At 39.1% G+C, this 56,433-nt stretch overlaps 6 protein-coding genes across 6 annotated transcripts; 2 read left to right on the top strand and 4 right to left on the bottom strand.

The window, feature by feature from the left end:
- Positions 1-2,856: 2,856 nt before the first annotated feature.
- Positions 2,857-3,703, bottom strand: LOC135710497 (glutathione S-transferase E14-like). Its single transcript, XM_065233097.1, has 4 exons — positions 3,552-3,703; positions 3,291-3,491; positions 3,108-3,227; positions 2,857-3,050 (listed from the first exon to the last, which is right to left on the bottom strand). Exons 1-4 carry the CDS (start codon positions 3,699-3,701, stop codon positions 2,859-2,861), a joined length of 663 nt encoding a protein of 220 aa, XP_065089169.1. The 5' UTR covers positions 3,702-3,703; the 3' UTR covers positions 2,857-2,858.
- A 1,089-nt stretch (positions 3,704-4,792) lies between these two features.
- On the top strand, positions 4,793-5,683 carry LOC135710026 (glutathione S-transferase 1-like). The gene is made up of 3 exons (XM_065232483.1): positions 4,793-4,933; positions 5,004-5,052; positions 5,124-5,683. Exons 1-3 carry the CDS (start codon positions 4,839-4,841, stop codon positions 5,661-5,663), a joined length of 684 nt encoding a protein of 227 aa, XP_065088555.1. The 5' UTR covers positions 4,793-4,838; the 3' UTR covers positions 5,664-5,683.
- A 12,397-nt stretch (positions 5,684-18,080) lies between these two features.
- Positions 18,081-19,066, bottom strand: LOC135710487 (glutathione S-transferase 1-like). The gene is made up of 3 exons (XM_065233085.1): positions 18,876-19,066; positions 18,579-18,782; positions 18,081-18,494 (listed from the first exon to the last, which is right to left on the bottom strand). Exons 1-3 carry the CDS (start codon positions 19,017-19,019, stop codon positions 18,168-18,170), a joined length of 675 nt encoding a protein of 224 aa, XP_065089157.1. The 5' UTR covers positions 19,020-19,066; the 3' UTR covers positions 18,081-18,167.
- Positions 19,067-31,152: 12,086 nt separating this feature from the next.
- LOC135710082 (glutathione S-transferase 1-like) lies at positions 31,153-31,949 on the bottom strand. Its single transcript, XM_065232556.1, has 3 exons — positions 31,806-31,949; positions 31,544-31,744; positions 31,153-31,473 (listed from the first exon to the last, which is right to left on the bottom strand). Exons 1-3 carry the CDS (start codon positions 31,947-31,949, stop codon positions 31,153-31,155), a joined length of 666 nt encoding a protein of 221 aa, XP_065088628.1.
- Positions 31,950-36,336: 4,387 nt separating this feature from the next.
- On the top strand, positions 36,337-37,138 carry LOC135709694 (glutathione S-transferase 1-like). Its single transcript, XM_065232087.1, has 2 exons — positions 36,337-36,535; positions 36,605-37,138. The coding sequence occupies exons 1-2, from the start codon at positions 36,389-36,391 to the stop codon at positions 37,136-37,138; spliced, it is 681 nt and encodes a 226-aa protein (XP_065088159.1). The 5' UTR covers positions 36,337-36,388.
- A 58-nt stretch (positions 37,139-37,196) lies between these two features.
- LOC135710076 (glutathione S-transferase 1-like) lies at positions 37,197-38,063 on the bottom strand. The gene is made up of 3 exons (XM_065232544.1): positions 37,905-38,063; positions 37,647-37,847; positions 37,197-37,548 (listed from the first exon to the last, which is right to left on the bottom strand). The coding sequence occupies exons 1-3, from the start codon at positions 38,046-38,048 to the stop codon at positions 37,225-37,227; spliced, it is 669 nt and encodes a 222-aa protein (XP_065088616.1). The 5' UTR covers positions 38,049-38,063; the 3' UTR covers positions 37,197-37,224.
- Between the last annotated feature and the right edge of the window lie 18,370 nt (positions 38,064-56,433).

The following is a 56,433-nucleotide window of genomic DNA, read 5'->3' as shown; positions in this document are numbered from 1 at the left end:
GCCGCCGGGATGTTCTGAGGCATAACATCTCTGATCACGCCTTCCTTCGGATGGGAAGTAAAGCCGTTGGTCCCCGGTTCATGAGTTGATGGGTCGATAGGTAGGGTCCAGGTGTGGGAGCTGCCTTCCTGGCACGTCGGTAGCATTGGTGCTCAGCACGGAAAACAAGATCGACGGAAAAAACAAACCAAAGGAAAAAAAATAAATAAAACTGGCTATTATTTTCCATATAATTCCACTTAGTAATTTGTATCTACGACAGATACGTATTCAAACTACAATGTGCAGCCTTCATCAGTTTCATACCCACAGCACAGAGAACAGACATGGAGGCTCGAACAAAATTTCTCTAAAAACTTGTGTAAAGATTCCTATTCGACTTATGCGCCACTAACGGCGACTTCCCCACTTAAAAATCCTCTTTGACAACATGATGGCGCTGGCGTTGCACAAATTACACTAGACACTAAGTGCTAGTAGCGCCAAGTGGCAATTTTCAACAGAAAATTTATCGATACTAGCGCCAAATTGGTCGAAAGTGGAAAATTTAGAGAGAAAATCAGGAGATGCTAACACCACGTAACGGCGACGTTCCCACTTATTTTACACAAGTTTCTGACCGAGCTTCAACGTCTGTTCTGTGTGCACTTAGTGTCTAGTGTAATTTGTGCAACGCCAGCGCCATCATGTTGTCAAAGAGGGTTTTTAAGTGGGGAAGTCGCTGTTAGTGGCGCTTAAGTCAAATAGGAATCTTTACACAAGTTTTTAGAGAAATATTGTTCGAGCCTCCATGTCTGTTCTCTGTGACGTAACGGCGACGTTCCCACTTATTTTACTCAAGTTTCTGACCGAGCTTCAACGTCTGTTCTCTGTGTTTAAAGCACAGAGAACAGACGTCCAAGTTCCATCAGAAACTTGTGTAAAGTTAAGTGGAAACGTCGCCGTTACGTACCGCTAGCATCTCCTGATTTCCTCTATAAATTTATCACTTTCGACCAATTGGGCGCTAGTATCGATAAATTATCTGTTGAAAATTGCCACTTGGCGCTACCAGCACTTAGTGTCTACTGTAAGTTTTGCAACGCCAGCGCTATTATGTTGTCAGAGGGTTTTTAAGTGCACGGTAACCGCAAAATACCCAATAATGACTAAAAAATAAGCATTTTTGAGGGAGACTGGGACTACCCATTGGATGAGTAAAAATATTAATATTATGGAGGCTCGAACAAATTTTCTCTAAAAACTTGTGTAAAGATTCCTATTCGACTTAAGCGCCACTAACGGCGACTTCCCCACTTAAAAAACCCTCTTTGACAACATGATGGCGCTGGCGTTGCACAAATTACACTAGACACTAAGTGCTAGTAGCGCCAAGTGGCAATTTTCAACAGAAAATTTATCGATACTAGCGCCAAATTGGTCGAAAGTGGAAAATTTAGAGAGAAAATCAGGAGATGCTAACACCACGTAACGGCGACGTTCCCACTTATTTTACACAAGTTTCTGACCAAGCTTCAACGTCTGTTCTCTGTGTTTGTACCTTAACTATCCACACTCAAGAAATCCGGAAGATCATAACCACTAAGGGACTTTTCTAATTTTCCATTTTTCTCAACAAAAATATTCCTGAACACCAGCAGGATCTTTGCAAAAACGTTACTACATTAAATTTTTCAACTTTAGATTAAGTTCTCGAGCATCTCAGATGAATCAATTTATCAGGAATAGTAAAAAAGTGTTCCGCTTCCTATGTCTCAAGGCAAAAATTTATGCTCACAACACTCTTTTTGACGTTCTCCTATTCACCACCAGAGGCTGAATCGATCGTTTAGTGTCTATTAAAAATGCCTATCGGGAGGGGTCTTATTTTATTATTTTTCACATATTTGAACGAAATTACAGCTCAAATAACACCACATTAAAAATCCGGAAGATCATAACCGCTGGGGTAGTTTTATAAATCTTCACTTTTCTTAACAAAAATATGTGGAAGCACTCCCGGTCCACTCAAAAATAGATACAGAAAAGAAAATATTCCATGTGGATGTTGATTACAAGCACCTGAGATGGATACATTAATCAGAAAAGGTAAAAACATTTACCTCTTCCTATGCTTCACGGTGAAAATTTCAGCCCTCATCCACAGTGCCTCATCACTCTTTTGATGGTTCTTTTATTCACCACCAGAGGCTGAAACGGTCGCTTAATTTGCATTGGATTCGCCAATTGTTATCCTCTCTTTCGGACCATCAATACTCGTGTGCATTAACTGTACGCGCTACAAGCGGCGGTACTACCAACTAAGAAACATTTCAATAGACCGTTAAAAGCATGCTCGATGAAAAACATTCCAGTGTTATCACAGAGAACAGACGTTCAAGTTCGGACAGAAACTTGTGTAAAATAAGTGGGAACGTCGCTGTTACGTGGTGTTAGCATCTCCTGATTTTCTCTATACATTTTCCACTTTCGACCAATTTGGCGCTAGTATCGATAAATTTTCTGTTGAAAATTGCCACGCTACTAGCACTAGTGTCTAGTGTAATTTGTGCAACGCCAGCGCCATCATGTTGTCAAAGAGGGTTTTTAAGTGGGGAAGTCGCCGTTAGTGGCGCTTAAGTCGAATAGGAATCTTTACACAAGTTTTTAGAGAAATTTTGTTCTAGCCTCCATGTCTGTTCTCTGTGGTGTTATGTTTATTATATTAGGCATTTAATTTTCATTATTTAATACGGGCACAATCTATTTAGAAACTTTAGGGATTTCTTAAACAAACAAAAAATCACCCCAGCTGCGATTTAATCGACCTAAATGCTTTACTGTTAGCCTCTTTCACTTAATAAAGCTACTGAAATCATTTATTTACTCAACACTACGTTCAATTTGGCCTTCAGCTTATCCAGGCCGGTCTGATTAGCTTCGTGATAGTAGGGCAACTGTTTCATTGTCTCATACCATGCGGCCACCTTTGGCCATCGACTAGCCGGTATTGGACAAATCGTTTCCATCGTGCTCAGGATGGCAACGATCGAAAAATCCGCCACAGTCAGCTGAAATGGGATTGGATATTCTAACACTTTGGTTTGGCAGTTTCATTCAACGAATACCTCATCACATGCGACGAACTTCGAGCTTGCCAAATACGTTTCCAAATATCCGACCACTTCTTCTAGAGGCTTAAGATGATCCTCCGTGACTTCCGCTATCTGCCGATGGAATATTTTAACCTGAAATTACAGAACAATCAATTTTAAACTGGACAATCACGAACATAAGTGCTTCTAATCTACCATGAGCGATGACTCTCGTTGGAACAGCACGGAATTGTTGAAGCACAATCGATTGTTGACTAGGGCACGTTTCTTTGGATCGTTTAGGGAAAATTCACTCTCCTGTCCGTAGACGTCGCAAAGGTACATCAGGATGGCGTGGCTGTCCGTCAGGACGAGGTCACCGTGTTTCCATACCGGTACCTTGTGAAGGGGGTTGAGCTAGAATTTTGAATTTTAAATCGTTTTTGTTTTCTTGGGAAAGAGTTTCCATGTGCTCACTTTGACAAAAGCTTCGTTCAAATGTTCTCGCTGGAATAGACGAACCAGTTTGAGATCCACTTGGTCGTTGATTCCCAAGGCTGCTAGGGCGAGTAGGACACTTCGGACCGGTGGACTGTTGGGATCATAGTATAGTTCGGGTTTAGACATGACTGAAATGAGATGTTTTGAATAGGGGGGAAATTTTATGAACTATCGTGTTTCTTGATTGAATGCAAATATTTGAAAATAAATATATAAATACTTGTCAAATAATATTTTAGGCTTCCCAGTGCTCAGAGCATTATCACAGACAAATAGACGCATAACTTAATTCTTGATAATTTTTATTTTGGATGGAGTTATAGGTAAACAATCTAGTTTTCTTTTATTCAACATATATCGTGAAGTTCCAAAATTTCTAGCGTCACCTAACTCTACGCATTTTTGTCAACAAATTGTGTATTGTAATATTTCTTCTTATCTAAATTTATATTCTTCATACACTAGTCGATAAAATCTATTTAAATTTTAATTCAAAATGTCCTCATTAAAAATTGGGTTTGATTTTTGAACTTAGGAGCACGACATGATTGCACTTCACGGTAGGTTCGCATGTAAAAGCCTTATCCACTGGAGATGTGGGCCAGGAATACAAAATTAAGTACAGTTTGAATGTAATAGTTAAGAAGAAGGGATAACTTATTCCAATATGAATTACAGTAAATTCAACATTCAAAAATATTCTATTTTATCGCTTTAAAATCAGTGCTAACATTTGAAAACGGCGCAAAAGCCATTTGTAAACAAATGGTTTGTGGGCCCTTTACTCGCTACCCGAAGAACGCCCACGCAAACCAACAGCATCGTCAGGAAGGGGAAAATTTCCCCTACCCGATGTTGCTGTTTTGTCGCGTGGGAGTACTTCAAGTAGTGAGTAAAGGGCCCACAAACCATTTGTTTACAAATGGCTTTTGTGCCGTTTTCAAATGTTAGCACTGAAATGTAAACAGCCCGAGTTGTTATCATTACTACCGTTGATCAAAACTGTAGAAAGCTCTCCTCATATATATAATCTAATCATGACGTAGCATTTGTACATTCACGGTTCAACGCATTATATACGTACTTTATCTACAAATTGTCATTGCTGCTAGCCACGAATGATAAAGCATATCATCATACCGTAGTATTCTGTATAACTGATGCATGCATTCCGGTAACAGGTTTCAGTTTCCCATTGTGCTTCCAGATAGCAACTTCCATACACCTATTTATCGTACAGTAGGTTTTCGCGCGATTACGACGATGGGCAAAATCAAACTCTACAGCAACCAGCTCAGCCCGCCCGGTCGAACGGTTCAGCTAACCGCAAAAGCACTCGGCCTTGAGATCGAATTTCAGTAAGTTTCATATTCGATCCGGTTGAGATTTCAGTATCAATCACTTCTTATTTTTCTCACTTCACTACAGTTCCGTCAATGTTATGGGAAATGAACACCTAACCGAGGAGTTCGTCAAGGTTGGTAATATCCTATGCGTGAATTTTCAACCAAACACAGCATCTAAACGCATTGATTTTCATTAACGTAGATGAACCCGCAGCACACCATCCCGGTGATCGACGACGACGGATTCGTTCTGTACGACAGCCACGCCATTGCCATCTACTTGGTTTCGAAATATGCCCCCAACAGCGCTCTCTATCCTACCGGTGACATCAAGCAGCAAGCCCGAATTAATGCCATCTTGCACTTTGAATCGGGAGTGATGTTCGCTAGACTGCGTCTCGTCGGGGACGCCATTCGGAAGGCTAGTCAACAGTCGGAAGTTCCCCAGGATAGCATCGATGGTGTGCTAGAAGCTCTGGGACTGTTGGAAGCTCTGCTCGTCGATCGGTATCTGGTGGGAGACCACGTGACGCTGGCCGATATCAGTTGTGTGACTTCGTTCTCGTTCTTGGATGTGATGCTTGAGTCTCATATACAGGCAGATCGTAGCAAGTATCCCAAGGTGTACGCTTGGTACGAAAGGATGAAGCAGATCGATGGGTACGAGGAGATCAATCAGAAGGCCCTTGATCAGTTGGGCGATGTGATCAAGACGATTTACGATGGTAACAAAGCGAAGTGATTTTGTGTATGATTGGAAGCACTGGAATGAATAAAGCAGTTTTGCTGTAATTTGATGCATATCAGCAATCGAATGCTTTTGAAGCAGGTCAAATGTAAACTCTTTTTGTTCTTCCACAGTAGCACCGTAGCACGCTGGTCACAATTAGGTTGTTGAAGCTTCTATACGACTTATTTAATTCATAAACAGGGTGCTGCAACTTCTTGTGACGAAAGTGTGCGAAAGACGTACGTCGATTGTCAATGGGGCTTGGTCAATTGGTAATTAATCACCGACGGCAATCAAGTGCCAGGGAAGTGACCCTACCCCTGGGAACCAGCGAACCCAGGAGACCAGGACCAAGGGTTTTACTTCCCTTCGGGGGGAAGACGTGACAATCAGAGATTGTTTCGCCTTAGAATAATCCCCTCGACCTTGGCTGCACACTTAGAATATTTCACAAATTTCGGAGAAATTTTACCGAAATCTCAACAGCAGAACGTTCGGTAAACAGTTCGGTGATTTTTCAAATCACCGAACAATCTGTGAAGTTGCAAAAAAGTTATCTGTCAAATTATCGAAAAGTTCTGTGATTTTTCACTGTTTTCTTGTATTTTTTCACAGATATACTGTGATTTTTTTTGTTAAAAATTAAATAAATTTACCGAACGATTCGGTATTTTTTTACAATAATTTTGTAAGCTTAGAAGTTATTTCTTTCATTTTTTTATTCAAATGTAATAAATACTGAAATTCATAATATTCTGACTGGTGTCCAAAAGTAAGAAGTATATGATAAACACAAGTTTACTTCCGGAACGCAGTCGTACATTTAGACCCACCATACTTTTTTTTTTCTACAAAGCAATCGAAACGTTTTTTTATTGCAATGAAAAATTTGTGATAAAGAATCACTTGTAAAACCTTTATTTCGGAAAAAGTGTCTCTCGGGCGGAAGTGGTCTTTCTTCTAATGATCGTTTATGTTGATAATGATCGTTTATGTTACAATGAAAACAATTCACATAACCGGGAACTTTGACGCGGGAGTAAACCAGATTATCGGCAACTAAAACAAAGCGTAGTGTTAATAATACAAATTTATCATACTTACTAAACATACTGACGAATTTTTAGTTATGCTCCTGTATAGTTTCCAACATTTCTTCCATATTATAACACTTTCAACGGATGACATTATAAATTTTGTACAAATACCACAAAAACTGAAACTGTTTAATATGGGACGCAAACAATTGTCAAATGGCTGACAACTGTATTTACAGAAGTTCGGTGAAAAACACAGTATTCGGTAAAAAAAAATAGCTACGTCACCGAACTATCCGTAATTATTTCACAGATTTTTGTAAACTTGTTTGATTTCACCGATCTTTCGGCGAGTTTGTGAAAAAAAATAGTAGAAAACATTGATTTTACAGAAAAATCTGTAAAGTTTTCGTTTACAGATCAATTGCGGTAATTTTTTTTTTAACAGAATTCTGTGATCTATTCTAATACCATTGACAGACATACAAAGCAGTACCGTTGTACTCCTTTAATCGAGTACCTCAAAAGGTACAATTTGAGGTACAAGCTTAAAGAAATACAACGGTAGTACAACAGTGTACTTTGTATGTCTGTACAAGGTATAAGTGTGTAGATTTAGATGATGATGCAGAAGTAGTATCAGGCGTCCATGTGTATAGACTGAGATATCTAAAAGTGCAGTGTCATTAAATCAACACATCAAGATTTGTGGCAGACATAACATTCTTAAAACGTTCATCGAAATAGCTTTTAACGGTCAATATAAATGTTTCTTAGTTGGTAGTACTGCCACTTGTGGCGCACTTGTGTTTGACGTTTACACACTACAGTCATCTGTTGGGTGTATTGTCCATCACAGTGTATACGACAGATGGCGGTAGGAATTACAATGAGAAATGAAAACTGTGTTTTGTCTGTTTCTCTGTGATATAAGGATAAGATAACGTGCTCAACACGGAACCAAACTTTGTTAATTTAAATCAACAATATATATGTTTATTAAATAAAAATATGAATAGTTCAAAGTAAATTAAAATCATGTTTTCAACAAAAATATGTATGTTTGAATTAAATTCAAAAACATGTTTATTTCAACAATACATAATCTGGGTAAACAATTTTTAGCGTGTCCTTTTTTTTTCCTTCTTATTTACATTCGGCAAACTCAACTGAAAACGGCCTGCAAGCGGCGAAACCGAAGGAGAGGGTGCGGAAATCCACGCACCCACCCGGAAGTGTTCCAAGCTCGACAAAACCGGTGGAACCCCACAATATCAACGTCACTCCGTCGTTTCTGATGTCAATCCCCATATGATCCTCACCCCCACCCGACGTCGAAAGAAAAACAGATTATCCCCCAACACCAAACGTAGAAAGAGGCCGGTATGAGGACCAGCGTCAGAAACGACAAAACGACGGTAATATCACGGGTTTTACTGAACTTGAACCCCCAGACACCCACCCCGACGGCCGCTCGGATCTCGGCTCGGATCCAAACACCCACAGACCTTCCTTAATCGCAGGAATTTAGATGCCCTGTCTGCAGATTTCCATTTATTTGCTATTAATTTTATTTTGTTTTATCCCGCATTCAAACGCTAAAATAATTTCAAAATATTTTCGTGTATTTTAAACATGAAAAGCATGTTTAAAATACACATATTTATTTTTGATCACATATAGTTGTCAAATCAAACAAAAATATTCACGTTTATTATAAACACGATTTTTTTTAAAATAAACGTATCATTATTTTTGTTTTAAACATTATTATCAATGGATTCAAACATGGATGTTTGTGGCCAGAACAAACTGAGTTTACGTTTAAATTCACCTCAAATATTTTTGTTTCGACGGTAAATTTTTCTGTGTGAAGACGCCATATTTAAAATACGGTAAACACTACCATCATCTACTCATCCGATTGCGTCACCATGAGCAAGAACACGAACCTTCGTATAATTTGTATTGCCTTGGTTTGCGTCTCACCTTGTTTGACAGATCTGATCGCCCGTTTTAAAGTTCAAATCCCTCGTTTGACAATTGATCATTTTAGATGGTCAAGTTTTAAAACCACCACAGCATGCTTTTGGCGCTACTGTATATGGACGATCAAATGTAAAATACTGTGGTAGCCACAGCATAGTTCTGTCAAAAACTCAGCATTTTCATTGATCCATTCGAATTGTAGACAAACGAAATGCTCCTGTGGCCCCTGTGGCATGTCGGTGATATGAGTACCCAAGTAATCATATAGTCGAAATATAGCTTGTATATTCTTACTTTGTTTGAGTATGGTTAATTGGGGAATCTGATGAAACTGTCACGTCTTGAAACTAATCCCTTTCGTATTTCTTTCATTCTCTTTTCGCACACGGAGCGCTCGGTGGACCAGCGACTTTGGACGTGAGCCTCGTCGCAGATCACCATGGCAATTCAGTGACAGATGGTGGACATGAAACCAACAACACCAACCAGCGAGGAAGGAGTCAACATCGAACCAGGAACGGAAATTAGTGCGGATTTATCTCCCTCGGAAAACAAAAAAAAACCCGGAAAAGGCGGAATCATATTATCACAACCAAGGACGATCTACGGAAGGAAATTGCCAGTGAAGCACGGAATGATCAAATCAAATCAATCCAAGCTTCATGCCAAACACTGCCGAAGGCTTTTTTCTGTGTCTAGAAGAGCAACTCCAGTTGAGCAGCTTTCAGAGTTGTATGAACGAATTAAATTGGTAACTCTTGAGAGTTGATGAGTAGTTTAATGCCCATGGCGAAATCCAAACTGCTCATCTGCAAAAATTGAGTTCGTATTGATGTGAAGCATCATTCTATTCACAATGATCTTTTCAAAAAGTTTAGTTATTGATGAAAGCAAATTTATTGGATGGTAGCTAGAAGCTTCAGCTGGATTTTTATCCGGCTTCAGCATTGGAATAACTTTTGCATTTTTTCATTTATCAGGAAAATATGCCAAATGGAAACATGTGTTAAATAGTTTTACCAAGAAAGACAAGGTACTCTCTGGGAGTTTTTTGATTAGGATATAGAACATTCCATCATCACCTGGAGCTTTAATTTTATGAAACTTTTTAGTTATAGATCTTACTTCGTCCAAATCAGTACCCCAGGAATCGTCCAAAGTATTTTCCCGAGAGAAAATATTCAGATAATCCCGACCAACCTGATTCTCAATAGGACTAGTAAGACCACAAACGAAGTGACAGACGACTAACTGGCGAAGAAATCCATTTAAATAATGTGGTTCACTGCAATAGAATTTTCTTGGAAGCTTGTGCCATCATCCACCATATGGGTTAGTTTTTTTGTTTTGATTTGAACAAAGTTGATTTTGTGTACAATGATTCTTTGACAGTGTGCAAAGAGTGCGTATCATTTTGTCATTTTTTTTATGCATTTCAGTTTTGAGTAGAATGAAAGAGATAGAACCAAAACATTCTAGTACATTTGGTGAAAATGCTAGTTCAATCTAGTAGTAGTGTTGCCATGCAAGCATGGAAAATCATTTGCATTCATTTCGTGCATTCATTAACATTCATGTGTCCCTAACTTTTTTCATCAACAGAATTACGCAAAATTATGTATAGAGCTTTTGAAGGTTTTGTTATTAACTACAACTTTTGTTAACAACTCAAATCCGTATCTCTTATGTATAACGAACCATAGCGAACAGAAGCCACTACTGTTTTTCAGTGAATGTATTTTACATTCACTGAAAAACAGTAACAAATTCTGCCCGCTCTAATTCGTGATGCATAACAGATACAAAGTTAAGTTATATGCAAAAGTTGTAGTTAATAACAAAACCTACTAAAGCTCTATACATCAGTTTGCGGAATGCTGTTGATGAAAAAAGTTAGAGGCAAATGAAATGAATGTAAATGATTTTCCATGTCTGTTGCCATGTGGTACAATCCAGTAGTAGTGGTGTTGCCATGTGGTACACTGAAAAATTGCAATAGCAGGTTAGTTACCAAAGTTTTCGAGCCGCTCCGTCTGTCACTTCGTTTGTGGTAAGACCCAAACTGAAATTATGTGAATTCTCGAATTGCTTAGCAAGTTTCTGAGCTTTTTTTTCGAATGTGTGATCAAAACTTTACCACCTTATTCATGAGCTGGAATAGGCTTTTGAGGTTTTTTCAATTTTATTTTCAAAAACTATGTTCCTCAGGGCAGAGAATCGATTTTTAATTTGATTTTGCAAATCCCACCATATAAATTTTATCGCAGGATCGTGTGTTCTTTGATATTGTCTCGCACGGACATTTTTCAGACCGATCAAGAGCTGAAGATCGTCGTCTTTAATTATTGAATCGAATTTAACCTCACATTTTAATACTTAGGCAGCTCTTGATTCAACTATAGAAGTAGTCATAGATTCAAGAGCATAATTAACATACTCTTTGGTTTGCAGAGTATAAAAAAAAGCTATATTCTAAAAATGTTCGATATTGCTCCCAATCAGCTCTATGGTAATTGAAAGTAGAGCTGTTATGGTTAGAAATTATATCGTGGGACATTTCAAAGTTACGGGAAACGGGATTGCTTGCGAAGAAAAGCATGTTGGGCTATTTGGATATTGAATAATGTAATAACCTGCAGAACGATCATCAAACAGAATATTAGCATTGGAATTGCTTTGAGCATTATTCCATTAGCGGTGTTTTGCATTAAAATCACCAATAATGAAGAATTTAGACCTATGACGGGGTAAGTTTCTGAAGGTCACCCTTGAGAAAATTCTTTTGCTGGTCTACGCATTAGAATTACAAATAGGCAGCTATAAACGTAAGTTGCTCAAATTTTGTTTCGACAGAAACTCTCATAATCTTTGGTTTCTAAGTTCCATAAACTACAGTTGTCCCACAGCTGTCTACAGCAGCAGTCGATTTTTTATTTCGGTGTGAACCACGCGATAGCCTGTTTTCGAGACTCGCTATTATATAGTTGCTCTTTGTTCGTTGCTAGCAGTTCGGTGCCTTTTGTTGCTACGGTGCAAGATGTGTGAAGTAAAAAACACCATCAAGTTTAGCTTCAGCCACCTTGATGCTAAACCAAACATCGGAGAGATTGTAAATTTCGCCAAAGCACTCGACGCGGATCGGGGTGAAATGGAAGCTGTTTATCGCATTGGTGAGGAAAGGGGAGTATCTAGGGGAGTATTCATCAAGATCAAATCAGAGGAAGCGATGTTCCATGCTCTGACATACAATTCAGAGGATTTAATCTTCCATTATGCGAATGGAACGACGGCAAAGGTACGCATGTCGCATGCTGGTGAATACATTCAATATGTGCGTGTGTATGATTTGCCACCAGAGGTACCCGACAACGAGCTGGATAAAGTGCTGGGGAAATATGGAAAAATTAAACGCATCATCCGGGAGAAATTTCCATATGATCTGTGTTTTGAGGTATATACAGGGATACGCGGTATATATATGGATGTGAAGAAGGAAATCCCCACGTCATTACATTTCTTCAATCGCAAAGGAAATATATTTTATGATGGCAACAAAGATAAATGTTTTCTGTGCAAGGCGGACGGACACCGGAAGCTTTCCTGTCCCATGCGGAAGGCTGGGAAGGAAGCGGAGAAGCAACCTAAGGAAAAAGGAAAGCAGCAAAGTGAAAGAAAACAAAACAGCAGCAGTACGTATGCTGGTGTAGTGGTGGAAGGTGCGTCGCTAGTCATTAGCGACCAGGAAACGGACACGAGGTTGGAGATGCTGAATGAAAATAACGAAATGGACGTGACGACCCCGACGACCGACGAGAGTAGCGGAGAGCATGCAACGGGAAACGACGTTCATTAGCAGCAGCAGCGATCACGATTCGGGTTCAATGAAAATGAGGAACAAATTCGGGAAAGAAAGAAGTTGCGTGCACGGGAGAAGTCGCTTTGTCGCCGCTTCGATCGCCACCCAGAAAAATCCTATGATAAAATGCATTTTTATATATTTTTTTTTTGCAGTAATATGCGGGTTATGTCAGATGGAGCAGCGGCTCATTACAAAAATAAAAAGAATTTTGCCAGTTTGTGCAACTTCAAGTCCAAGTATGGATTGGAAGCAGAATGGCACTTCTTCGCAACGTCTCATGGGAAAGGCCCATGTGACGCAATTGAAGGAACTCTCAAACGAATGGCAAAGAGAGCAAGTCTTGCTCGAGATTATGGAAACACAATCACAACTCAACAAGAACTGTATGACTGGGCAGTTAAACAAACAGATACAAGCATAACAAAATTGAACTTCTGCTTCATATCAAATGATCAATACACAAAGATGTCCGATGAACTCAAGGAGCTGTTCAGTCATGTAAAAACTATACCTGGTACACAAAAATTTCATTGTTTTGTACCTATTTCTCAAAATCTAGAAATTATACTAAGCGATTTTCACATTCAAAGGAAACTCCGAAAAATTTCACTCTGTTTCCGATAGACTAATAATCAATGAAAAACTCAAATTATGTATGGAGAATTATAGGAAAATAAATTATGCACTAAACAAAAACACTAGAGTTTTCATTTATTAAAACACCATTCGAAATGCAGGAAAATCCTCTGTATTAGGCCCTTTTCAAATGTTAGGCTAGATTTTTGTTTTAAGCACGCCCAGATTATCAAAAGGTCAAAATCTTTATGCTCATTAAGTTTCAACGGATTTTAATAAGGTTGTGCGCGTATTACTATTCGACATTGAGTGAAACACGCTAAAAAAAAATTAACATGAAAAAGTTGTTGTTCGAACAACTTTTTTTCCTTAAAAGCGCCCACTTTGCGATGTATGAAGAAAAGTTAGGTAATTATATTGCCTTTCATGAGAAAAAATATCAAGCAAATCTGAGGGGTACCATTTTTGGGAAAATGACTTTTAATTTTTAAATATATTTTTTTAGAGTGTAGAAACCGATTTTTTATTTTATTTAAATTTTTTTTATAAAATTTCAGATTATTTGCTAAAAGTTCGCCATACATCACTTTTTTGTAGGGCTTGTCATTTTTAAGCTATATCGATTTGAAAAAAAAATCGACAAAAAACTTTGACCCTTATCAAATGTTAGGCGAGATAAATTTTGAAAAAAATAAGTACGCAAAGTTGCTTAAAATTGCTAAGTCTCCACACCCACAAAGTTCCATAAGGTTCTGAGAGGGTGCTGCCAACCACTGGATGAGTTGGCGTGAAATCCGTCAGGTATAGAATATTTCGGTGAAAACCGGTAGGAAATGTGCTAGGTATTTCCTTTCCAACCGCAAGCGACCATACCTGCAAAACCTTGTTGCTTCAAGCGGAAAACGCGTCCAGCTTTTCACCCTGCCGCTGACGGCCATTGCCCAAATAGGCCGTTGATTCCACCGAAGAATTTTCTGTCATTTTCAACCACTAGCACGTGAAAGCCCACCTGGAACTGGACGATATGGATCAGGAAACAGTTCAGTAACTTGCCAATGCCGGCCGTGGAACGGAACACAAGAAGTGTGCTGCAGATACATACCTCGCAAATGTCCGATAAGGATTCCAGCAACTGACCTTCAATTTCCCGCTATTTGGACTACATTATTCCATGTAAAGTCTGGTCCACTTAGCATCCGGAAAATTTATTTATTCTATAGCAGCACCTGGTGCGATTTGGTATGTTCTAACAGCGTTTTGTTTTGAAAGTACACGTGTTTCAGTGGTTTGGTGAAAGTTTCGTCGTTTCGTCTTAATACGAGCAGTATTAAAAAAGTTGTACTAGATGGAAGACGAGAAAAGAAACGTGCATACAGTTTTGTTGGTTTTGTGTCCGCAGCTGCAAATTTCTTGCCAAATAATCAAATTCCGGGCGAAAACAAACTTCAATTTGCTGGGAACATCACCCCGTGCTGTGGCCAGATCAAGTTTTTGTCAGAAAACCTGCCTGATATCCATCTTTACATATGTTTCGTCGTCCACGAGAAGGCATCCTGTGTACTTCGTCAGAACCCGGTCGAACAACTTCCGGGCGCGTGTTCAGGCCACTAGATTCTGCTTCATCATCCTGTTCGGTTGCTTGGAGGCACGGAATGAACGGTAACATGCTCGCAGACAGGTCCTCCGGACGGTCCAACGGTACTGTATTTTTTTTGTTGTGAAATCCCGATCCGAGAGTCATGGGTTTTCTTGATCGTCTGCAACACCTTCCAATTTAGTTGCCGATTCAAAGTTCCAGCACAACGTTTGCTGTGAACCTTCCGGGCAACACTCTTGCGATCACGTAACCGCATGAGAACAGCTCCCACGATAGCTATAAATCGAGAAACTATAGAGTTTCAATTAGATAGCTCCTAGGTTTCTCTGACAGCAAATTGTGCAAAATGATATTAATTAATGACAAACCACAAGCGAAAATTTGTCTGACCCCTTATGAAGATACACAAATACATTGGTAGTCTTTTTGGTCACAGACGCGCTTTCATCGCTTAAAATTCGGTTCGCCAACTAAGCGAAAGAGTGATTCATATAATATTTTGATACAATTCTAAAACACAAACAACGTGATACCTTTGGGAATGCTTCAAATAATACTTCTATGTGATAATACTAAGACGAAAGTATGCGTTAGCTCGTGTAAGAGCGTCAAAGCCAGGAGGAAGAAGATATTCCTAAATCCCTTTCACTATTTTCATGGAAGTCCTTAACATTTTTCATGAAAACTTCATAGAATTTCTAATTAGAAATTTCATTATTTTCTCATTCCAAATCTATAAAATTACCGGAGCCTTAAAGATGTCAAGAATAATGATTATTTTTCCAAAAACCGGACTTAAAATTAAGAATATTGGTGAAGTTTGCCCGTTATGGCCATGCTTGGCATACACAGTTTTGATCACGAACTACTCATTTGCTAATAACTTTGCATACAGTTGACGAAACATAGTTCTTTTTGAAGCAGTAGAAAAATAAAGTTTAAGCTTGTTATAGATACGTAAAAAAGTAGATTTTAATTTTAGCAATAAACTGTATTTTTTGTTTTTGCGTTGTAAAAATGAAATGAGAAATGCTCGCTGCACATCTCGGTCTTAAAGCGTAAAAATCCATTGGTGTTGATTCAAATGTTATGATTGACCTACTCTTTGCATATCTACAGTAAACTATGATCCTAATCTATCAATTACTTAAAAGAAACCCAAATTTCAACAACTGAGTGAAAAGTTATTAACAAATTAGCAGTCGATGTGTACCACTGTGCATGCCAAGCATGGTTATTAGACTGATGCAAAATTTGAAATTTTCGCTCCACAGTGCTTAAACGGTTTCAAATCAGGTCCTGATTAGCCTCCCAAAATTTAAACTCATTTGGTAAGAAACTGACTCAGCACAAACTATTCGAAGTTTATATGGAAATAACTATGGGAAAACCAAACTTTTTGTTCATTGTCTTCTACCCATTTTCGATATTGCTTTTTCGAAAATTTCTATAACTATTCTTACGGGAAATTTTCTAAGCTACAACTTTGCCCAAGATCGTTTTTCAGCCAAATGTCAAATTAAATTGTTATAAATTATTTAAGAGATTGATAATCTTATGGCATGATCAAGCAGCTGTTCTGTAGGCAACACTGTATTCTGCAGTGTGACATAGTGGCCATGATTTTTGTCCTCTATTCTACGCGCCATAAACACTAATGTTGCCTGCTGAACAGTTGATTGAGCATAATCATAAGACATCAGGGACTTGAATCATTAATAACTTTTGTTCTTTACATTTGATTGAAAAGTGGTTTTCAACAAAGTTGTAGCTGGGAAAATTTGCTATAATCACTGCTATCATTTTTAAAAGCATAGTGATGCGGTGAATTTTTATATAGATATGATCAAAAACATAAGTTTTCCCATATTAATTCCCATATAAACTTGAAATGGTTTGTGCCAAGTCAGTTTCTTACTTAAGTAGTTCAAATTTTAGGAGGCTAAGCAGGATCTAATTTGGAACCGTTTAAGCACTGTGGAGCGAAAAATTCAAATTTTGCATCAGTCTAATGGTTATGGTACTAGTGTTCCCTTAACACGCCGAACACGATGCCTCCGGTAAAAAGTGTAACGGCAAATTGACAATGTATGAAAAATCATTGGTCAGCAATTTATCGATAGATTTGAAACCTATTAATACCGAATAAATATTAAGAGTCAATAGATTTGAAATTCGTCAATCAACGGCTGGGCTATGATTTTTTGAACATTGCAAGTTTGCCGTTACACATTTTACCCGGAATCATCGTGTTTCCTGGCGAAGAAACCTTGATGTAATGACAATTTGAAGGTTTTAGGCCGTATGTCCAATTAGAGGACATAACTGGCACACTTCTCCTATGCGTTCCCACGTGTTTTAGGTACTGTGCCTACTTTATAAATTGGGCCGAATTCGGCCATTTACTGCCAACCTAAGCATGTGCAATAATTTTTGATACGCATGTACTATTTGTAGAAAATAACTCAAGGAGTATTTGTCTAGAGTATTTGAAAACGCTAATTCAATCGCAATCATTTCGGTGATACTTCGGCGGTGTCTTTCAGAACATGAAGCACCACCGGGTTGCAAGCTCGCTGCTCTCATACACGCCTCATAAAGAGTGCGGTACCTAAAAAACGTGACGTGGTAGGGTAAAAGTAGTTCCTAGACTTTAAATGTGTTATCAATAGATCAACAATATAGAATTGTTTTTTATTCTTCAAATTCGTCCAAATTCGTCTTAGGTATATGAAATAAAATCACAAACTTTCGAGGTTTTTTTTAGTTGAAACATTATTTTGCCTCTGCTAATTTTGACGACGATAGATTATTGACTATTTCCATACTGATGAATACATAAAGTCACTCATACAAATACCATCACGTTGTTATCAATCAACTTACCGAATTAAAAAAAAGCGTCGAGCCAAGTTATTCCCAAAAACAAAAATCTGCTGACCGGCTTCAAATTCAAATTTGCCAATACACACAACCGAAACCGCTTGCGATGGTTTGTTCTCACTCTGCTGTTTACGCAAGCTGATTTCCCTGCGCGTGCACCACGAGTTGAACGAACGCCACCACAGATCGACAGAGACTGATCTCCCACAGTCGGGACGAGACGTTTGTTTTTGATTCGCCATTCATTGCGCGCATTCATTCACATTACGCCCCCTTCGCTCATTCGGTCTGCTCTAGAGAGCAATCACAATGCCAAGATGCTAGATTCAATTTGCTAGATGTGGGTGTGGAAAACAAACATGGATAGAAGTAGCATGGTGTGATGGTACCAACACTACTAGCCCGCTAGAACCCACCGGCTCGTCGCTGTATTTGCATTAGTTACTCAACATAGTATGGATTCATGTTTGCTTAGTACAGACCTACTGTTGACAGATTGCATTCGTTTACTTAACTGTGATAAAAATGTAATGTTTGTCTTTTTTTTCAACTCAAACCATGAGTTTATTGCTTAATTACTTCTTCGCAGCACGATTTTGAGCAAGCCTGTCATGATACATGGCGGCCAGTATATCGGAACCCTCCTGATTGGTGGCCTTGTAGTAGGGTAGTTTCTCCAAACGCTCGACCCATCCAGCCAGCTTGGGGTATTTGGTCTTGTCAATCGGGAAAATAGCATGGATCGAAGCGATACTAGCGATGCAGCTCAGATCCGCCAGGGTAAGCTTGTTTCCAACGACGTAATCGTCAACGAGTGTATCGTTCAACAGCTGGTAGGCCTTGTACAAGTAGTCGATCTTATCCTGCGGCGTCTCCGTGCTTCCATAGTACAAGATTGGTTCCTGTAATTATAGGATATTTTTAAATTTATTTATTTTTGATAACGATTCACCTATGGTTTCCGTAAGGTTATCAATCGCACTTACCACGTAGAAGCGAAGTCTGGCGAAGAGCACACCCGAATCGAAGTGAAGCGCCGAGTTGATCTTGGCCCGAGTTACAATATCCTGCGGATAGAGCGCATCATCCTTTCCGTACTTGGTCACCAGGTAGATGATGATGGCGTGACTGTCGTATATTATCGTTCCATCGTCATCGACAAGTAGCGGAATCGTATGCTGGGGATTCATCTAGACGCAAGCGAATCAGCGAGATCAATTGATGAGGTTAATTCACAGCGTTTCAAGGTCAAATCCAATCAGTTGCTTGAGTTAGATACCAACCTTGACGAAATCCGGCTTCAGATGATCGCCTGCGATCAGATTGATCGGATGAACTTCCAGATCCAATCCCAGAGCCTTTGCGGTCAGCTCAACTGAGCGTCCCGGAGGGCTTAGCTTTGCGGTGTACAGCTGAATCTTGCCCATGGTAACTTGAGAAGCGATTGCGAAAAATGTTCACTTAACGAATGCCGGATTCGCACTGACTCGTTTGCTAGAATCAGTTACATATATGCGAATCGTTGTTGCTACTGTGCATACCAATCTACCGTTGTATAGATGGAGGTATGCATGAGCCAAAACAACCAAACACGAGCCATCGAGAGTTTGCGTGTGTGTTGAATACAAATAATCTGACAACGATACTGATTTTTGCTTCAAAGATATCCGTGCTTATGAATTAGTATTTGATGCGAGATGTTGTCACCTATTATTTATCACTTGTAGTGTACCGAAATTGGAGTAAAATATGAACATAGTTTTATCAAAGTCATGTTTCCTTTTGAAATTTCTATAGACGTACAACGTAAGCGTTTTCAATTTTATCTTTTTGCATAAATTAGAGCAGTTCCACGCCAAATGACGAATCGATCTGATGCGACCTTCTCTGATTTATTTGTGAATCTTTGCATATTCACTAGACTGATGCAAAATTTGACTTTTTCGCTCCACAGTGCTTAAATGGTTTCAAATCGGGTCGTGATTAGCCTCCAAAAGTTACAACTCATTTGGTTAGAAACAGACTTCGCACAAACCATTTGAAGTTTACATGTAAATTACTATGGGAAATCTCAACTTTTTGTTCATTGCCTTCTAGTCTTTTTCCATATTGAGCTGCAAAACAACTCGATAGCTATTCTTATAGAAAAAAAATTCAGCTACAACTTTGCTGAAGATCGTTTCTATGTAAAACGAGACAGGAAATAGTTATTAATTATTTAAGAGATTGGTAAACTTATGACATGATCAAGCAGCTGCTCTGTAGGTAACACTGTATTTTGCAGTGTGACATAGTAGCCATAATTTTAGTGTCCTATTCAACGCCCCAGAAACACCAATGTTGCCTGCTGAGCAGTTGATTGAGCATGATCGTAAGACATCAGCGCATTGAACCATTGATAACTTTCGATCCTTGCATTTAATCAAAATGTGGTCTTGAGCAAAGTTGTAGCTGGAAAAATTTTCTACAAGCACAGATGAAATTTTTTGAAGCAGACTTATATGGTGAATTATTAGGTAGACATGAACAAAAATCTTGGTTTTACCATAGTAATTCCCATACAAACTTCAAATGGTTTGTGCCATCTCAGTTTCTCACCAAATGGGTTCAAATTTTGAGAGGTTAGTCAGGATCTGATTTGGAATCGTTTAAGTATTGTGGAGCAAAAATTTCAAATTTTGCATCACTCTAATATTCACATTTTTGTTCGGTCTAGGAATTTTTTGAGTTGGAAAATTTCTCGACTTCGCTGGACATAGAATATGATTAAACTTGCCACACAATTATACTAAAGCTGGGCTTAGGCAAGTCAATGGATCAAGTCAGTTGAATTCAACTGACCTGAACGCGAATTGAACGTGTAAACCATGCCATTCAACCACTAGCGTGCTAGGAATCTGGTTAAGGAGGGGCATTTTTTTTTCTTTGGTGCATTTAATCTGAGGATGGGGAGTACTCCAAACTACGTCGTAGATGGTGCTGTCTTCCTCCCACTTTTTCTCTACTGTTAAATTTAGCTCATTTTACTTATTTTTTGCTCCGGTGGTGGTTCATCTTCTTAAATGCAAACTGCTTTCAGACAGCCAATGGAAATTGGCAATTTAATCCCATCGACGATGTCGATGATGATCGGTTCGTCAAATGGTTGCGATAGTAGGGTTTCATCCGAAATTATACATTTGCTGCAATTTTGTTGCCTTGGTGGTTGCTGAAGTCACGTCAGTTGGTGGTGATAGCATCGACAAACCGAGATGAATGACTAATAAGAATCGCATTCTCCTTACGCATGCACACTGCGTCGACAAGTACAAGGCTCAAACAGTGCACATAGCAGTGAACAAACAGTATAGTGCTCTTGATCAATCCAATCTTGATCAGTGATATTGAGTGCTTAGCAATTATAACGGAATTACAAGGAAACAAACCAACACACTCAAAACTGTTCATTGACATTTTCAGAGAAGATTCTTCGACGATTTTTTAGTAAGACAACAATCGACCAAGGTTCAATGGCAAACTTATACCCACTTTTCAATTAGAGAATCCAAAAACTTTTTTTTAGAACTCTATGAGCTCTTTTGAAATTATTTTCAGAAGTCCTCTGGAATTACTTGACTTTTACTCAGAACACCTTAGAACTGAAATTCCCTTAGAGTTTCAGAAGAATTTCCCCGGTATTATCAAGAAATTATTCAAGGAATGAGCTAGAAATTATCGGTACTCCCTTGAAATTTTCCTTAAAATCCCTTTGAAATTTCATTCAAAATTTAATTTTCTCGGTATTCTTTTTGGAATTATCTTGGAACTATAACAGGATTCACTAGAAACTATTCGCAGAATTTTCTTGGAATACTCCCCAGAAATTCTTTGGGACTGTCCTCAGAATTCAATATCCTTGAGGATCTTCTCGGATTTTTTTAGAACTCTCCTAAATTCTTCTCAGAAGTCCACTGGAATTATATTTAGAACTCTTTATGATTTTTTTTTCAGAACACCTTGGAACTGAATGCGCTAGAAATTTTCCTCGGAATTCGCTTGAAATCTTTGCTTAAAATCCCTTTGGTATTCTTTTCGAAATTTTCTTGGAACTATCTGCAGGATGTACTAGAAATTGTCCGCAGAATTTTCTTTGAATTATCTCCAGAAATATTTTGCAACTATCCTAGGAATTCAATATCATTGAGGTTCTTCTCGGAATATTTTAGAACTTTTTTTTCTCAGAACACCTAGGAACTGAAATTCCCCAAAATTTTCAGAAGAATTTCCTCTGTATTCTCCAGAAATTCTTCCCAAAATGAGCTTGAAATTATCCTCGGAATTTCCTTGAAATTTTCTCCAACATCACTTTGGAATTTCATTCAAAATTTGATTCTCTCGGTATTTTTTTCAAAATTATCTTGGAACTATCTGCAGGATTCACTAGAAATTATACGCAGAATTTTCATGGAATCATCCCCAGAAATCATTTCTTTTGGAACTTGTCTTCAGAATTCTTCTCGGAAGTCAAGCTTAAGTTGTCCGTCCATTCACCAAAACGTTGTAGTTTTTTCTACCAGAAATGTTCAATAAAGCTTGCCCCTCCATTCACCAGAACTGTGCAATGTTTGCATCAGGAATTTTCAATTCAGCTATCGCCTCCATGCAGCAGGTTGCTGCAAATCTTGCACCAGAAATTTTCAATACAACTTGCCCCAGAAAACATTACACCAGAAAATTTCAATTGACCAGAACGATGCAAATTTTCCACCGTTAATGTTCAATAAAAATTGTTCTCCAATCTTCTGATTGGTGCAGATATCCTTTTTCCATTTTTCACCAGACATTTTCAATATAGCTTGCTTCTCCTATCATCAGAATGTTGCAGGTTTTCCACCAAATAAAGGTTGCCACTATTTTCAGATTTTTCAGCATAAATTTTCAGTAAAGCAGCTTCCCTCCAATCATAAGAATAGTGCAAATTTTACACCAGAAATTATTATTAAAGTTTATTCCTCTATTGAGCAAAAGGATGCAAATTTGAGACCAAACATTTTTCGAAAAGCTTGCCCATCCGTTCACCAGAACGGTGCAGATTTTCCTCCAGTAGTTTTCAATATAGCTTAATATAAATAAAGCTTGGGCCTTCATTTACCAGACCAGTGCAAGTTTTCCACCAGAAATTTTCTGTTCATTTCATTTATCAGAGAGATACAAATTTTGCACCAGAAATTTTCAATAAAGCATGTTCCTCCATTCACCAGAACGGTGCACCAAAAATTGTCAGTGAAGATTGTTTCACCATGCACCTTTGTGGTGCAAATGTCAGGCTTTGCTTCTTCATGCACCAGAATGGTGCAAATTTTCCACCATAAATTTTCAATGAAGCTTGCATTCATCAGAACTATGCAAATTATGCACATGAATAAACCTTGCTTCTACAAGTGTTGCAAACGTTCCACCAGAAATTTTCAGTTAAATGTGCAGCTCCAAATTTTTTGCATGATTCAATTTTTCCACCAGAATTATTCATTGATGATATTTTTACACCAGAATTATTCAATAAAAAGCTTTTTCTACAATTTACCACCACGAAGGTGAATTTTTTCAACCTTGAATTTACCCTCTTCTTTTAACCCTCCATGAACCACTTTGAAAAAACAAATTATACCAGATTTTTTTTGTATGCTCCACTGTAGTGCAATTTTTTGAACAAAAAAATTCCTTGAAGTTTGTCCATTCATGCACCTTTGTGGTGCAATTTTCAGACACCATCTCAAAATAATTGACGCAATAAATGGTTTTCAGTGCCCTTATAGTATGAAATGAAGTTATTAACCTTCAAATCAATTTATCAAGAACTCAAGTTATTTTATATCATAATTTGGAAATGTGGAAATAAACATCTTATACATAAAAGGAGGGGCAATTGCCCCACCTTGCCCCACCCTGTGCACGCCAGTGTCAACTGACTTGATCAACTCACTTGAATTGAAAAAAAAGTTGAACCAGACTCAACTTTTCAAGCCAATTGAATTCAACTGAGTTGATCATTTGACTTGCCTAGTCTAAGCCCAGCTTAATGAAAAATTGGTACAGGCATCGAAACCTCTCAATTAATAACTGTGCACGCAGGAAAAAGAACGTAAGAATTCCATAAGAAACACTTACGAATTTTAGCCATAAGAAATGAGTGTGAATTCCATTGATTTGCATTATGAAAAATAATGTTGACAAAAAATAATAAATCGGAGCAAACTGAAACCGGCAATTGGAAGTTGAGGTTAGGGGGCGCGTGTGTTGACCATTCGTCTTTCAACGCTTGGGAAAATGAAATGGTTAAAGGTGTATAAGAGCTACCTCATGTTACTCGAAAATCATTCATAAGTCATGCTTATAAAATCATATATGTTGTTCATAAGTCGAGCCTTATGAAATTCTTAGATCCATTTGCCTCAGTGTGGAAGTACATCTAGAGCACTACGTTGAGAGCATGCAATAAGCTTATATGCTTTAAGCAATAAGCTTGAAATGCGATGATGAAGAAGAAGAAGATTGCCTGGTCCAGGCTAAGATCGAAGTCTCTGTCAGTGTTGGGAAAAATTCAATAGCCAGTGACCATGATTACTTTCGATTCACTGTCTGCAGCGTTTTTGCCGCCAAAGAAGCGCGGCATCAGTTCTCTGGTGTGCTTTGCTTTGCCAATAAGTGATTTTTTTTATGACAAACAATGCTGGTAAGTTTTTCTAACTTCAGATAAATCTATACCCTTCCTTCTAACCTACTGTAGAGTACTTCGAGGAAGTTCTAAGAAATAACAGAAACATTATGCAGGTATTTGATCAGCTGAATATCATTATCTAAGTGACATGATTCCATTTATTGGGCAATTAGTGATCTACAGAAATATAAGTTGCCAAAGTATCCAGAAAATATTTTGCAGGTCTTGGACTGTCGGAAGGTTTTTGGAATAATTCCATAATGTGAAAATATCTAGGAGAATCGATTTATTGAACAATTACGGTATGCGTGATAATGTTTGCACCATCGTACACATAAGGTTCCCGTTTCACCTGTGCATACAATGCCTTGGTTTTCTTTGCATGCACGTAACCTATAGCTCATACCGTAGTAGCAACAATCAATACGAAACTAACGATTTTAAATTGGCTCACCACTTTAGTAGCCTATTGGTCCCAAGCAAACGATTAATGTACCATATTCTAGTTGAAATTCTAGTACTACGCAATGTTTGTTTTGATTCGCTATGAAAGTTTGACAGATAAAATGAGGGGTTATTGGTTTTACCTATGTTTCGAGGGGTGATTCGACAAGCTTGGGACCGAAGATAGTACCAGAGGTGAGCCAAAAAGTTGAGCACGTTTCTTCGGGACCTACTTGTCTTAGAGTTACCTCTATGGTAGTAGGCTGTGTATAAAAGAAAATGATTTACTTAGTTTGACAGTTGCACCATGACGAAGTGGCAGCGTATTCGTGATTTGTCCCACGCACATAGACATTTCAATTGCCATGGGAGTGTCCCGGTGGACCGTCAAAAGGGTTTTAGACCGAGAAAAGAAAGAACAACTATTCGCGAAGGTGGCCACAGGTCGTCCGAGGTCAGCTCGGGTTCCGAGGGTTATCGCTGCTATCAAAAGGAAGATTTGGGTGAATCCAGTGCGTTCAATAAGGAAAATGGCAAAGGAACACGGGGTCAGTGACTTTACGGCACGGAAAAAAAACTCACATGATCACCAACCGCAAGCTACGAGTCGAACGATGCAAGAAAATCTTGAACTTCCTTAAGCCAAAAAATCCGGTAATCCTGTTCACCGACGAGAGCATGTTTACCGTCGATCCCGTATCAAATTCCAGAACCGACCGGTATATTAGTTCTCTTCCGGTAAAAGACGTGGCCGACGAGCACAAGAACGTGTATCTGACCAAGCATCCTTCTAGCGATATGGTGTTTGGATTGGTGGCTTCCGATGGCAAAAAAATGGACCCGGTGTTCATTCCAGAAGGCGACAAGGTCAACACGGAGGTCTACATCGGGATTTTAAGTAAGTATGTTCTTCCGTGGATCAAAGAACAGTACGGTGCGAAGCCAAATGTTGTATTTCAACAAGATGGGACTCCGTGCCACACCTCGAACCGCACTCAGAAGTGGTTGCAGGAACATCTTCCGTTCTGGGCGAAGGATATGTGGCCAACATCCAGCCCCGATCTTAATCCGCTGGATTACTCAATATGGCGCGTCATGAAGGCCAAGGCCTGTTCTAAACGCCACCTGAGTACAGCAAGCCTCAGACAAACATTGACCCGTACCTGGAGAGAAATGGATCCAGACTACATTATTAGAACCTGCCGTGCATTCCGGCAGCGTGTGGAGGCCGTAATTGCAGCAAGTGGAACCTCGATCGATGATTAACATAGTTTAAGACTTTGAGAAACATCCCCCCTTTGAATAAATAAAAAAGCTCGAAAACGAAATTTTTGAGATTTTTTTTAATTTTGACATTGTTCAATGCTGCAAACATTATCATGAATACGGTAGAGATCTTCTAAATAATAAGCAATTATCCAAAATAATTGCCAAAATATCCAGAGAACATTATGCATGTCTTTGGAATAATTCCTGATCCACATGCTTTCTGAAGCGTATATCTGAGAAACATGATTTGAATAGCCACCTGATTTTAAGAATAATATAAGATAAAACTGAATTCTTCTCCAAGCATCTAGAGAGTACAATGCAGGTGAAGAACTTTTGAGTAATTCCCGATCAACCTATTTTCTTGCAAGAATATCTAAGCGACTTGATTAGATTTATTAGAGACCTTTAGAATTATTCAGAATATTTTCTGAGCAAGCTGGAATCATAAAAGAATATCCAAGAGGCGTCACTTGAAATGTTGAAGATCTTCAGAATAATGCCTGATCATCCTGAAAGTTTGAAAAAACTCCAGCAGTCCTTATCAATATCTTTAATCACCTTAAGGTATTTGCGTTAATTCCTGAGCAATCGGGGATCGTAACAGTTGATGATCTTCATAAGAATACTTGATCATCCTGAAGTCTAGAAAAATATTCAGCGGACCTTCTCAATATCCTCGATGACCTGGAGGTTTTTGTAATAATTTCTGACTTAGCTGGTATCATATGAGAAAATATCTGAGAGATGTGATTTGGATTGATGGATTGTGAGATAACTCCAGAATACCGAGGGAGCGACTCTATCTAAGATGCAGGAAAAATGTTACCTTGCTGTTGTGAGATGCACGCACCCTTAGTAGATACAGTACTTTCCCGTTTTGTCAGCTCCATCTGAAATTGAAGGCTGACAAAAAAGGGAAGCTGACAAAATCGGGAAATTTTCTTTTTCAATATTTTAACCATCAAAATGATTTTGAAATCAAATTTAACCATTATTTATCCACTATGGACCAAATGTCTCGAAAAGTTTGCGTACGGTTTGTTGAGCCGGAACGTTCTGTTCGGTTTCCTTAAATTCCGCTTGGTTTTCAGCGCTGCAACCAAGGCTGAACCTCCATATCTCAGTATCAACGTAAATACACAAGTCAGGAGTTGTCCCGAGATATTCGGTATGATTCTGGCTACCGCGTTGATGGCCTTTGCTGCCTTCTCGTAGGCGTATTCTATGTGGCTATTGAAGCCAGTTCTAGTTTATTGCGTGCTCCCCAATAATAATTTCTGACCGCTGTAGCGCTTTAAAGTTACTGACCAATACCACCTCGCTTTTGTTGTGGGCTATTTGCAGCTTTGCTCCATGCATTAGGTTTCCAATCATATCGACCGCCTCGGTTCCATTTATTCCAGCGTCTTGCCTATTACCGCAAGACGACGTCGGCCGCAAAGCCAACGATCTCAAATCGTTTGGGTAGCTTCAGCGTTAGACCACCGTTTTAAATCACGTTCCAGAGCGTTGGACCAAGGATGGAGCCTTGATCACTGTCCCATATTTGGCTCGTAGATCAGAACCCGGTTCTGGAAGTAGCGTCGGCCTCCCAGCTGGAGCTGTTGAACGCATTCTTGACGTTGATCGTTATCACAGCGTAATATCGATCTCCTCTCCACTTCTGTTTCGACGCCTTCTAGGCACTCTAGAATTGCATCCACTTTTGGTCTTCCTTTTCGAAATCCGAACTGCCTCTCCGGCAATCCATGCTCACTCTCCGTTCATTTCGTCAGCCTGTTTAGGATGACCCTCTCCAAGAGTTTTCTTGAGTGTATCCAGCAGGCACTGCTACGAGTTGCTCGTTGGTGATTTCGTCGTTATCTCCATCTCCGACTCCGTACGATGTAGGTGACCAGGTCGTTGGATCATACTTCGATAAAAGTCCTTCCACGATGACTTTCAGGTTCTCTAATCACATTTCAGCGGGCATGACTTGACATCTGATCTTCTTCATCACGACACGGTGTGCGTCGTTGGCAGCAGCGTCTCGACCCAGCTCCACTTGACATTTTGACTTGCTCTGCTTAATCTCTAGTTTACGTGCTCGGAACATTCCTCTACGCTCCTTTCTGTCTGCTTCTGTTCTTGCTCTCTGAACACGTCTTCTGGCTCTGAGACAACTAGCGCGGAGGGTGCTAATTGCCTCGTTGTAGCAGTAAGCTGGAGGTTCCACTTCAGGTCACAAGGTCTCGTCCTCTGTACTGCCACAGGATTCCGTTGGCCGATGTCATATCGGATTGCCTGATGGTCACTATGGGTATATCCTCCACACACTCTCTAATTCATGTTTTCCACCAGCGACGGACTGCAGTCCGCATAAAGTAACGTCGATAATGGATTCCCGGCCATCTCTGCGAAAAGTGCTGGTGGTGCCTTTATTGAACAGCCGAATTTCCAGCTTCGCCAGAGCTCTAGCAGAATGTGCCCTCTTGCGATGGTACATCTGTTACCCCTGCTTAAGCATTGAAGTCTCCTCCGATGACTACCGGTCTTCGTTCGATCAGCTCTTCGATAAGTCCAACCAGCGTCTCGTGGAATTGCTCCATCGACCATGGGGTGCGTAGCAACTGCATATTAATATTCCGTTAATTTTGGCGATCACGAAACCTTCTTCTTGAATGGGGTATCTGTCCATAACTTTTATTGCAGCCATCCCAGCTCTATTTGCCACCTAGTTACCTTTATCTGGAGGGACTCGATACAGCTGTGCAGTGTTGCAATAATTGAGGTTTATTTGAGTTACCTCTGTTATTGTTGCGACAAAACAATTAAGTGTCATTTGGAGCGAAATGCTTGAAAATTCATGCTTAAAAACCAAAAAGTTCAGCAAAATCTTCAGGCTGACAAAATTGAGAAAAAATGCTGACAAAATCGGGGGTAGACAAAATCGAGAGCTGACAAAATCGGGAAAGCACTGTAGAAAGAAGATTGATGATGATTTTAAAGATTTCCTGCATTAAGGTGGAAAGCGATGCGAGTAAATAAATGGATTTAGATCCAAAAGATGAACAAAGATTTTTAGTGAATTGATTCGCTAGTGTAAGATTTTTCGACCATCAAAAATTGAGATTTAGATGTGTTACACCCCCAGGAAACGGAGCTGAGGATCGTTAACCCTTTGTTGTCTGTCATTGCAAAAATTAAAACTCACAGGGTTAAAATAATTATTAAGAAGTTTTGTTTGAAGATTATGAAAGTAATATCCTACATGGAAAGGATTCCGTAGTATAATCATCTCTAATATCGAAATATTCCATTTCATGGGCACATTTTTACAACGACCGCTAGCCACGAGAGATCCGCCCCCAATTTTGGAATAGTTTTATCTTAAAGTGTATCAAATTTACTTAGCAAAACATTTGAAATTTCAAAACTCAATTGAAACATCGGTGAGATATGGCAATATGAATTTGGGTTTCAAATTGACCCCATGACACTGTAATAGGCAACGTAAGTTTTTTTTTTGCGCAGATGAAGGTTTAATCATTGTCGAAATCGACTTTGGTGCACTCGAGCACTTGGGTCTCCACATATGTTTGGCCCCGGGTCCGAATTAACATTCAGTAACATTCCGGATGAGTCCAAAATCTGGCATCAGTATAAAATCTATCATGCGAAACATCAACAAACATTGGCTTCACCTGGTCATGTGCTGGATGCTCCCCAGAAAGTGACCAAAATCCGACAGGACTCATTATCCGACAACTCAAATCCCATTAGACAACAAGATCAATCGTTATATTGTTAAAATAATTATGTTTTGTTACGAGTTCAGGAAGTTTCCTCTGCTTGCAAACTAAGCAACAGCAGCGCCTCTTCATTCGACAACGAATCCATTGTAAACGATCGCGACGCAGCAGCAAAACTGCCACTCCGGTGTGGGTCCGAGGAAAACACGATTTATTCGCGAATAAATCGTACCAGTGTGGGGGAGCATTTACAAGCTGTAATATCGCAACTCCGAATTTCAGATTAACAAAACTCACCAGCTATAATTCTCACCAAACTAGCGTGAGTTTGAGTTTCAAGATTTTTGTAACTTCGTCCATCGGTGAAGAGTACAGAGAGATAGCAAACTTTACTATCTCGTTCTCAGAAAATGATGTGCAACGGAATCATTTTTGTGTCGAGTCAACTCTCAGTTGCAAACAGTTGATAGCGAACAAATATCATTTTGCTAATGATTATGCCATCACTGGATACGATAAGAAATAATGTGTTTGTCAGAGCTGATTGAACTGAGACTAAACGGTATCGTGGATCGATTAACCTTACATTTACACAAACGATAATATTATTAGAGTAAGTGTGCCAGTATTTAGCCATAGGGACTTAATGTTTTTTTTTAAAATAAATTTTCTTGATTTAATTTGCGTTTAATTTGTAATTAAATAAATCTAAAACAGCAAAAAAGGTTATCTTTCATTAAATTCCACTTAATTAGTTTTGGTATCCATCATCCATTTGATAAGTCTTTAGTGGGAATGACATTGATGAAGACTGCACATTGTAGTCGAAATATGTATCTGTCATGGATACCAAAATTAATTTAGTGGAATTAAATGGAAGATAACCTTTTTTGCAGTTTTATTTAAAGCATTCCGCTAACAACCCAATTTCATTGCTTCATAAATAAAATTGGCAAAGAATGAAAAACTTTTAAATTTTAATCGGGCCAATTAGGTGACCACTAGGACCAAAAACAGACACTAGGACCCTGCTACGCTTCGCATAAGATACGAATCACACTTATCCCTCGAATTAATCCTCTTGTCAAACGGTAACGGTTAATCAACACTCCTAAAAAAATATATATATTTTGTTATCGCTGTTCAAAAGAAAAGGTATTTTTAAAAGGCCCACCAACTCACCTTCACACCAAAGAGCTCGCACTGAGAGTCCCCTGTTAATGTAATATAATGATAATAATAATAATGAGTGCAATTCTTATCATAGTAGTTTACTAATTTATATCAAGAGTTCTTTGATTTTTGATTTGTAATGTTGCTTTAAAGTGGTTTTAAATAATAATCGATTGTTAATAGTTTTCAAGCGTTGCTTGCACTAAAGAACTGTATCTATTTATTGTAACACAAAACTCAGGCCTATTGCTGTGCGTTTTTATCTTTCGTAGCCAACACGGCCATAGCCATCCGCTTGGCACCGCCTCCATTGGCTTCTTCGTAGTAGGGCAGCGCCTTCAAGCGATCCAGCCAAGCGTAGATCCTCGGATGCTTGTCCACATCCATCGGGACGACTCCCATTACCGTGGAAATGGTTGAGCCGCAGCACAAATCCGCAATGGTCATCGAGTTCCCAACAACATAGTCATCCACCAAGGTGTCTTCCAGCAATTTGTAGCCCTTCTGTACATATTCAACCTTGTCCGTTGGGATATCACCGACGCCGTTGAAGAAAATCGGTTCCTAAAGCAGCAACGATAACAAAGTAGCTTCTATAGATAAAATTCGATGATAAACTCCAGTCTACACCCACAAATATAGACCGCATACGAGCAAACAGAAAACTGCTCTCAAAGAACAGCGCTGCGTTGACTCTGGACTGTTGGGCCAGATCTTTCGGGTACAAGCTATCATCCTTTCCGTACTTGGACACCAAATAAATCATGATGGCATGGCTTTCACAAACGATTGTGCCGTTATCGTCCAACACCGGTACGGTGTGCTGGGGGTTCATCTGTCACAAAAGAAACAAAAACTAGTCGCCAAGCCTCGTTGAAGGACTACAACGTACATACCTTGAGGAACTCCGGCTTCAGGTGCTCTCCGGCCAACAGATCAACCACCCTCTGTTCCACTTCAATATCCAGTGCCTTGATGCAAAGTTCCACGGTCCGACACGGTGGACTCACGTGAATTGTGTACAGAATGGCCTTGGTCATTTTTAATCAATGAAAGATGATTTGCTTCAAATACTTGACTGGATTTCTAGCCGGTTTCCACAGGACTGGCGAAATGAGGATGGTCTGTTCCTCTTAAGGTGACGAAATCGTGACCTATACGCACGATAATGATTAATAACAAATTCTTGATTTCTCCGGACGCGATAGCAGTATCAGATAGCAGAAATATAAACAAGACACGCACTAAAACGCTGTCCAGTCCAGAGAGTTATAACATGTTATAACGGTTGTCAAATAATTGCAACACAGAAACCACCATCAAGATAGCGCTATAACATGTTATAACTCTGTAGTCTGAACAAGGCATAAGCTCCAAGCTGTACGAGTTATCACGCTTAAATTAAAATCGATTTGATACGCCAAGCCTGAGCCTGAGAGAGGGGTATTAGCATAGAGGTAACTCTAAGACTAGAAGGTCCCGAAGAAACGTGCTCAACTTTTTGGCTCAGCTCTGGTACTCTATTCGGTCCAAAGCTAATCGATGTACCCCTCGAAACATAGGAAAATCCACGAACCCCTAATTTCATCTGTCAAACTTTCATAGCGAATCAAAACAAACATAGTGTAGTACTAGAATTTCAACTACAATGGGGTACGTTAATCGTTTGCTTCGGACCAATAGGCTAGTCAATTAGTGAGCCAATTTATAATCGTTAGTTTCCACCGGTTGGTATTAGTTTCATAGTTCTGGATTCTGCAGAGCAGAGTGGAATTTCAAGAGCCGCTACAGGTACTAGTTGCGTTTGAAGCGTGGATTTCAATTAACGAAAATAAGCCCAAGTCGTAAGCTGAGTTTTTCGTGATTCGAGGCGCACGCAAGTCGTTGCTTAGCAGTCTTGAAGGTGGCGCTAGCAGTACAAAAACAAAGCAGTATTCCCCTAAGAAAAATCGCATACCTTAGAATTCCCGCAGCAATGGAAGATAAGGTTGACCAAAAGATTCAGCAAATGCTCGATGCAGATGTTATCGAACAAGTCGTGGGTCCTGCGGAATGGATATCACCCATGGTGGTTGTTCCCAAGGGAACGAATGACATCCGTTTGTGTATCAATATGCGGTATCCCAATCAAGCGATTCAAAGGGAACACTATCCGCTACCGTTGATCGACACCTTGTTGAACAAGCTTAAAGACGCGAAGGTTTTCTCTAAGTTGGATATTACTTCTGCCTTTCACCATATTGAGCTACACCCAGAATCACGCGCAACATTCATAACGAATAGGGGTCTGATGAGGTTTAAGCGACTTTCTTTTGGCATCAATTGCGCACCGGAAATATTTCAACGGATAATGTGTGAGATGTTGGCTGGTATTGATGGAGTAGTGGTGTATACTGATGACGTCGTTTTGTGGGGAAAATCTCAGGAGGAGCATGACGAGCGTCTAGCGAAAGTGTTGACTGTTCTAGATAGGAACCATGCGTTGTTGAACAAAGATAAATGTTTGATAGGAGTTGGCGAACTTGAAATTCTGGGCTTTAAAATATGTGAAGTCGAAACTTCAGAGAACCTGAAACAAAAGAGTTCGGAGATTTCTCGGTTTAATCAATTTCGTCGGTCAGTTCATCCCGCATTTATCACCGAGGCCTTGCGACAGTTCATCAGGGGTGAGGCAGAATTCTTCGGTGAAAACCAGCGTTGAGCATTTGACAACCTGCGTGATGAACTAACACTGTTCACCGACTGGGATTTTTCGATCCGAAGGACATAACAGAGCTATATGTTGATGCGTCACCGGTGGGTCTCGGAGCGGTGTTAACTCAGAGAGACAATTTGAATATACCAAGGATCATAAGCTTTGCGTCAAATGAGTTGACAAAGACGCAGAGAGTATATCCACATACTCAACGTGAAGCATTAGCTGTCGTGTGGGCTATGGAAAAGTTCTATCCATATTTGTTTGGAATTCGGTTTACGGTGTACACCGATCACAAAACTCTTGATTAAATATTCGAAGGAAAGCATCAGCAAGGAAAGCGTGCATGTTCGCGAGCTGAAGCATGGGCTTTACGTCTACCCCTTTGATTTCTGCGTGAAATATATCCCTGGAACTGACAATATCTCCGACATCTTCTCAAGACTATGCCCGCAGTCCGATACACCTTTCGATGAAGCTTCTGAGCATTACGTATGTGAAATTGGCGAGGGACTATCAGCCATTACGCTGGAAGAAATTAAAAAAAGGAAACGAATGTGACGAAGTTCTCATCACGGTGGTCAAAGCTATTGAAACTCAAGCTTGGCCTCCGAATCTATTTTCATACCATGCGTTTGCGAAGGAACTCGAAGTTATTGAGGGTGTTGTAGTAAGGGATGATAGAATTGTTCTCCCATCAGCTCTACGTCAGAGAGCCCAAGATATCGCACACAGAGGACATCCGGGAGTAGTCACAATAAAACGAAATTTAAGAGAAAAAGTTTGGTGGCCGAACATGGATTGCGATGTCAGTCCGAGGGTGTGTAGCATGCACAGCAGTGAGTTCCCAAGCCCCCCGGAACCAATGCTGCGAAAAGAAATGCCAGACCGCGCGTGGCAGGATTTGGCGATAGATTTTTTTTACTGCGAAGGAATGTGCGACGTTCTTAGTGGTATTCGGCTAGGGGAAACAGCCCTATTGTTGCGGTACGTTAGCAGCGTTAGAAGCCTATTTTTGGTGTTTTTTAGAGACCTCCATACACAACAATAGGCTTCTAACGCTGCTAACGTACCGCAACAATAGGCCTGTTTCCCCTACTACAGTCGATTTCTAACAGTTACTGAAATGAAGGGAACCAATGCTGGGAAGACCAGTGAAGCTCTCGAAAACGTTTTCAGCGAACATACCTATCCGGAAACTATTAGACCTGATAATGGGCCTCCATTCGCCAGCGAGGAGTTTGCGAGCTACTGCATCAGTAAAAATATTCGGCTTGTACATACCATTCCATACTGGCCGCAAATGAATGGCTTGGTTGAGCGGCAAAACCAGGGTACGGATTGCCAAGGTGTTGAAAGAAGATTGACGGAAATCAGTAAGTACAGAATTATGTGTACGCGTATAATACGACACCGCATTCTGTTACGGGAAAGTCACCGATGGAGCTTCTAAATGGACGACCAGTGAAGGACCTTCTACCACAATTGAGGCCTGAACCTTATTGGAAACGGGACGCCGAAACACGCGACAGAGATTCAATCAAGAAGATGCAAGGAAAGGTTTACGTGGACAAGCGGTGACATGCAAGACTGACTGAAATCGGTTATGCTGCGGAATTATGAAATGGGGAAGTTGGAGCCTTGTTTTCGTCTGGAAAATGACAAAGTTGTACTTTAAAAGGGTTCGGATGTAATCGTGGTGAGCGAAGATGGTGTTTGTTATCGGCGTCCTGTGGCCCATTTGAGGAAATGACCCACTCAACAATGTGAAAAAACGGATTGCAATCCCTCACAGCAATAACCAACTACGACGGATCATACATCGCAGGAGTCGAATGACATGGATGTTCAGGATTCTGAAAGTGAAGAAGTTCCAGATTTCAAACGTGCCAAGAGAATCACTAAACATCCAGTTCGGTATGATGAATAAGGGTATTGGAAGAGTTTTATTTGGCAAGTTAAAACTTCGTATTCAAACTTCGACTAGCTCACTAAAATCCAGTTATCTGATTCTATATATTTGCCTTCTATACAATTTGGAGAAACCGAGAATATCTAACACACATAAAATTGAAACGCAAATGATGTGCATATTCTCAATGAACCTGTGTGGAGTTGTTTCGTTACTAAGGGTCTTGTATCAGTCATGGTTGATCTGGAAGATCATTTGATCTGAACTCCAGGGTAATTTGAAGATCATTGAGAATCTTATATACCTCAAAATAGGCGATAAGTGATTTCTATGAACATGTTTGAGTAGGTGTTTTTTTTATTGAGGACGTCGCGCTGGCCTTGGTTGATCCAGTAGATCAAATAGTCTGAACTCCTGGACAATTTAGAGAACTTAGAATATGTTGCAACCAAGCAAACTCATCTAGAATTGTCAAATTGGTTTAATTAACATAGCAGTGCATGATCCGTTGCTGTCCAGATTAAAGTCTGTGTTCGTTGACATAATAGCTTCATAAGATTTCGGAGATCTAGGTCTTTGAGTTTGGTTATACAGTGTTTCCTGCATAGTTCACTGAAAATTTAGTGGGTCCAAAAGCTAATTTAGGCATGACTAAACAAAACTGCTTATTTGACCAGAAGCATTATCTACCTGCACATATTGATAACAGAGTGTATTAATTGTATATTTTACAGAAACATTTGCTTCTTTCGCAGACGTAATTCTATATGTCTTATCTCCTTACAAGCTCGTCACTGGTAATCATATAAATTTGAACTTCTCACGACTCATCCAGTGCTGTTCAGCGGCTGCAGTCGAAAGGTTCAACTGAAATGTCTTCCAAAATTGTTCTCTATACCACTCGCCGAACCCCCGGCGGGCGAGCGGTTCAAATAACCTCTCACATCCTGGGGCTGAATGTTGACCTGAAGTATGTCGATCTTTCAAAAAAGGAACAGATGAGTGAGGACTATCTCAAGGTGAGTTCTAAATTTGAGCAACTTTGCTTTGGTTTGACTAAATCAATAAAATGCTGTCGCCCCATGCAGATGAATCCATTCCACACTGTTCCGACCATAACGGACGCTGGTGTGCCGGTGTACGATAGTCACGCTATTCTGGTCTACCTAGTGTCCAAGTACGGCAAGGACGATAGCCTCTACCCGAAGGATCTTGTAACGCAAGCACGCATCAACGCTTGGCTCCACTTTGACTCCAGCATACTGTTTCCTCGGCTTCGGGGAGCACTGGAACCGGTATTCTACTTTGGTGCTACGGAAATCCCTCAGGCTCGGTTGGAAGCCATCGAGAAGGCTTACGAGCTGTTGGAAGGTGCACTGAAGAGTGACTTCCTGGTGGGAGATTCGATGACCCTGGCGGACATCAGTGTGACCACTAGTTTGGCATCGTTGAACGGAGTTTTCCCAATGTGCGAAGGTAAATTCCCAAAACTTTGCACGTTCATGAAACGCATGGAACAGACTATGCCGTGCTACAAGGAGTACAATGCTGATGTGCTGGAAGAAACCAAGGTGTTCCTGAAACAGAAGCTGGACGAGAATAATAAAAAATCTAAGCAGTAAAAAAAATTGAATGATGTGCAACACACGATTTTTATTTAAAAGATAAATCACAATCGTGTACTTTCTGAACCAAGTCTTCGACAAGCTCAATCCTTCTGAGCATTTTTCTCCTTCATTGCCAGAACTGCTTGGGACAGCTGCACGGCACCGCTTCCATTGGCCTCCTCGTAGTAGGGCAGTGCAATCAAGCGATCCAGCCAAGCATCGATCTTCGGGTACTTATCCTTATCCATCGGAATGACGCCCATCACCGAGGAAATGGACGAAACGCAGCTAAAATCCGCAATGGTCAAAGAGTTTCCCACGACGTAGTCATCGACCAACGTATCTTCCAATAGCTGATAGGCCTTTTGAACGTATTCAGCCTTATCCGTTGGAATTTCGCATCCACCGCCGAACAGAATCGGTTCCTAAAGCAGCAACAACGTAATGAGATGATTGCGAGAATAAATTAAGCGACAATTTTTCTTCCAGTTGTGTGTTGGTCTCGGGTCATAATCATACTCACAAACACGAACCGCATACGAGCGAACAGAACGCCACTTTCAAAGTGCAGGGCAGCGTTCAACTTTGCCTGTTTGAGCAGATCACGCGAGTACAGGCTATCATCCTTGCCGTACTTGGACACCAAATAAATCATGATGGCATGACTTTCACTAACGACTGCTCCGTTATCGTCCAGCACCGGTACGGTATGCTGGGGGTTCATCTGTCACCAAAGATAAGCCATCAGATAAATCATGTGACCGGGCTAGAATTCACCTACCTTGAGGAACTCCGGCTTCAGGTGCTCTCCGGTCAACAGATTGACCACCTTTTGTTCCAGCTCGATGCCCATCGCTTTGGCGCAGAGTTCCACTGCCCGGCAGGGCGGGCTCATGTGGATCGTGTACAGGATGGGGTTGGTCATTTCTAATCAGCTAATGTGGTTGATGCGAGAACAAAAATTGGCGACTGGATCGCTTGCCGGCTACCGCGAAACTGCTGAATGAATGAGGAACCTGTTTTGATTCTGTTGGGCGTCGATTTCGCATGGCTTAGGCTTAACAAACACAGTCATGTATTTTTTATGAGCAGAACTTATGGAAACAGTGGGCAGCTTTGATAAATGGTTTGTGCTAATCAAATATGCCATTGCAATTTGTCAAATAGGTAATCAAAGCTTGCATTTATGATCAAATGATAGGTAACGTTTTTTGCTGGGAAACTTTGATTGTAAATTTAGCGTAATGTAATATTCTAATATTCCATTTGATTTAAACTGTCTGATTTGATATTAATGCTTTGCCACGTACGTCGTTTTACTGTGTTTGGCTAGCATAAGCTATGAAATAGTAAGCATGGGAGGGAGGCAAGCGAGGCAAGGTATATCTTTTTGTGCAAGTTCAAATCTAGGGCTAACGACTGCAGTAATCGATTTTGCAGCCGTGTCATTATTATTCAATCAGATCGAATCTACTAGAAGAGGAGCGAAATTTGGGGTAAGATGGACAACATTAGGATTATTTGAAGCAGAAAGAAATAGTATGTGGCTTAGTAATAATTATTCTATTTTTTTTTTAATCCTGGTCGGGTATTTTCATCGCTTCGACCATTTTTCTGATCTATTGTGATGTATTCCCCATTTATTTTAGATATATCAAAATGCCGCATCACTATTATTAGGAGTAACTGCGCATTATTCCAGCAAACCATTACAGTTCGAATAAAGTGCCTTGCCTTACTGGGAGTTGTTCTCCAAATGTCAAAGGGTTCTATCAGCCCATTGTCGAAGAACTTACGCCTTTTATTGAAAATTGCCGGACAGTGGCATAGCAAATGTTCCGAGTCTTCCTTTTCTATGCCACAGAAGCAACATACATCATCTTGATGTTTTCCAATCAGCTTCAAGTGATAACGGCTCAAAGAATGACCTGTCGTAAGACCTGTATTTAGTGGTTGAAGTTTTCACTGTTCACTGAATAATTCACGTGTATTTCAGTAACCGTTGAACCCCCATGTGTCAGTAAACGAACCTGATTTTCTTGTATAATCATGGCACATAGTTCTCAAGAGAAAAATAAACCTTGCTTCATCGATGAACATTAGGGTGTTTCATTTTGAAAAAAGTGATGAATTTTTGATAGGCCACCCTCCAGTTCGATTCATAGCCCCAAAATATGAACCTGTGCAAAAAATGGTAAAGATTGATGAAGGTTTAGAGGTCGCGCCAATGATTTGGATTTTGTATGGAGATTTTGGTGAATTAGTATGGGAAATTATTGATTTTCGTTTACATTGCTCTAACTTTGGTTGTAGTTGTCCAAACGTTGAAAAAAAAAAATATGTGGTTGTCATGACAATGATCAACAAGCCTGTTGTTGTTGCGATGAAATTGGCGTTGTTGCCTTGTACATATTCATCTGTCAATTTACCCTATTTTGCCATTTTTTCACATTTTTATAATTCTTGATACGCTGCAAAACTGAGCGTAGCAACTGTAGGCTTTTTGTTTATTGCCATAGCAATAACATACTAAATTTTTTCGACATTTGGACAAGTAGAAGCAAAGTTATAGCGATATAAGCGATTTTTTAAATTCTTCCATAGTAATTCCCATACAAATTTCAAATCATTGGCGCGACCTCTAAACCTTCATCAATCTTTACCAATTTTTGCACAGGTTCATATTTTGGGGCTATGAATCGAACTGGAGGGTGGCCCATCAGAAATTCATCACTTTTTTCAGAATGAAGCACCCTAATGAACATACGTTCACACAAACGATTTACTACTGACGGTATCATCGAAAGAATCTTTACATTCGTGCAGCGTTGCCAGTATTCCAGATTTTCGGTCATCCAGCCAGATACACAGACAGATCACGTATATTTCCAGATTTTTAAAATATGTTCCAGATTTTCCCAGATTTTTCAAACATGTTGCTTTAAAATATCATTGCAATTGATTTACACTCTAATCAAAAAATAAAAACTGCTTCTTTAATTATTAAATGCCATCAACGTTGGAAATTATTACAACATCGTACATGGAATTGTAACAACATGTTTGCATGTTATGATTGTTGCAGAATCATGAAAATGGAGCTGAAAAAATCTTCAAACTTTTAAAAATAGTGGGCCTGAATGTTTGTTTAATTGGAATCTTTATTTATTGTCTATATTAAAAAAAAAACAAAATTTCAATATGGAGGAATTTTCATAATTTTTTAATTCAGAGATTCTCCGGCCAACAGATCAACCACCTTCTGTTTCACTTCAATATCCACTGCCTTGATGCAAAGTTCCACGGTCCGACACGGTGGACTCACGTGAATTGTGTACAGAATGGGCTTGGTCATTTTTAATCAATGAAAGATGATTTGCTTCAAATACTTGACTGGATTTCTAGCCGGTTTCCACAGGACTGGCGAAATGAGAATGGTCTGTTCCTTTTAAGGTGACGAAATCATGACCTATACGCACGATAATGATTAATAACAATTTTTTTGATTTCTCCGGACGCGATAGCAGTATCAGATAGCAGAAATATAAACAAGACACACACAAAAACCATAGAGGTAACTCTAAGACCACTGGGTCCCGAAGAAAATCATTATTATTTTTGGCTCACTCAGTACCAGAACAACGGTCCCAGCAGTCCCAAGCTATTTCACTCACCCCTGCATGTTCTGCATGAATCCACACACCCCTGATGTTATCTGTCAAACTTTCATAGCGAATCAAAACAAACCTAGTGTAGTAATAGAATTTCAACTAGAATAGGGTACGTTAATCGTTTGCTTGGGATTAATAGGCTACTAAAGTGGTGAGCCAATTTAAAATCGTTAGTTTCGTATTGATTGTTGCTAAAACCATAGAGGTAACTCTAAGACCAGAAGGTCTCGAAGAAACGTGCTCAACTTTTTGGCTCAGCTCTGGTACTCTCTTCGGTCCCAATCTAATCGATGCACCCCTCGAAACATAGGAACATCCACGAACCTCTCATTATATCTTTTAAACTTTCATAGCGAATCAAAACAAACATAGTGTAGTACTAGAATTTCGAATAGAATGGGGTACGTTAATTGTTTGCTTGGGACCAATAGGCTAGTCAAGTAGTGAGTCAATTTAAAATCGTTAGTTTTGTATTGATTGTTGCTAAAACGCTGTCCAGTCCAGACTGGAGAGTTATAACATGTTATAACGGTTGTCAAATAATTGCAACACGGAAACCACCATCAAGATAGCGCTATAACATGTTATAACCATAGAGGTAATAGCATAGAGGTAACTCTAAGACCACTGGGTCCCGAAGAAAATCATTATTATTTTTGGCTCACTCAGTACCAGAACAACGGTCCCAAGCAGTCCCAAGCTATTTCACTCACCCCTGCATGTTCTGCATGAATCCACACACCCCTGATGTTATCTGTCAAACTTTCATAGCGAATCAAAACAAACATAGTGTAGTAATAGAATTTCAACTAGAATAGGGTACGTTAATCGTTTGCTTGGGACCAATAGGCTACTAAAGTGGTGAGCCAGTTTAAAATCGTTAGTTTCGTATTGATTGTTGGTAATAGTACGTTCAGACTACAGAGTTATAACATGTTATAGCGCTATCTTGATGGTGGTTTCTGTGTTGCAATTATTTGACAATCGTTATAACATGTTATAACTGCTCAGTCTGGACAGCGCTTAACTCTAAGACTAGTAGGTCCCGAAGAAACGTACTCAACTTTTTGGCTCAGCTCTGGTACTCTCTTCGGTCCCAAGCTAATCGATTCACCCCTCGAAACATAGGAAAATCCAATAACCCCTCATTTTTTCTGTCAAACTTTCTTAGCAAATCAAAACAAACATAGTGTAGTACTAGAATTTCGACTAGAATAGGGTACGTTAATCGTTTGCTTGGGACCAATAGGCTAGTCAAGTAGTGAGCCAATTTAAATTCGTTAGTTTCCAGCGGTTGTTATAACTCTGTAGTCTGAACAAGGCATAAGCTCCAAGCTGTTCGAATAATCACGCTTAAATTAGAATCGATTTGATACGTTAAGCCTGAGTCTGAGAGAGGGGTATTAGCATAGAGGTAACTCTAAGACTAGAAGGTCCCGAAGAAACGTGCTCAACTTTTTGGCTCAGCTCTGGTACTCTATTCGGTCCAAAGCTAATCGATGTACCCCTCGAAACATAGGAAAATCCACGAACCCCTAATTTCATCTGTCAAACTTTCATAGCGAATCAAAACAAACATAGTGTAGTACTAGAATTTCAACTACAATGGGGTACGTTAATCGTTTGCTTCGGACCAATAGGCTAGTCAAGTAGTGAGCCAATTTATATTTGTTAGTTTCCACCGGTTGGTATTAGTTTCATAGTTCTGGATTCTGCAGAGCAGAAGTGGAATTTGTGCCGAAATACTTCAACCCTCCGAACACTGGTATCTTTGGTGAATAACTTTAAAACAAAACAAAAAATCGGCATTCGTGAAACCTGCTCCACCTGCTGCAAATAACAGTAGGAGCTTTTGATGAAAGAATCCGAGATAAGGGCTAAGAGAATGTTATGAACCGGAATGAGCTGATCAATTACGCTATGAGTCGAGCAGAAGGAGAGATCTCAACCGTTTCGTTCTGAAGTTGGCGTAGTAGCATCGGTAACGATTGATTTGGACAGGACATCAGGATCAAGAGGCAGAAATTATGGTCAACCTATCAAGCGTGAACGGAAGTGGGAGAATGTTGGTCGATCTGGTATTGAATGCAACCGTTACGGATCGTGGAATCACTATCGAGATTCAAGAGATTGTCTTGCAAGGAATGCCAACTGCCACAAATGCGGACGCTATGGCCACTTTGCAAGGAAGTGCATGGCTGGAAGAAATCTGACGCAGCCAATACTCTCCGCGATGAGGATCCATAAGAGTCATGATCGAGACGGGGTGAATTCCGTAATTTGAAGTTCGAGACGATTTCGAAGGGTGATACGGCGAATTCCCCGTGAAGTTCTTGATAGACTCGGGTGCGGTAATAAACACAATTACCGAGCAGGTTTGGGCACGACTTTCGGGAAGTAACGCTAAAATTTTCAAGATGAAGTTCCAGAGTAATCGACAATTTACTGCATACGCTTGCCAAGAGCCGCTACAGGTACTAGTTGCGTTTGAAGCATGGATTTTTTTTTAATTCAATTAACTAAATTAAGTCCAAGTCGTATGCGAAGTTTTTCGTGATTCGAGGCGCACGCAAGTCGTTGCTTAGCAGTCTTGAAGGTCTAGCCCCACCCAGTAGAAAATGTTGAACAAAACAAAGCAAATCGATAACTGTTCAGGATTGAAAACAATAGAAAATTAGCAAGGCTTTTGAATCTAGACAATCACCAGGACTTTGAAGTATGTTTATAAGATTTTTGAGGATATTTCACAAGGAAAATTTGAAAGGCATCTGATAATTTTTAGCATTTGTTTTAAAGTACCTGTGAATATTAAGTTACAACAGTCTGACTATTATTAGATTTCTGAATTGCCCTAGAATTTCAGAACTTTAAGGTATAGTTTACAGTGAAGTGTGAGGCAAATTCTTTGCGAAACCAAAGGAGAATTTCAAGTTAATTCTGAGTAGAGTTCCATCCATCTTTGTAAGCTTCGTGGTCGTGCGGTGTCACCCGTCCTTCAGGCGTATTGTGAGTGCTATGAAGTGAGGGTTCGATTCTCGCTCCAACCAGTGGAACTTTTCGCAACCTGAAAATTTCCCTACTGTTCTACTGGGTGTGGTGTGTTGTCAGTTTTCTAGTGATAAGTTTTCAGTCTGTGTAACCTCTGGTTGAAGACAGTGTCAGTTGTCTATTAAAAACTCTGATGACAATTGCATGGAGATTTGGTGAAGAATGGAAATAGAATTCGAAAGAGAAATCAAAGAAAGTTCTTATGATAAAACTTAAGGAGTATGCTGATACGAATCGTAAGAATAATTTCATTGGAATTCTGTTCAATGTTTCTATGGAGATTCATTTTTAAAAATTTTTAAGAAATTTAATCGGAATTATGTCAATTTCTAGGAGACTTTCAATGTCATTTTGGCAAAGTATTTGAGTACTTAGCAAATACTGAAAAGGATTTCATAAACAATTCTGACCTTACCTACAAAGCAGCTCAAAGGGAATTATCGGATAAGTCTGATAATAGTGTGACGGTCATTCTGAAGAGTGTGCCAAGGAAATTATTAAGAATATTCTAATGGAGTTTCATAGAGAAAGATGAAAACAAAATTATGCCAATTCTTCGAATGGAATAATCGGAGTTGTGGAATCTGAGAGTGATTTATAAGAGATAACAAGAAAACTCTTAGAATGTTACTGAAAACGTTTGGATATTATCAAGATTATTTTAGGGGAATCCAGAAAAGAAGTATGATGGAATTTTAGGATGCTTCAAATGGAACTCTGAAAAAGGACGAAGATATCCTGTAAAGAGTTCCTTGTAAATTTTCAACAAAAAGTGTCATAATCTGGGACCCAGTAAATATATAAATTCCGCTTTCAGACTTTCATTTTAGTTATATAATAAAATTATTCGTAATGGTGATGCAAACAGTTGAGTTACCTGTAGGTTAGGTAAACTGTGTGTGAATACCACGATGTTAGGCTTTGATTTCCACTTCAGCCTGGTGAATTTTACATTAAAATGTTAATAGAGGATCAGACGGACCCTCCTACAATGCCTTCGATCCCTGGTCTAGCCACGGGGACCATTGAAGGTGGGCTCTCAAGGCCTCTTTTGATTGCTCCCGGCAAGCTCGAGCTTGAGGCACTTTTGCGCTCAGGGTCGGCTTTTATCAAGGGAATCTGCTTAACAAGAGTCCAGTCACCAGATAAAAAAGCTACCCAACGCAAACTAAAGTTAAACACATTTTTATTCTGACTTACAGCAATGCTGCTGCAGAAGAGCGTGGTGGGACGTCGTAGGTTCGCGATCGGTTGCTGGTCATGCGGACCGAAAAGCACTTGATCGGCTGCGTTCGTTGATCTGCTGGCTGGATACGACGGCGTCGCGTCGGTACCCCTGGCCTAACCTCTGCGGACGGAGGCCACGTGGGCTGTGGGTCTATTCGTGAACCTGAGATCACAATGGACCTTTGGCTGGTCGAGGTTTGGGTTTGGCTACGCACCTCGCACGGGACTTTTATTCCAGCTCAGCTGCCTTAGCTAACCGGTAACGGAACGACTTCAACCGGAATACAATGGGTCCTGGTTCTACTTTCTCCAATTTAACAATATAAATTGAGATTATAGTCACTTTTCCACTTCACTGTGCACAACTGGTCTAGTTTCGAGATGTTTCTCACTTGAGGTGTTACTTGGAAAAGAACATTCCATCACTAATAGGACCACCAGTAGCCTCTCCCTTTCAGATATATCATTTTTCATCGTAGTCCTTTGCCTCCTCTGTGGTAATGCATTTAGCTCTGCATCAGCTTTTCCCAATGGTATCGGTTTTCGTGTAGTGTAGTGTAACAAATTGTGTTCTTAGGTTATCAATTTGAATTTGTTTCTTGAGTGTGCATGCAATTAATTTAATCCTAGCTAGGCTTTTATTTATAAATTATTTAATATAGCTGCATATAATATTCAATTTGTAAATAAATAAACAATAAACACTTAGCAACAATAAAAGTTTGACAATTGAACTACTTTTTGACTGACAAACAAGGGATATTATGTCCCAACGTTAACAAAAATAAAATTGCCTACTGCCTACTATGATGTCAAGAATTCTCGATGAACATTTCAAATGGTCCTATCTGCTTTGATCGATTCTCTTCATCGACTTTCTCTTTCGTCAATAACTCAGCTGCAAAACCTTTCTCTGTTGTATTTGACGTTTTGACGCTAGATAAGAACCTCCTTTATCAAACTATGTGGTAGAATTAGCGCGAAATCTGTTTGCATAGCAGTGGTTAGGAAAAGAGAAAGTCGATGAAGAGAATCGATCAAAGCAGATAGGATCATTTGAAATGTTCATCGAGAATTACATTGTACACTCAAAAATATTACAAAACGAATATAGATTAAAATTTATGCATTTTATGGTTTTTCAAAATTTATACATTGGATAGATTAAAATTTTCGTCAAAATTATACTAAGTCCGAATAGCTGAGTGGAATTCGATCAGTGTTTACTAAAATGACAGGAAAAATAACATTTGGATTCTCTTCGCAGCATCGTGCTGGTGAAGAGCTTTGTTCCGGCAGATTTCTACTGCGCCTGTGATCTGCTGGGCAGCTAGACTGAGTGAACACGAGTTCATCTTAATGAACATCGAAATTGTAAGTATTTTTTAAATAATATTCATAAAAAATAAAATAAATAAAAATCCTTCCTGAGAAAATTTTTATTTTTATTTGAAAACAATAATATTTACCATAAATAAAATAAAGAAGCGAAAAAGACATTCTCTAGAATAAACCGTATCTATTCATTGTAAGTATATTTCGATTTTATACTATGGCACGCATAAACCATTTTTATACTAAGTTTGCATTCTCTCCATTTATACCGACCTTTGCGTCGGTACACTGAACCAATATGACATATTCCTGTTATGTGGAAATCTTATAAATTTGCGCTATAAGATAATCCATTGAAAATGATATGATTGAAAATGTGTCAGGTAAATTCTATATGAATATCTGATACATTTACAATGCTGATAATTTGGTAACTTTTATATGATCGTCGTATGATAAATGAAAATCGATCAAATTATAATAATTAACTGAAATGGATTTGAAGCCCATAAGCATAAGCTATACTTTTTACCACAATATAATATATGTGTCATAAATCAATCGAAGTAAAGTTTGTGTGAAAATCACATGAAATTTACTTCTTCTTTTGACACATATATTTAATCGATTTCTAAAAATAAATCGAAAAATAAACATCAGGCAGTGGGAGCTTCACAGTTGTGCCTTTTTTTATTGTAGCTGATTTGGGATTCGATCAAGGACTGTTGAGGTGTGATGCTTTCGGTGTCTGCACTCGATTCCACTGGGCCACGGCTGACTTCAAGATTGAGCTCGTTCAAATAGCATGAAGTAAGAACAGCTCTCCCGACATGGAATGCAGTGCAACGTTATGCTCGTTTTGCTAGAGTGAAGACAAATAGCACTGACAAATTTATGTTCCGTTTCGGTGGTGTGGTTTGTTCAAATCTTTCTCAATGCACCTGTGTGCAATAAATCAACGACTAAATTATATAAGTTGATGTAACTGGTTCATGAAGTTCGAGTACTAGGGCTGGAATATGAATTAGCCGTGTAGAAGACTTACAATTAGAATCATAGCAAAGTAAATATTGCAGTAGAATCATTTTTTTTCAATCTCAATACATTCTTTTCCGGAAACAAACAAAGATTATTCAATACAGTATCATTGTTGTTAGTAGTATTTAGTTCAACTAATCATTTTAATGAGTGTACGATAACATCGTTGAAAATCGTTTCAATAATTTATAAAGAACAATCATGTAAGATGTATTTTATTGGGAGCGATATTCAGCCCAGAAACAAGCAAAAACAAACGTTTGCTGTTGGATTTCTTAAAAGGCAAATCTATATGACTATTAAATGATTGGGATAGATCTGTTTACAATCTTTAAACCTCAAAAATCAAAGGAAGCTATTCCAATGAGATATACATGTTTTCTTATACTGCAAAGTTAAATGACAGTCCAATAGTTTCTTCATGTCTGTTTACACGCGACATATCAACAAACGTCAAAAATCATTAAAAGCAACTCCAATACAATATACATCATTATCTTATAAGATATACATTTTAGTGAGCAATATTCATCATGAAAACAGGTATATTTTACTGGATTTTCTCATAGTGCAAACTTATATGATTTTCCATTAGTTTCTAGATGTCTGTTCCCACCCATGACATATCAACAGTTTTTCACCATGAAATATATCAGACAATATTCATATACTTATTACCTATCGCTAACCACGTTAGAAGCAAAGTATTATCAAGTACTAAGTATGTGAAATTACGATAGAAATCATTCCATATCGCAGTCATAGTTTTTAAGTGATAATCCAATGGAATCTATCAATCATCACATAGAATGAATAAATCTGCTGACATTGCTATGTTATAAGATGGATCCAATAAACGGTACATGTCGATTTGTTTCAGTGTACGGAGAGTTGCGATTTAGCGTAACTTTTATACTATTTAGATTCCAATATTTTTTGAGTGTAAGTCTGATCAACTTCAGGGTAATATTATAATTATTTAGAACTATTAAAATTACAACTACAAAAACAAGTAGTAAGTATTCATTTTTGAATAACAAATACTCATAAATGGGTAAAATTTTACTCATTTAATGGGTAGTCCCAGTTTCCCTCAAAAATGCTTACTTTGTAGTCATTATTGGGTATTTTGCGGTTACCATGTAAAGCTGAAAATGTTAGTTGGGATGTGCTAGCATGTCAAAACATCATGACAGCATTCCTCTCACGCCACAAAACATGCACACCGGTGGGCACCTCGATTAATGTCAGACACCCACTGCCCCACTACTGTGGCGGCGATGTGACATGTCAAAACATTATGCTGAAACATTGCATGTGGCGAACGTCAACATTGGGAGTGCAATTTCAAAAAACCAAAATTTACCGCATCACGAAAAGTGGTCAGGTTTTGACCACATATAACTCTGTCAATAGCGGATGGCTTTTAATTCTAAAGAAGCCAATCGATTAGAAATTTTGCTGCGAATCTGTTTAATTGAACACTTTATTAATTTTCAATAGTTCACTACTGAAAATTACACAAATGTCCAACTGTTGCAATAGTGACCAAAATTATCACCGATTGCCTGCAAACAGCGCTTTCCCTAACACAGATTTTAAAATGGAATTCCATCCGGTCTCATCAGCCTCATCCGTGTTCAACACCCTAATAGCTCAGCATTACTCAACAATTACGACAAAACTGTCCTTTTCAGGATCACCATAAATTATTGTTATTTAAGAGTTAGTTTTCATTGATTCATCGCCATGCTGCCAGCCACATCACCCCCAAAGCTCTTTGATAATATACCCAGCAACAAAATTTTTGTGGTCAAATGTGTCAAGTATTGAAGGGGTACATACAAATTCTCGCAATGACCGAATACCACATGACCATGTCAATTAAACAGAAACGCTTCGTAAGGTTTTCTCCAGGACGCTATAAAAAGCAAAAAAATATCGAATTTATATGATTGATCACGAATATCTCGCAATTGGGAAAATTTTAGCAAGAAATTTCTCCAATCAATTTTCGCTTTGCGTAAAAAAAAATGCGTAATTTTGACATCAGAAAACGAGGCGTTTCCGTGATGGGAAAAGTGGTTTCCCTATCACAATCGCCTAATATTGATACTACGCACTTAGCATGCCAGATGGTACCTATCTTTATGCCTTTAGATGCAAATTGTAAGTCCCTCCTATGAAGAGAATTGTGCAAAAAAAAAATCCTGCTGAATTCTCCTGAAAAGGAGGGGCTGAAAATTTGCATCAAAAAGCATAAACGTAGGTACCGTCCGGTACACTCAAAAAATTTCACACGTCATCATCATGTACCTCACACTTAATTTTGCACTTATTGTGAAACACATCCATTTCATGTGTGAATCTTATGCTTTGAACCAAGCCTCAAAACTATTAGTTCGAATTGTGACGCACTTGGGTTCTATGTGCCTCACATGCTGATATCAATAGCTTTGCACATCATAGTTCAATTTTCTACAATACTCTACTTTATCGACTTCTACTTTACCGACTCAAAAATTAAATCGACAAATATATAAACAAAGCTACCTGAGGGCATAGCATACACATGCCTTTTACTTAATGGGTCTGATTTGGGAATTGATCCTGGACTGTTGGGGTGGTGCTGCTGCAGTTGCCTTCGTTCGATCTCACTGACCCATGGTTGTTCTCATATATGAGGCTGGTTGATAAGTATGAAGTCACAACTCATGTTTTCAATGTTTACCTTGCAGAACAAGCATTTCACATCGCATTGAAATGCAAAACACTTCAAATCCATCTGTTTTGAACAGTAGTGCGATTCAATGTGCAATACACTTGAATTGATAGAGAAAGATTATCAACATTTCATAGTTTGAAACACAAGAAATCAACGTGTAGAACACATTGAACCATGGTGAAATACACTTAAAATAAATGTGATTGTGTATATGAAATATCAAGTGTTCAAACACATCGATCAGACGTGTGGAGTTTTTTGAGTGTAGGCTCAGATTGTGTGATCAATGTGTTTTCCCTAATACATATTTCATTTCCGCTTCGTTCATCTCCAAGAACATGAAGGAAAAATTTCCACAGCATTGTTCTAAACTGGCTTCCAAGCTTCCAACTAATCGGTCTTTTTCAGGACCACAAATGACTGATAAAAGAGTTAACTAAAGAGTAAGAGCTGGTATTCAAGACATATCTTCCAGGATTGGCTTGTACTACATGGACATCGACAGAGAAAAAAAAAAATGAAAAAGAAAAAAGAATCCAGCAGCTTTGCGTTCTGGGCTTCCAGTTGTGCATTTTTCAACAGCAAAGCATCCTTCTCCTTCTGCAGGGACTCCGATAATTGCTTATAGTTCTCAATCTCATCCAACTTCCCACACGAGCATTCTACAACATAAAAAACACCAAAAATATACTATCTTCTTTGATTCAACAAAAACTACAAGGCACAGCCCTATGGGGTTGTACGCAATGGTGACGTAGGACTACGTGGTCTTATATAATAAATCTTATTTGTTAACTGCAGCAGGAGCTTGTGTAGGAATAGGAATTTGAGCAGGGTTCTCTCTGTATATACTCTTTAGTATGACGCGCCTGACATAATTGTCCCACAGCAACTCACGAAGAACTACTGATTCCGATCAATAGCGGTGCACGCTATGTCTGAAGGCACTTTTTTTGCAACATTCATGTACCTCAGTTTTTCCATCACAGGAAGTTAGAATGGATCTTAACAATCAAATCAGTGATGGTTTTAAAATATTTCATCTTAGGTTTTTGAGAAAAAGTATTTTAAAGCATACTTAGTCGTTTATGAAGGCGTATATGGACCATTGACGATAAAAAACTGTTAGGGGCTGGTCATAAACTACGTAGACTCTTTATTTTTTATTCTTGACCCCCTCCTCCCCCTGCGTTGACAATTGTCCATACACAATTTTTAAAATTTGTATTGGTCGTGGATAATTGTCAACCCCTCCCCTAAACTGTCTACGTAGTTTATGAACAGCCCCTTACGGATCGAAACAAATACAACTGAATATGATTGTTGGAGATTAAGGTAGTCAAAATACTTCGTTTCAATGGTACAGTTAGATTTCCTCTTCGGTACCGTAAGATGTCGTAAACTCATAATGTTTAAAATGATAAAATAATTTACAATGGAGAGAATTTACTAAATTTACTATAATTATCAGTTCCATCTGTTTCATCCATTCTTATCAATGCTTACATAAATATCAATGCTTACATAAATATCTAAAGAGAATGATAAAAAAAACTTGGAGCTGCCAAGATAAGGAGATTACTTCAAATGAGTTTTTGTCGTATCTGAAATTATTTTCCACTGCTTTATAGATACTCCATGCCGGCGCCGGTGGTGTAGTGGTAAGCGTGACTCCTTTCTAACACCCCAATGGGTCTGGGTTCAATCCCAGCCGAGGTCGGTGGGATTTTTCTGAGGCATAAAAATCTCTGGTCACGTCTTCCTTCGGAAGGGAAGTAAAGCCGTTGGTCCCGGCCCATGTGTGTTTGAATGGGTGCGATATCCTACGCAGGTGTGGAAGCTGCCTTCCTGCACATTCGACTGTCGTCAATGGATGGCAATCGATGTCCGTCGGTGATTGGCACTAGATTGCGGAACAGAGACCGACGTTAAATAAAGGAAAAAATATAGATACTCCATGTTTGGGAAAAATCATTATGAACAGCTTCGTTTGTTTTTTTTCCGTGAACCAGGCTAAGACTTTTCCTGTACTCTTGCAAAAATCTATAATGTGATATTTTACAATATTGAAGGTTTCGGTAGACCAACTTTCACAAAAAAGACCTATGCACTCATCCATGAGTTCATCACCAAAACAATATCTCATCATAGCATCCGTATTATCCAAAACCATTAGCTGATGATCAAAATTGCATCCTTCCAAAACTACACGTTTATCAAGCACCTACAATGGCGACAAGCGAATCCAAATTGCGCATGATGAGTCGCATTTGCAGCAGCCACAGGATTTCAAGTGTTATTGGGATCATTATTGGCCGCGTTGTCTTTCGTCATAGCTGATTTGAGACCGGGCTGGATAGTTTGACGGTCGGTATGTTTCATACGTTTAGCCAATTTTAGCGTATGTAACATAACAAAAATATAGTGTAAAGTTATGTACATACTGACCTTATTAACACTCGGATTAAGATCTTTCTTAAAGCTGAGTTAATCTTCGTGAGAGATTTTTTACCATATTTACATATCTTTGATGTATTTTCAGTAGGCCGATTGACAGCACATCCCGCCCCTGCTGCCACCCTGCTCATGCCGTTGATCACATTTCATAAAGGAAGTGTAAAAGAGAAAGAGATATCGCAACAAATTCTCTCTATCATACCTGTTTTCTAAGACATGGAGTGGGAGTTGTTCCACCAACGACCCGATGAGACAGCTTATAGAAGTTAAATACATTCAAATTCATATCCCTGTTCATTTGGTTTTTGCTTGATTTCGTTGAACTTCGATGAAATTCTTCAATTTTTTCTGATGTTCTTAGAACTTTTTTTAAGCTCTCAGAACGTCTCTGAGTCTTGTGAGTCGTAGAACTTATCAGAAGGACATTGAACTCCCCTGAAGCTCACAAAACGTCCCTGAAGTTGGCAGAACTTTCCTGAAGTTTATAGAGCTTCTCTGAAGATTGAAGCACTTCTTTTTCTGAACTGAGATCAATAAACTTCTCTGAAGGTTGTTAAACTTCTCTGATTCTTTTGAGGAACGTCTTTAACTTTTCTTAAATTCACTACAGTTCCCTATAGTTCGCAGAATTTCCTAGAAAGTCGCTGAGCCTTCCTGAAAGTTACCTTAGACAAAATATGGGAACTGCAATGAAGTTCTAGCAATTGTGTAGTAATTAAAGGTTAGCCAAACTCACTGGGCAAGAGCAGCTAATATCATGTGAGTTTCATTCCTGTATTATCGGCATTATCTGTTAACCGATTTTCAAACAACTTCGTCATTGGTTCCAGAAATCCAAACTAATTTTCTATCCCTCAGGGTTGTAAATGCTACCTTCGTCACCAGCTGAGTACGGGACACAAACATTTCAGATACCTACTAACTCCTTTATTGAACTCTGATAAAAATCTTTCAACGAACGTCGCTACTAAAGTGACGTGATTTTTTTTTGACAGAATCGCTTTTCGAAGCACAACAAGCGAACTCTCTATTTTCTTCGAGAGATTCAAAAAACACTCGAAACAGGCAGAAAATCAATGCCTACTACGATTACGTGGCTGTCTTGGACTGTCCTGCTTGTTTATTTCTCTTTTACTCTTATGAGGGAAGAGACATTAAACAAGAAGTTGTTCTAGCAACAAATATTAATTGATTTCGCGCAAAGTCGACGTAATCAATACGCATCTTGCTTGAGAGTCAAAGAGAACTCTTTAATGCCATTTGGATTAATTCAATCAACTTTTGAACCTGATTTAACTGCATTTGTTCAATTCGCAATAGTTTGTATCGTCAATAGTCCAATATATGCCTTCGTTATCGGCGTTGTAAACTTCAAAACACCTTTTCTCAAAAAACCCAAGATGAAATATTTTCAAACCATCACAGAGTTGATTGTTAGGATCAATACTAACATCATAGAAGTAACTCTAAGACCACTGGGTCCCGAAGAAAATCATTATTATTTTTGGCTCACTCAGTACCAGAACAACGGTCCCAAGCAGTCCCAAGCTATTTCACTCACCCCTGCATGTTCTGCATGAATCCACACACCCCTGATGTTATCTGTCAAACTTTCATAGCGAATCAAAACAAACATAGTGTAGTAATAGAATTTCAACTAGAATAGGGTACGTTAATCGTTTGCTTGGGACCAATAGGCTACTAAAGTGGTGACTCAATTTAAAATCGTTAGTTTCGTATTGATTGTTGCTAACATCCTGTGAAGAAAAAACTGAGGTACATGAATGTTGCAAAAAAAAGTGCCTTCAGACATAGCGTGCGGTGCGGCTTCTTCCTCCTTCTATGGATGCTCATGTGGGCTGCAGCTCGCTGCTTCCAGACCGCCTTTCGTTGTGTACTGGAGAACACCTAAGAGGAAGAGGTGACAATTGGCTTCTTCCTCTTTTATTTATATCTCTATCTCTATCTTTATCTATCTCTATCTCTATCTTACGCACATGAAATCGTCCAATCAGGAGCTGGTTCACGTTTGACAGAAAAGTGGTTCATTTTCACCCCCGTATTGTCACCTCTTCTCTTAGGAGAACACCACCACTCGCCCCGCAATGATTGAATAAACACCGTTTGGTGAGACCGGATGGAATTCAACTTTGAAATCTGTGCTAAGGAAATCGCTTTTCACAGGCAATCGGTGACAATTTAATTATCAAAGCAACAGTTGCACATTCGTGCAATTTTCAATAGTGACATTTTGAAAAATGATAAAGTCTTAATTTAACAGATGCGTAGAAATATATCTGATCGATTGGTGATAAAATTATTGAAATTGTTCTAGGGGCAGCTGAGTTATTAGCGTTCAAAATCTTGGTTTTCACAAAGTGTACCCATATAGAAATCACAGACGTAGTCCTACGTCAAAAAACATCATACCTGATCGAGTATTCATAATAACAACTTGTGGCGATGATCCACAAGCTCCATTTACCTTATCGTAGAGTTGCTCAATGTGTACGATTTGAATTGAGTTTTCGGGTATACCGTTGTTTAATGCACATGGGACAGTTGTCCACTCCTGGAGCAGTTGCTCAATAGATTTTTTGCGACTATATGTGAGTGTGGCCTGCGGGGGTGGTGCCGACGACGTCGGTTCAACCATGTCAATCTCTTCTGCACCGACATTATTCTCAAAATTGTAATCTGGAACCATTTCTGAGCTTGATGACTCCCAATGCAGGTCAATTGGTTTCTCACTTTTTGTATTCTTTCCTTTTCGTTGTGCTGGGTTTTCCGACAGTTCTTGCTGCAATGAAAATAATATAGGTTATGTAATTGGATTCGGTTGAACGGCAAATGTCAGTAGCATTTTTTCAAATTGTGCCCGAAAACTCGGCAAGTATCAGTTTAATCAATGCAGTGGATTTTATTGATACATTTATCAATGGGAAAAGTGGCAACATGTAAATCAAACAGTGTTTTACTTGATTTAATGATATCAGATGCGCTAATCATTTGAGGTTATAATTACCTTCAATTCTGGAAGGTAATGCTGCTTAAGCACGCGGTTTTTGGCAACATTCAATCGTTTACGACCCATTTTATGTATTCCAACGATTCACACCCGAGTATTTTAAACAACGCAAAGCAAATAAAACAACAACAATTTCGCGACGACAGCACCAACAACTCACAAGTTCCCGACGTAAAGCGAACAGACAATGACATTTGATAACCAAAAATAATTCATCAATGAGGTATAGAGATAGCAGATAGCCAAATATCTTTGTATTAGTGAGCCGAAAAATCTGAAACGCGCGCAGTGACGTCACTGTTTGCAAGGGAAACATATACTGATAACAGCAATTTTTAAAATAACGAACATTCTGGATGGCTCGAGTGACACTTGCCTTTGATAAAAAACACGTCTACTGAGGATTCATATTTCTAAAAAAGTCATCTATCAATGAAACAGTCATTGGTCGTCATTGAAAAGCAATGCAACTATGTTCTGTCAATCTAATTGAAACTTTTATTGACTCTGTTGTCTTGTGAATTTTAGCTATAACGGCCTCTTTTCTGATTTTATCTCTCAATCTATGAAATCTACACGAAAACTATGCATAAACGAAATTTCTAGAACAGTTTGAGGAACATTATGCCGTAGACTACACATTTTTATATCATATGGGTGGAAAGTTCGTAGAACAAATACTTTAAAATTCTTCACTTTTTAAGATATCTTCGAGCATGAAACTAAGTCAACCTTCAATAAATCCACTTTGAATAGTCAACCTATGGTCACAAAGTTGATA

The sequence above is a fragment of the Ochlerotatus camptorhynchus genome, unplaced genomic scaffold (assembly GCF_037179485.1).
Source record: "Ochlerotatus camptorhynchus isolate MF236.1 unplaced genomic scaffold, CSIRO-AGI_Acam_v1.1 ptg000036l, whole genome shotgun sequence".
NCBI classification, from domain to species: Eukaryota; Metazoa; Arthropoda; class Insecta; order Diptera; family Culicidae; genus Ochlerotatus; species Ochlerotatus camptorhynchus.
Note: the sequence above shows the minus strand (reverse complement) of the source record. Positions and strands in the feature narration are given on the sequence as shown.

Coding starts and splice junctions, on each gene's coding strand:
- LOC135709694 (XM_065232087.1), top strand. CDS start 36,389: ATGTCTTCCAAAATTGTTCTCTATACCACTCGCCGAACCCCCGGCGGG. Junction 36,536..36,604: donor TGAGTGAGGACTATCTCAAG/GTGAGTTCTAAA, acceptor CGCCCCATGCAG/ATGAATCCATTCCACACTGT.
- LOC135710082 (XM_065232556.1), bottom strand. CDS start 31,949: ATGACCAAGGCCATTCTGTACACAATTCACGTGAGTCCACCGTGTCGG. Junction 31,745..31,805: donor TGAAGCCGGAGTTCCTCAAG/GTATGTACGTTG, acceptor CTTTTGTGACAG/ATGAACCCCCAGCACACCGT. Junction 31,474..31,543: donor CTCGTATGCGGTCTATATTT/GTGGGTGTAGAC, acceptor TTGCTGCTTTAG/GAACCGATTTTCTTCAACGG.
- LOC135710026 (XM_065232483.1), top strand. CDS start 4,839: ATGGGCAAAATCAAACTCTACAGCAACCAGCTCAGCCCGCCCGGTCGA. Junction 4,934..5,003: donor GGCCTTGAGATCGAATTTCA/GTAAGTTTCATA, acceptor ACTTCACTACAG/TTCCGTCAATGTTATGGGAA. Junction 5,053..5,123: donor TAACCGAGGAGTTCGTCAAG/GTTGGTAATATC, acceptor TCATTAACGTAG/ATGAACCCGCAGCACACCAT.
- LOC135710076 (XM_065232544.1), bottom strand. CDS start 38,048: ATGACCAACCCCATCCTGTACACGATCCACATGAGCCCGCCCTGCCGG. Junction 37,848..37,904: donor TGAAGCCGGAGTTCCTCAAG/GTAGGTGAATTC, acceptor CTTTGGTGACAG/ATGAACCCCCAGCATACCGT. Junction 37,549..37,646: donor CTCGTATGCGGTTCGTGTTT/GTGAGTATGATT, acceptor TTGCTGCTTTAG/GAACCGATTCTGTTCGGCGG.
- LOC135710487 (XM_065233085.1), bottom strand. CDS start 19,019: ATGGGCAAGATTCAGCTGTACACCGCAAAGCTAAGCCCTCCGGGACGC. Junction 18,783..18,875: donor TGAAGCCGGATTTCGTCAAG/GTTGGTATCTAA, acceptor GCTTGCGTCTAG/ATGAATCCCCAGCATACGAT. Junction 18,495..18,578: donor CCAGACTTCGCTTCTACGTG/GTAAGTGCGATT, acceptor CTATAATTACAG/GAACCAATCTTGTACTATGG.
- LOC135710497 (XM_065233097.1), bottom strand. CDS start 3,701: ATGTCTAAACCCGAACTATACTATGATCCCAACAGTCCACCGGTCCGA. Junction 3,228..3,290: donor AACGAGAGTCATCGCTCATG/GTAGATTAGAAG, acceptor CTGTAATTTCAG/GTTAAAATATTCCATCGGCA. Junction 3,051..3,107: donor AGTTCGTCGCATGTGATGAG/GTATTCGTTGAA, acceptor ATCCCATTTCAG/CTGACTGTGGCGGATTTTTC.